Source organism: Rhineura floridana, chromosome 3 (genome assembly GCF_030035675.1).
Source record: "Rhineura floridana isolate rRhiFlo1 chromosome 3, rRhiFlo1.hap2, whole genome shotgun sequence".
In the NCBI taxonomy this organism is placed as follows: Eukaryota; Metazoa; Chordata; class Lepidosauria; order Squamata; family Rhineuridae; genus Rhineura; species Rhineura floridana.
In genome coordinates, this window is record NC_084482.1 from 996,871 (window position 1) to 1,062,494 (window position 65,624).

Genomic DNA, 65,624 nt, shown 5'->3' on the forward strand with positions numbered 1-65,624 from the left:
AGAGGTATTCAGAGGTGGTTTACCATTGCCTTCCTCTGACTTTGGACACATATCATACTTTGGACACGTAATGAGAATACATGATTCACTAGAAAAGACAATAATGCTGAGAAAAACAGAAGGGAGTAGAAAAAGAGGAAGACCAAACAAGAGATGGATTGATTCCATAAAGGAAGCCACAGACCTGAACTTAGAAGATCTGAACAGGGTGGTTCATGACAGATGCTATTGGAGGTCACTGATTCATAGGGTCGTCATAAGTTGAAATCAACTTGAAGGCACATAACAACAAAGTGGCAGCACCTATGCTTTGGAATCTTTTCTTTTTTTAAAAAGTTTTTAAAGCTTTTAAAAATGTTTTTAAAGATGTTTTATTTTAATATAATTTAAAGTCTGTTTTTATGATTTTTAAAGTGTTTTTAGTGTTTTTGTTTGCCGCCCTGGGCTCCTACTGGGAGGAAGGGCAGGATATAAATCAAATAATAAAAAAATAAAAATAAATAAACTTCATTCACCCAACCCAACATTCAGAATCATTCCACTTTAAGCTGTTTTGTAACTGTTTATACTTGTTTTATGATTATTCAAATTAATACACACCAGAAGCCGCAGCAACAGTCTGAGAAATAGAGTGATATATTTCCCCAACCCAGCCCTCTCAGTGCCAAACCACAGCATTCCCCACCAGCTGCAGTTTTCAATGGGTACCTCATGTAGAGTGCATTGCAGTAGTCTACACAGGAGCATGGATCACTGAGGCCAGGCTATCCCACAGTAAAGTCACAAGGTGTGGTGCAGGGGCTTCCTGATTCAGAGTTCAGTTGCTCAGCCATTGAGTTACGCTAGCTTTGAAAAGTAAATAAACAAAAATTGCTTCTTGTGTTAGGATTTTCACAGGAGGTGTATGACTGCCAGCACAAAGCATTTTGCTGCCTGAAAAGGAGCCCAAATCCCCACCCTCCACAATGGAAGGGCCAACATTAAAAAAAAAAAATCTCATGGCACCATTCAAAAACTAATTCTTGCCTTCATCTATCCCACTGATTCTGCTACCTAAAGCAGGTCACTTCACCGGCCCTGGAATGTGTACTTTGACAAAACCTCATTGTCTGGTTCTATTTTGTAAGGGAACTTTAGAGTTTACACACACACACACACTTTATTGCTGTTTCTGTTTCTTCCTAACGAGACGGGGGTAGAGTGATTGAGCAGGCAGGGGGGAGAGAACGGGGGTGGGGGGCAGGGTGATTGAGCGATTGAGCTTTTAAATCAGCATGGAGGGCAGGCAGGGGGAAGAGAACAGGGGTAACACACACACATACCCCATCATCACTCGCCTCCATTCTGCAGCTGCCTTCTCCTCCATCATCCTTGGCTTGGCTTTCTCCTCCACCATCCATTTTTTTCTCTCCGGTGGTCCACCACCCCCTGCCTCTTCACCTCCTCCCTTGTGCCGCCTAACACAGAGCACGAGGGAATAGCGAGGCTGCGCAGAAGCCTAGTGTGAAGCACATGTCTTCTGTCCACCAATCACAGGAACAGAAGACTTCCGCTTGCTCCCCCCCCAGTAACATCCACCAAAGCTGGAGATTCAGGGACATGGGGGCGAGTCTGGCTGGAGATCAGGAGAGCAAGAGCAAAGCCGGAGTCTCCGGCAGGATGCTGGAGAACTGGTAATGCTATATCCCACCCACATTCTGGCGTCAGCACTTGGTACTCTTGGACATCTGTTGGGGCCTTCTAGGATGCACCAACACTTATGCCTGCCCCAGGGTTCCAGCTGTGGGCATAACTAGGCAGTGGAAGGCAGTGGTTTTCATTTCCAATAATGCCCCAAACTGCCTGACATACTGTCTCTCTGGGCCATCATGGGAAGTTACAATGGCTACCCTCTGCTGTCAGGTACCCTGTGGATGGGGGCTCACCAATATAGGAAGACCTACCATAGGGGCATTTTGTAAAGGGCCCACTCAAACCTAGAGGGCCCTGTCAACCAGTCATGCATAAAGACATTTTAAAGCATGACTAGACAGGATGAAGGGCAATAGATATTTGATGCACTTACTATCTTACCTGGAAAGCACATTTAACCTCCTTACCTGCTGCACTTTTCTAGTCTACATCCCACCTCCTCTGTTATCTTCTTTCTTTTTTTGTCCTTTCTTCTGTTACCTCCCTCACTGTGGTCTCATCATTTTAGATTCCCCCTTTATCATTGCATTTTTGTACAAGTTATATCTGTTGTTCTTTCAGGAGCTCAGGAGGAAGACTTCATGAGAATTTGGCCAGAAAACCCCGTGGTGCCATTTGGAGGCTCCATTGTATTAAACTGCAGTACCAACTGCAAGGATATAGGTCTGGAGACCAGCTTAAGCAAGGTTCCCGCAGGGGACGGGCCCTCTTGGAAAGCCTTCAATCTCACCAATGTTGATCAGTGGGACCCAAAACCATTGTGCTATGCTACCTGTGGGGAAGAAAAGCAAAAATCTCAGAGAGTAGCCATCACAGTTTACCGTAAGTCATATTTTGGGCTGTGTTTGAATAAACATTCATGAAGGAGTTAGGTTGAGAATTTGGAATGCTGCTTGCTGTGAAGGAAAGTGGAGGTTATTCTGTGGAAAATAGGAGGAGACTCCTTCCCCTTCACAATGTAGTCTGCCATCTTTACTATTTTGCATAATTCAACCTGTGTTTTGTGGAATGCATGCACGAATGTGTTGTCCCTCCTCATCTGCATTTGGGCTCAGCTCATAATAGTCTTGCCCCAGCCAGCCTTCTCTGCCAGTCTCGCATGGATCCCAAGCAACATCATCTTTGAAAAGGAAGAAAGGAAAGTGACAGTGGGGTGAGGGGCTGCTTGGTGATAGCAGAGACCTCATGGCCGCATCCTTCAGGCCTGGACATGTTGTTCACTGTCCCTGCGATGCATAGGAAGAATTATTTCCTGAGGTGGCATAGACAGAAACACTGAACATTGATTCTTTTGTTCTTCCATCCTCTAAAATATAGTAACAAATGAAGATTGGGTTCTATTTGATTTGAAACTGTTTTTATGTATCATATTGTTTTATATATGGTTTTATTGTTAAATCACTTGGAGATATTTCATAGAAAGTATGTAGAAATATTTAATGGCTGGTTAATTATGATATCACTACATTTTATTGCGAATAGATAAATAAGATTTATCACTTTATATTCTGTTCCAGGACCTCCGGAGCGTGTAGAGCTGGATCTCTTGCCAAAGATGGAGGTGGGTAAGGGGTATAACCTGACATGCCAGGTTTTCAATGTTGCCCCCATCCGAAATCTAACTGTGACCTTGTATAAAGGAAAGGAGGAGCTGCATGTGAAGACCTTTAAGGACAACAGTGATCTTAAAGCCAAAAACATTGTGGTGCCTTACAATATAATTGCTCAGCAACATGACCACAGGGAGGAAGTCATATGCCACACAGCCCTGGATTTGAGCCCTGAAGGGCCCTTCCTTGAAAACTCATCCCTCAGCAAATCATTAGCAACTGTTGGTGAGTTCATATCTGATGCTCCACTTACTTTAAAGGAAAATAGCAACAGTGGTGAAATACATAGATTAATTGACTGACTTTTTGCTAATAAGCATAAATCCAGTCACAGATTTTGATTAGTTCAGCTTTTTCAAACTCTAGAGATGATGGATTCCCCCGCCCCAGTACACATCCCCTTGGGAGTATCCAAGAACAGTCTTTTTTTTTGTTCTTTCTTTATATTTTGCTTCTGTTTTCTATCCATGATGGATATGTTTCATTTTTTGTAATGAAATGGAGTTGGTGTGAGGGCAGGCCTGTTATATCTCCAAGGCTGGGGATATACAAAGAAATGTCAGCTGATTATAATCTGATAAGTGTTTTACTTCTGTAAACCTCAGGTTCTCCCCCAAACATGGCAATACCTCCCTCTTGTTTTTTTAGCAGCATTGTTTTGACTGCATTTCTGTTGGCATTGGCACTCGCTACCTGAGTTTGCTGTTAGGGAGAGTGATTTATCTGGTTGCTCTTTTAATAATTGAGATGGTTTCTTTCACTGTCTTGACAGTTTTTCCAATGGATCCCTATCTCCAAACCTCGGACCCTGTAGAAATCAATACCAATATGACTGTGAAATGTGAAGCGTCTGGGCTTTTTCCGGCTGAAGAAGCACAGTTTGATGTGTCCTTTGCAGGGAAGAGCTTGCACTCGGACATCCGTATGTCAGGGGACATAGTGAGTGCCCAGGCTCAGGTGTCCTCCACATCAGCAGGAGAACATAAGTTGATCTGCGCAGTCACTCTGGGGCCTGTGGCCAGAACTGTAGAGAAGACTGTGAATGTATACCGTGAGTATCATATCTGTAATCAGAACATGTGCATTTCTGAGACAGGGCTCCCCTCCCTCCATTCAAACTGTAAAGAGTTGAACTTGAAATTGCCTTCAAATGAGAAGCAAATGGTGAAATAGCAGGCACAATCCAAGCTAAGTTAATTGAACTTCAGTCCCTTTGAAGTCAATGGGACTTAAGTGAAGTGATTCATAACTTGTCTTCATTTCAAAGGGACCAAGGTTCAATGAACTTAGGCTGGATCTACGCCAATGTTTTTATGAAAATACATGCAGAATGCAAATTTGACCTAAGGATGAGATTGTGTGGGGAGTGTGACAATGCATTGAGGCCACCCCACATTGTCTCCCCCCCAATCTGGAGTGCTCAATTGCAAATGTGTATGAGATGGCATGCAGAGAGCAGGGGCTTTTAACCAGAGCTTGGAAAAGTTACTTTTTTTGAACTACAACTCCCATCAGCCCCAGCCAGCATGGCCACTGGATTGGGCTGATGGGAGTTGTAGTTCAAAAAAAGTAACTTTTCCAGGCTCTGCATTTAACAAATGTTTCCAGCTCACGGTGCCCATCTCAAGTCTTTCTCCCTGTAAGCCATTGTTGAAACTTAATGGAAAGTCAATCAAGGGTTCTTCTCTTCTCTTCATACATTCAAAATTCTACAGTTTTGGTGCTTAGTGCTTAGTCAGGACGTCCTGCACTGTCTCCTGTTATGGTGCTGTCCCCACAGAGATCCATGCATGTCACAGGTTGGAGGCACTTGCAGAGCAAATGTTGTATAAAGGCCAGTTACCAATACTGTGTCACACTAAACATATTTTCTCTCATACATCTATTGAATAAATTTAATATGATATCTTTTAACTAATATAACAAATGTGCATTTTAAAATGTATTCTGATTCATTTTTTGAGGCAAGAACTCAGTCAGAACTTTTGGGAAGTGTAAAATCCAGTGAATAACTTTTAGGTTTCAATCTACACATTGGTACTGGATGTGGCCTCAGGGCAATTCCTATCAGAATTCACAAAGACTGAAATTCCTCAGCATTCCTAATGTTCAATTCACCTTTCCTCCTGAAAGGTGTCTAGGCAATGTACAAGTGAATTCCTTCCCTCTGTTCCTGTGAGAAAGAGTAAAGAACTATACTTGAAGGGGACATTGTGACAGGGACAAAGCCTATCCACCAACTATGACAGTCGGTGACCTGACATCCACAAAACAGGGCCCCAATGGGGCTGCAAGGCACTGGCTTTACACACACACACAGAGCCTGGCTGTCAAACGATGAACAATTGGTTACCATTAATTAACAGCATTTTGAAACATAATTCTTATGGAGAAGTTGACTAGACTCTGCCCCCATCAGGACGGGATATGAAGAATGGGCTCAGTCCAACAGATCAGCTTTCCTACCTGTCACCTGCCTGTCATAAAAATAGTCTAGATGAGCTCAGCTAGCCCTGCCAGATGTTTCCAGGAAGCCCACAAGCAGGAGGTGATAGAAACAGTCTACCCTGCCCCTCTGGTTTGACCCTAGCATCTGATATTCTGCTCACCACAGGTATGCTGCCTTTAAATGTGGAGGGACTATTTCATCATCATGGCTAATGCCTGTCAATTGACACACAGACCTTTTAAAAAATGTAACCTTTTAAAACTAACATGATAGTATTTAGCTAATATTATAGTCAATCAAGCAATCTAAATATGTAATGGCTGCTGTGCTATGTTCCTTTACAGGTTTACCCAAGCCCACCCTGCACATTGATCACCCTCAAATCCCTGTCAACACAAATGTGACAGTTATGTGCAGGTATGATGGCTCCAAATCTCCTGGTGTAGTCATGCAGATCACCGATACCAATGAAATCTTAGTATCTGGAGACAGCCCTTCCCTGCATTATCCAGTGACAGCTCGTAAAGAGGATAATGGGAGGCAATTCGTATGCAAAGTGGAGTTGAAAGTTGATGGGCACTCAGTTGTAAAAGAGACATCTGTAAATCTCACCGTCTTCTGTGAGTAGGAAATAATCTGAACAATACTTTATTCCTGCAAATTCAGAACTCTTCACTTTAAGCAACAAAATAACCCATTGCGCAGTTGGAATGTATTGCCCAAATTGGGCAGCTTTCCAGACAAAGACCTAGTTCTGAATGAGGTGGGAGCTCACATGATTGAAAGCTATTATATACAATAAATAAATAAATCCCTGCACATAAATAACAGGCCTAGCCTTCTCCCTGATATGCTAGTTTTCAAAATGGAGGGATTTTTTGTTTGTTTGTATCAAGTAGCATTGTCATGTAAACCTCATTACCACCTGCCTTCTTAGGTGGTTCAGACCAAATACATATTTCTCATATCAGTGAGATGTAAGTTATATATGCACAATTTGTGGGTTAGATTTTGTGGAATGTTAATTAATTATCATGAATTGGAAAAGGACAAATGGAAATATGGTGAAATTGTTTGAGAAATTGTCCTATAAAATGGGAATTTAGCCTTAGCAGCCATCAGATGGCCTGACTTCTAAAATCAAGTCCAGTCCCCATATTTGTAATTTTTTAGCAGAAATTTCCAATACATTTTCTGCTTTTCCTCAAATCTTGGATGCACCTTCATAACATAATTTTATTTTATTTATTTAGTAAAATGTACATACGACTTGATTGTAAAAAAAACCTTTTAAGCAGTTTATCACTTAATTGCTTGACACTTAATTATTCACATCTAATGTGATGTTGGATGGTGGGAGAGTTGTGACTGGATATCCTGTGATTTTTAAAATCAAAAGCAGCTTTAAGGAGGGGCTGATTTGGACCCGAGTGATTGTGCATTTTATCGATCCACATTGTCCCACCCAGAGCTACTACATGCCCTGTGGGGGAAAATACAAAAGTACTTATGGGAAACACCAATTTCTATTGGAAAAACCAACACGGTGGTGGTGGGTAGAAGAATTAAAAACCCTCCCCTGGTGTTGTGGTTCTGATCCTTCTGATCTGAAACCTTCTTCTGTGGTTGCTTTTAGCATGTTTTAAAAAATGCTGCAGGATTATATTTTTAAAAACTTGATTATGGATCTCAACTCCTGACATCACATCTGTTAAATGTGTGAACTGAAGTCAATTAAAATGTATTCTGTTGGGTTATCTGAAGTGATATGACACTTCCACCTGTGATGCTTGGTCTCTGATGGTTTGTTCACACATACACAAATGTCATGTGATGGACATATATGCGTGAACCAGTCCTGGGATTATCAAGTTTCTATGCAAATGCTAGATTCTCCATTAGATGCAACATTCCACATTGTAGATTCCAGGATTTTTGAGTGCCCAGTGCACACTGCCTACAGCACGTGAAATTACCACCAAATGTATTGTAGTTTTGCATGGTGAAATAGGGTGCTGCAGTTAATCCCATACCACCAAGGCAAAATAACCACATTTGTCTTCTCCTTTCCAGATGGGCCCCAAATGAATGATTCTAGCTGCCCCAGTAAGTTGACCTGGAAAGATGGCAGCAAAGAAATTTTTATCTGTTCAGCTTTGGGAAACCCACCGCCAACTGTTGAATGCAGGAAGGATGAAAAGTCTTACCTCAGCATTGGGATACAGCAGCAAGTCAGGAAAGAGCACGGTGGCATCTATCATTGTAATGCCACCAACACATATGGATCTGATGTTAGAGATGTGACCATACGTGTTGATTGTAAGTTAAACTTCTTGTCCTAAAAAACAAAACAAAACCCCACAGTCTTTGGACTTGCAGCAGATAGCCAAGGATGGGGAACTGTTTATGTTCACTCTGTGAAAAAACAAGGCCAAATTTGGGTTATAAATTTATCACAAGGAGGCTAACAGACAGAAACTTCCTCAGTCTCTGGGCTGAAGACAGTACACTGTTGCAGTCAGTACACTGAGCTACACTGGGACATTGGCCAGGATTTCAACAACCAGCAGGCATTCATTGTGTAGGACCAGTGGAGAGACTCCTTTGGGTTTGGATCTGATAGATGTTCAGATCTCACACGTGTATTGGTTCGCTGAATAGCTTTTGTCAGGTGACAACTTCAGAGGAAGTTGCGTATTTTCAGCCTCAAAAGAGAGACGATAGTGGGCCAAAATAGAAGTGTGCACATACTGTAGGTAATGATGTCTCTGTTGGACTGCTTTAAGTTCTCTTAAAAAATATTGCCTGTCTCCCAAATCAGTAGACTTGACTCTTCTGACATTCAGTCCTGTGCCGCCTTTGATATTCCATAACTTTCCATTTGTGGGTAGCCTACACAAAATCCCATGTATGCATAAATTAGCTTCATTGTCTTATCATATCAAATTGCAAGTACTAGGAACTTCCAGGAAGCGGCTAGTTGTAGAGAATTTGGCATGCCTAGCATTACACAGCAAAGCAGTTGTGGGAATCACCAGGGGCTTGGAAGCTGGTGAAAAAGGCAAGAGTCCCTGCTATCCCTGGAGGAAGCCTCATCCAAGCTCACTTACTTAAACTATTGGCATTTAGCAACCAACAGGTCCTTTTGATCATGAGGGATAGAATGTTGCCCTTTAAAAAACAAAAGTGGAGTGTGTCATGCAAGCCTGCAACTAAGATGGCTGTGGAGCAGGGAATTGTGGGGTTTCTTTTTGATAGTGTGGGATGGTCAGAGGTTAACATTTGGCTTTTGCTAACAGGCATGAGTTGGCAGCTGCAGGTAATCAAAGGGCCCAGCCTAACACCTCCTTATCAGTAAAGGGCCTGGTTCCCTCAAGGTCGCAAAGCCTGGGAAGCTTCAGGGAGGACGCGCCATTTGGCCGGTGATTAATGAGCCCTTGCCTCATAAAGAAGGCCCTGGTTGATTAATTGTCTCCAGCCTGTTGCTAAGGATTTTGCCTTGAGTATGGGCAGAAAATTCTAAGTTTTGTTCCTCTCTTGGGTTCCATCATCCCTGCTTGATGTGACCTGGTTAGGTTCCAACTTACTATCAACTATCCTGACTGTTATCTCTTTGAGGAGAGGTGGCTAACTAACTGCAAGTCTTTTTTTGTAAGTATTAGCTCAGGCTAGTTAGTCTCTATTATTTTTCTGTTTGTGATTGAACTCTCTTATGCTTTACCTTACCCCTCTTGGGTGTGGATATTAAAGAACCATTTTGCTGCTGTAACTGTGCACCTCTTTTATTCTTTAATAAACTTCTATTTACCAGTGTGTGTTTATTTTAGGAGAAGGTCGGTTCTGAATCTGGTATCTTAACCATTGACCACAGCTACTGTGTAAATTGGGTTGTTTGCCTGAGGCTCTAGGGCAGCCTTTCCCAACCAGTGTGCCTCCAGATGTTGTTGGACCACAACTCCCATCAACCTCAGCCAGCATTGCCAATGGTCAGGAAAGATGGGAATTGTGGTCCAACATCTGGAGGCACACTGGTTGGGAAAGGCTGCTCTAGGGCAAGGAGTATCTCCTTGGCTCTTGGCCTTTAGAATTTCTGGCAAGTTCTCTGAGTTTCCCTTTGGCTCAGAGTGGTTAACCAGTAAAAAGGGTGGTGGCGGCTATCTACCCTGCAAGACTGTTGTGAGCGTGCACAGTCTTGACAGGGAAGGATATCTTGCCAGGATCAATTGCCCAGGGTGGGGAATTGGCTCCTGGTACAGTGAAAGTCAGGGGGAGCACCCCCGACTATCATCACAGAGTGTGTGCTGCAGATGTCTAGATGGCAGGTTTGCAACTCTCTGGGATTTTTAGGCACTTAATTTTAACTCACGTGTCTTTTCCTTTCACAGTTTACCAGATCAACACCCTTGCAATAAGCCTGGGGATTCTCAGTGCGACGGTCATTGTTTGTGCAGCAGGGATGGCCTATTACATGTACTACAAAAGTCATAAGATCAGAAAATATCGCTTAAGGCAACAGCGGCAACAGCAAGCAGCTGGGAACCCCATGGAGCAAAAGTGTCTGAATGGCAATGTATAGGTTGTAAATGTTTAAGTGGACTGGTAGCTGCTATGAACTGAAGAGGAACTTGACTCCATGTCAGTAAGCTGTTATTGAGGTTTATCACCTCACGTAGCTGGTGTGGATGGGAGAAAATGGGAAAGCATTCTTGAGGTGCTGAACAACTGATGAGCAATGCTCTAACTGGACTTTGTCTTAGAGTTTTGGAGGGTGATGGTTTCTGCACTTTCAGACACTGGCTGGTGACATTCACTACAAGAGAGCCCAACCAGAGTACATGTGATCAGAGACTTGTGCCTCATGTCTTTTTCTTAAAACCTCCTCTTCCATCCAAGCCCCGGGATTCTTACGTTTTGAGAATCATATTTATAGGTCAAAAGGGGATCAGGCAGGTACGCTGAAGAGGGAAAGATGGAAGAGCCACATCAAGCATGGGCTCTTTTACCAGCAACAGTTAATTTCAGAACTAAGCTTGTCATCCCTATAGTGTCAAGTGTTTACCTAGATCCTTTGTTTCACTGCGATTATCAGCAAGCAATGACATGATCGCATGTTGTATTGTAGAAATTACATCTGCAGCTTGAACCATTCGCTGGCAAGCTCTTTCACAGTGCAATCTGATTCCAATTGGGCCTTATTATGTGGTGGTAGAGTGCACATAAAATGGTAGGAAATCATGATGGTTTTCTGTTTTGTATCCTGGTACATGAACTCAGGATTGTCTTCTTTAAAAATGCTACATGTCTAAGACAACTTGTATTTATGAATGTCAGGCTGAATGCCATGAAGCCTTTCTCAAATGGAAGAGCATTTGGACACTGAAATGGACTGCATGGAACAGATCCAAATCACTCACTGCAACTGAAAATAACGAATTCTTCAAGGTGAAGGATTTCAGAATGATACACACAGGGTGTGTTTTTAAATGACCACTGAAAGATACCTTGCCCTGTGTTTCCACATGCTTGCTTTCATTCATATGTGAAAACACCCACAAGATCTGCTTCATGAATTATGCTTTTCAGGTATACAGCTAATATGTGTGAAAAGGTCTGCATGTGTTAGAATAGGAAGAAAGACCCTTGAACTTGCCATCATGGGAGGATCTAGTTTTTAATGGATGCCTCATTTTAAATCAAAGCTTGTATATGAGAATTTCTCCACTCCTTTAAAAATCTTTGAGCATACATTCTGGATGCTGAGCTCCTAAACACCAATTTAGTTGAAGGGATTGCAAATTGTTTTTTATGCATCTCTCAAATCTGATGGATTTTCCCCCCTTCAAAACTGCAAATCATTCTAATTCTATCTTGTATGTATTTGCTTTTACATTCATGTTATATGCCTGGAGAATAAAATCAATTTCATTATTCTGTTGACGCCACCTCCTGGAAATTGCAGCAGATAAAGCACGGGGGGGGTAGTCGAATGGGAAGAAGAGTTTGAATAATAAAGCTGATGTGATTTTTTAAAATTGTTTTGTAAAATAAATTAAATGACCACTGCAACGTGGCAAGTCTCTATGCTGCTAGAAAAAGCTGCAGGTTGCTAGCATTAAGTGGGATCCATAGCATACTGTGATTATTTTCCTTCACTGCTCTGTCAGTATTATCACACAACCATACATAAATATGGGAATACTGTGAATATAAAATTCTAGGATATTTCATGATGATTAATCTGTAGGCATTCCATACCTTAGAGATTTTTAAAACATTAAGCTGTTTATAAATACTTTTAAATAATAAATACCGTTAAGGAACATCTCGGGTACACAATGACATATTAATGTTTATATGTCTACAGTTAAAACATGGTCATCCCAAGGTTGATGTGCTGCTTTTATATGGGGGAAAGGAAATCCCACATTCCAGGGCGGTGTATATATGTTTGATAATCTGTGCTAGAGTTAGTCTGTGTTCATATCCCTTAGTATAGGAAAGTCCAACTTTGTTTTTTGCGAAGTCACTAAAATGGAGCCACTCAAGAACAGCCTGCTTGAGGGAACTGCAAGGTTTGCACATTTTGTTTTAAAAAAATACCCTAATAGACAAAACCCCACAAAAGAAAAGCAATCCAAGGAGCAGTGAGCATGCTCAGTAGCACATCAGGTTGAGTGTCAGATGGAAAAACAACATGCAAAACAAAATGGGGTGGGGAAAATAATGGAGTATCCTAAATGAGGACATGGCTGGCTGGAATTCTGAAAAGGAGCGCTGCTGTTAGAAAGCATTAGGTATTAGATCCCACTTGTAATCTGTTTTGAAAACACATGGGAAAGAGAGCAATCATCCTGCATTGCTGATCAGGTGGAACAAGAGACTTCATATCTCTTTAAAAATCACCACATGCCTCTAGGCTCCACCCTCTACTTTGACTAGGCAGCCCTGAAAATGGAAATGGGCTGCCTTCAAGTCAATCCCAACTTATGGCGAACCTATGACTAGGGTTTTCAGGGTAAGCGGTATTCAGAGGGAGTTTACCATTGCCTCCCTCTGAGGCTGAGAGGCAGTGACTGACCAAAGGTCACCCAGTGAGCTTCATGGCTGTGTGGAGATTCAAATCCTGGTCTCCCAGGTTGTAGTCCAACACGCTAACCACTATGCCACACTTGCTCGCTAAGTAGCCCTAAGTAGCATTAATTAAAGTAGCTTCTAACCAAAGAGATCTGCCCCAGAGCCCTTTGTGTCTTTTGTTAGGGATCCTACAACCTGACAGTTAGAAGGTGGAGCCTGGGAGATAAGGGGTGGTACCTCAAAGATCAGGGAATGGAGTCTGGTGAGGTAGGGGTGGGGCCTGGTGATTCCTAGTGGGCAGGGGATGGCACTTGACTTTCAGGATTGCTGGTGCCTCGGTGGGACCTGACAGACAGAGTTGGGTAGCTGAAGCAAACAGCAAAACCTTTCAAGCCCAACAGAAAACAGTTTGACCTCTTGCTTCTAGCACCTCACACAAGAGCTTACTCTTCCTCCTGAAATTTAAATCGCCAAATCTGTGACATGAGCAGTCCGCCTACTGGCTCTGTTTACGTGACTTTTCTCCCTAAAAAATGGAGTAGGGTGGGAGTGGGGGAGAATAGGCTGTACAAATTGGGCCACAAGCATCACATGTTAGCTAAGTGCATGTTGGATTACATGAATTGGATCAATGTCTGTAGCTTCAATTGAGAAATAGGAGAGTAGCTATGCAATATCATTTATATTTATTTAGCACATTTATTTAGATTTATTTAGCACTTTTCTTCCATCATGGAATTCAAGGCAGGTATTGTAAGATTTTCAAGATAGCCTCTCTTCCAGGCACTGACTGGCTAGAGCCAGCTTTAAGGTAGTCTGCAAGCAGAACCTGAGTGCAACAGGACTCTCCACACCTGTGATTACCAACAACAGGAATTCAGTGGCATTATTTGTTGAGGTGTGTGCGTTGTTGCGTGAAACAGCATACATTACATTGGAGTTAAGTTGAGCAAGAAACTTCTTCAGAGCATTAGAGCATGTTAAGAGTCTTTATTAAGACATTATGGCCAAAGGCATAAGAGTAAATACATGTACAGTTTCTTCAGTCACCCCCCTTCTGGTACATCTCTCTCCAAAGGTAATCACAGAAGAGAACCTCTCAGTTCAGAGGCAATACACAGAAGACCAGCCTCACAGTTCAGAGGCAATATTCAGAAGACACAACTTACAGACTCTGTTAGAACTTTCCCAGTTGCTATCTCACGTTACCATGACAACCGCTGGCCTTGGATGTCTGCTCACTCTCAGGCCAAGAGATAACAGTTACTTCTCCAAACTTGCAGGCTTTATGGAAAACAACTAGAGACAATAATGCCTATGGGTCACAGCCCAACATACCCCCCTTTTTTCCATTAAGACTGCAAATACTTTCCATTGCATCTATAACTTTTCCATTTCAGCAATACAAAGGTAATACATTTCAATACATTGCATCATACAGATCCATATTACATCTCAGTACATTGCAGTACATTTCAGAACATCTCTGCACATTTAGCTAGAACTTTATTCAATCAAACTTTGGCTCATTCCAAGCCCTGTCACCAGTTTGCCAAATTTCTCTTCACACAAAGGCTTGGTCATTATGTCAGTCACCATGTTTTGTTTCTTGCTGCTCCAGTCAATGCATGACCCATGCCACATCACAACTATGCCAGAGGTTGACTTACGACTGCTCAGTTCCCCTGCATGATCTGCATCCACAAAACATTCAAGACCTCCTGTCTTTGCTCCTGACAAAACCAGACTCTTTGTCTCCGTGCCTTTCAGATTTATGTCAAGATCTGGTTTAAATGTTTGCGCTTGTGTTTCTGGACACCAAACTCTGAAATATGCATTCTCTTGTGCTCTAGGTGCACGTTTGCCACGGCTCTTACCCTGTGGCTTGTAAACTCGGCTGCGATGCACTCTTTCAGGCATCAGCCTGACTGCATTACATGAATACTGTGGCTGTGTGCTTTTAACAGCTGTCTTCTTACAGCTCTGACCGTCATTCTCTTTCCGCCCCATTAAACTCAAGGCATCAGCACACTTCACACCCATGGACATTCTAAACAGCCCTTGTGTCATAAAACCCTGACAGACAACTTTGCCTCTTCTTTGCACAAAACATTTTCCTCTATCAAAGGTTACACAATACCCAGAATACACCAGTTTTTGAACTGATAAAATATTATGAGCCAATTCCGGAACAAACAAACATTCTGACATTATCCCAAGTTTATTAAATCTCACCAGTCCTTGGGCTTCCACCCGTTTCTGTGATCCATCAGCAAGTTGCACAAAATCCTGCACTTCTTCTGAAGCATAAAACAAACTTCTGTCTTTAATTAATATATGGCTTGCCCCGCTGTCAACAAGCCAGTCAATAGGTGCTAAAGTTTGTGGCTTCTGTTTACAAACAAAGTTCACACTTCCCTGCTTCAAGCCTCCATCCCTGGAGTTTTGCTTGACTGCACAGTCTTTTCGGAGATGCCCACGAGCCCCACAGGCATAACAAGCCTTCAGCCTTTGATGCTTGTAATCCTGTTTGCTTTCGGCTGCCTCCTCCAGTTCGGCACTTTTCTCCTCCTTGCTTCTGACAGCTTCCATCAGCTCGGCTCTCTGGCCTTCTGCCTCTGCTGCCATTCCTGGGACAAATCCTGCAACGCGTCCCACATCTGTTTAGCCGACGGCTCATCTCTCACACACATCAGTTGAGAATCCGATAGAGCCAAGATTATAAATGCCTGCGCCCTCTGATCTTTGCGCTTCCAGGCCACAGTCAATACTGCCGAGGGTGGTCCATCTATAATGTCCCATAAATCCTCTGTTATCAGCAAAGCCCGCATCCTCGGCTTCCAGCTGCCATAATTCTTTTCCGTCAATCTTTCCATTGGCAAGCCTCCCCCAGACAGGTTTGCAGCCATGTTGCTCACCTCTGTCTGGTACAATCAATCAAGCTGCCCTCTGGAACTCCGTCTGCCGTTCAGACCAGCAACTTACTCCCGTGTAATGCACTGTGGATCTGGGTCCATAACCCTGTTGACGTGTGTGCGTTGTTGCGTGAAACAGCATACATTACGTTGGAGTTAAGTTGAGCAAGAAACTTCTTCAGAGCATTAGAGCATGTTAAGAGTCTTTATTAAGACATTATGGCCAAAGGCATAAGAGTAAATACATGTAGAGTTTCTACAGTCACCCCCCTTCTGGTACATCTCTCTCCAAAGGTAATCACAGAAGAGAACCTCTCAGTTCAGAGGCAATACACAGAAGACCAGCCTCACAGTTCAGAGGCAATATTCAGAAGACACAACTTACAGACTCTGTTAGAACTTTCCCAGTTGCTATCTCATGTTACCATGACAACCACTGGCCTTGGATGTCTGCTCACTCTCAGGCCAAGAGATAACAGTTACTTCTCCAAACTTGCAGGCTTTATGGAAAACAACTAGAGACAATAATGCCTATGGGTCACAGCCCAATATTATTGCCTCTGGAAGTGGAGGCAGAACAGCCATCGTGGCTAGTAGCTATGGATAGCCCAATCCTCCATGCCCCAGAGCTCTAGTTTAGAATTTTAAACTGGAAAATATGTACAGGATAATTATTGAGGTACCCAATGTTGATGATGATGATTTAATTTGTTTTGTTTTATTTAAGAAATATGGAGTACATCAACCAGTAAAATAATTATCAACAAAATACTAATAAAATCAACATTTAAAAATAAGTATACATGACTGCGTGAGGTGAAATGTGAGGTAAAAGCTGGTCTTAAAATATGTGGAAGAAACAAAACACCAGGAACAGATGGCATACCAATAGAGTTGCTACAAGCTACTGAGACTGAATCTGTCCAAATTTTGACAAAAATTTGTCAAATATGGAAAACTAAACAATGGCCCACAGACTGGAAGTGTTCAATATACATCCCAATTCCAAAGAAAGGGGATCCCACAGAATGCAGTAATTATCGAACTATTGCCTTAATATCCCATGCAAGTAAAGTAATGCTCAAGATTCTACAACAAAGGCTCTTACCATATATGGAGCAAGAAATGCCAGACATCCAAGCTGGATTTAGAAAGGGAAGAGTCACCAGAGATCATATCGCAAACATATGTTGGATAATGGAACGGAGCAAGGAATTTCAGAAGAAAATCACCCTGTCCTTTATAGATTACAGCAAAGCCGTTGACTGTGTAGATCATGAAAAACTATGAAATGCTTTAAAAGAAATGGGGTGCCACAGCATCTGATTGTCCTGATACGCAACCTATTCTCTAGACAAGAGGCTACTGTAAGGACAGAATATGGAGAAACTGATTTGTTCTCCATCGGAACGGGTGCGAGACGGATGTATTTTATCACCCTATTTGTTTAATCTATATGCAGAACATATCATAGGGAAAGCGAGATTGGACCAAGATGAAGGAGATGTGAAAACTGAAAGGAGAAATATAAATAATTTAAGATATGCAGAAGATACCATACTACTAGCAGAAACCAGTAATGTTTTGAAACGAATGTTGAAAGTTAAAGAGGAAAGCACAAGAGCAGGACTACAGCTGAATGTCAAAAAGACTAAAGTAATGACAACCGAAGATTTATGTAACTTTAAAGTTGACAATGAGGACATTGAACTTGTCAAGGATTTAACCAAAATGGAGACAATAGTCAAGAAATCAGAAGGCTAGGCCTGGGGAGGGAAGCTATGAGAGAACTAGAACAAGTCCTCAAATGCAAAGATGTATCACTGAACACTAAAATCAGGATCATTCAGAACATGGTATTCCCGATCTCTATGTATGGATGTGAAAGTTGAACAGTAAAAAAACAGATAAGAGAAAAATCAACTCATTTGAAATGTGATGTTGGAGGAGAGCTTTGTGCATACCATGGACTGCAAAAAAGACAAATAATTGAGTGTCAGAACAAATTAAACCAGAACTGTCACTAGAAGCTAAAATGATGAAACTGAGGTAATCATACTTTGGACGCATGATGAGAAGACATGATTCATTAGAAAAGACCATAATGCAGGGAAAAACAGAAGGGAGTAGAAAAAGAGAAAGACCGAACAAGAGATGGATTGATTCCATAAAGGAAGCCACAGACCTGAACTTACATGATCTGAACAGGGTGGTTCATGACAGATACTATTCGAGGTCACTGATACATAGGGTCGCCATAAGTCATAATCGACTTTAAGGCACATAACAACAACATACATGACTGGATTATGTGTCTGGATAGATTGGCTGGAATTTTTAAAAGGTTTTTAGCAGGTGCTTAAAACTATAATGAAGGTGCCTAATCTGAAAAGGTGGGAATTCCAAAGCACAGTTGCCACACTAAAAGATAAATTTCTCACAGATTATACAGCCACAAGAGTGGCTATATACTATAGTCAGCATGGATTTTTCACATTCCACAATGTTAAACTGAAAATACCCGCCATGCGATTCTGATGCTTCCCATAAGCTTATTTCAAAACAAAACCTTACAAAAGTTGCAGTCCTGAACTCAGAAACCCTTGTTTAACAACCCTCTAAATTTTCATGGCGATACACAAAACAAAGAGAATCGAGAGTTCAAAGTGTAAAAAGAGCGGGGGGAGGGAACCCCACCCCCCTTTTGGACTTTTTTCTGTCAGAGTTCTCATAATCTGTTGAAATTAATTAAAAATCAGCCATGTTCACAGACTACCTGTTACTGACCTTGCCCCATACTCTGACCTTCATCTTCTGCAGTTTAAAAGTTTAAAAAATGCCTGGCTGGTTTTTAATTAATTTAAGAAATTTAGTATTGAACTCAATGATAATGTCGGGCATGCTTAGTAAGAACCAACTGTCACTGTTCTAAAAGCCAGACTCACCGCTGCTTGGCTTGCCTAATCAGGGTGCCACACCCACACCAGACTTTGATTTCACTTGAGACTCCAGGGGCCAGAGTGGTTTAACAGTCAGCCGCTCTGATTAAAGTTCTGTGAGGGGAACAGGGCGCCTCCTAGCAACTCTCAGCACCCTTCACTAACTACACTTCCCAGGATTCTTTGAGAGAAGCCCTGACTGTTCAAAGTGAAATAAAGGCCTGGTGTGGATGTGGCCAGGGACAGCTTTGGTTTAAATTTGGGTGGGAGGCTACATGTGCCTGCTGTAGAATAAAAAGGTGGGGGAAACCCTGAAAAGCAATTATACTGTTCACAATGATTTCCTCTTGGAAAGGAAAGGGGCTTCCTCTCTGCCCAGTGCCCACCCACCCAATCTCCTCCCCTCCCCCTCCCCTCCCTGCCCTCCTCCTCCCCTCCCTGCCCTCCTTCTCTCCTCCCTGCCCCTCCCCCAGGTCAGTTTTACCTATTCCAAGCATGATTGCACAGGAGTAAATCCCACTGAACTCAAAAGCATGCAAATGATCGAACCTGCCCTCCCCTCCTCCCTCCCATTGCCTCCCTCTTGTACCTTATCATAGAATCATAGAATAGTAGAGTTGGAAGGGGTCTACAAGGCCATCAAGTCCAACCCCCTGCTCAATGTAGGAATCCAAATCAAAGCATTCCCAACAGATGGCTGTCCAGCTGCCTCTTGAATGCCTCCAGTGTTGGAGAGCCCACTACCTCTCTAGGTAATTGGTTCCATTGTCGTATGGCTCTAACAGTTAGGAAGTTTTTCCTGATGTCCAGTCGAAATCTGGCTTCCTGCAACTTGAGCCCATTATTCCGTGTCCTGCACTCTGGAACGATCAAGAAGAGATCCCGGCCCTCCTCTATGTGACAACCTTTCATGTACTCCCTCCCCCTTCCTTCACCCCTCCCTTCCGCCCTCCCCCTCCTCCCCTCATGGTCAGTTTTACCTATCCTAGGACTATAACCTGGAAGACCAGGGTTCAAATCCCCACACAGCCATGAAGCTCACTGGGTGATCTTGGGCCAGTCACTGCCTCTCAGCCTTAGATGAAGGAAATGGTAAACCACCTCTGAATACCACTTACCATGAAAACTCTGTCCATAGGGTCACCATAAGTCGGGATTGACTTGAAGGCAGTCCATTTCAGTGACTGGTCGTAGTCCAACTCTCAAACCACTACACCACACTGGCTGTCATTGTGATGAGGATGACTTTAATAATGTATATCCTGCTTTTCTTTATCAAGAATAAACCCAAAACGGCTCACAGGATAAATCAATAAAACACTGTACGACAATACAAAATGGAAATAGACTGCCTTCAAGTAGATCCCAACTTATGGCGACCCTATAAATAGGGTTTTCATGGTAAGCGGTATTCATATACAAAAGCTTCATATTTAATATAAATCTGTTTCATTTTGTGTTGCTGAAAATTTTACACTAACGTAGAAATGTGACAGTGGAAAAAAGAGCATGTACACAAAGTTGTAATGCGTGTGGGAAAGAGAATGTGAGAAAAGCCACATCCTCAGGCAGTCAATTCAATGCAAACCATGCCATCCATAACAGAGAAACTCATTATGTAGAGAACTTGGGAGAGTCCTGCTTCTCGTGGTCTCAGCCCCCCCACAACAAGTCCATAAATTTCAAATTAGTGAGAGGATGAGTCCCCCAAATACAGCTGAGAGTGTGCCTTCATGTGTAAATCAGCTCTCTCAAAAGATCAGGCAACAACAACAATAACAGTAATGAAAGGCACGTTAAAACAATTAAAAATATAGTATAGAAAACAGTTAAAACAGATTACAATCAAGAGAATAGAGTGGGTCCTAAAATATCTCTCTCAGGTGTCAAACTCCGTTTCTATTCATGGTGGCTGCCCACCATTTTAATTTACCTCAAATGTAATGTCCTGGCCCATACCCCCTATGAAAGATTGGCTCTGTGCTGAGGGCCCTCTGGAGTCTGATGCTGGCCCTGGGATCAGGGATGACTCCAGGGGACAGCAGGCACTCCCCCAAATTGCCTACTCCACCATTTAATGTCCTATTGTTAGTCACAGTATGGTTGTATTTTAGATGTATAGTAAAATCCTTGTTCTGCTATAATGGTCTTTTCCATCCCATTGATCTCCTCAGACAAGTGTTTCTGATCTTCCCCCTACAAAGAATGTTGAAATCTAGTCAAGAACAGACAGGATCCAACCACAGTGAAGCACTTTAAGATGCACTGAGTTAAACGGGAAAGCACTAAACTTTAAGCATTAACTTAATTTCCCCTCTCATACAGAATAAAATATAACAGTGCTTAATACCCATACCCCCATGTCCGAATGAAGAAAATAAAAAAGAACACAAACTCTGGCAAAAGAAATGCAAGAAGACAATAAGGGATGCTAAAAAAGAATTTGAGGAGCACATTGCTAAGAACATAAAAACCAACAACAAAAAATTCTATAAATACATTCAAAGCAGGAGACCATCTAGGGAGGCGATTGGACCCTTGGATGATAAGGGAGTCAATGGTGTACTAAAGAATGATAAGGAGATTGCAGAGAAGCTAAATGAATTCTTTGCATCTGTCTTCACAGTGGAAGATATAGGGCAGATCCCTGAACCTGAACTAACATTTGCAGGAAGGGATTCTGAGGAACTGAGACAAATAGTGGTAACGAGAGAGGAAGTTCTAAGCTTAATGGACAATATAAAAACTGACAAATCACCCGGCCCGGATGGCATCCACCCGAGAGTTCTCAAAGAACTCAAATGTGAAATTGCTGATCTGCTAACTAAAATATGTAACTTGTCCCTTGGGTCCTCCTCCGGGCCTGAGGACTGGAAAGTGGCAAATGTAACGCCAATCTTCAAAAAGGGATCCAGAGGGGATCCCGGAAATTACAGGCCAGTTAGCTTAACTTCTGTCCCTGGAAAACTGGTAGAAAGTATTATTAAAGCTAGATTAACTAAGCACATAGAAGAACAAGCCTTGCTGAAGCAGAGCCAGCATGGCTTCTGCAAGGGAAAGTCCTGTCTCAGTAACCTATTAGAATTCTTTGAGAGTGTCAACAAGCATATAGATAGAGGTGATCCAGTGGACATAGTGTACTTAGACTTTCAAAAAGCGTTTAACAAGGTACCTCACCAAAGGCTTCTGAGGAAGCTTAGCAGTCATGGAATAAGAGGAGAGGTCCTCTTGTGGATAAGGAATTGGTTAAGAAGCAGAAAGCAGAGAGTAGGAATCAACGGACAGTTCTCCCAATGGAGGGCTGTAGAAAGTGGAGTCCCTCAAGGATCGGTATTGGGACCTGTACTTTTCAACTTGTTCATTAATGACCTAGAATTAGGAGTGAGCAGTGAAGTGGCCAAGTTTGCTGATGACACTAAATTGTTCAGGGTTGTTAAAACAAAAAGGGATTGCGAAGAGCTCCAAAAAGACCTCTCCAAACTGAGTGAATGGGCGGAAAAATGGCAAATGCAATTCAATATAAACAAGTGTAAAATTATGCATATTGGAGCAAAAAATCTTAATTTCACATATACGCTCATGGGGTCTGAACTGGCGGTGACCGACCAGGAGAGAGACCTCGGGGTTGTAGTGGGCAGCACGATGAAAATGTCGACCCAGTGTGCGGCAGCTGTGAAAAAGGCAAATTCCATGCTAGCGATAATTAGGAAAGGTATTGAAAATAAAACAGCCGATATCATCATGCCGTCGTATAAATCTATGGTGCGGCTGCATTTGGAATACTGTGTACAGTTCTGGTCGCCTCATCTCAAAAAGGATATTCTAGAGTTGGAAAAGGTTCAGAAGAGGGCAACCAGAATGATCAAGGGGATGGAGCGACTCCCTTACGAGGAAAGGTTGCAGCATTTGGGGCTTTTTAGTTTAGAGAAAAGGCGGGTCAGAGGAGACATGATAGAAGTGTATAAAATTATGCATGGCATTGAGAAAGTGGATAGAGAAAAGTTCTTCTCCCTCTCTCATAATACTAGAACTCGTGGACATTCAAAGAAGCTGAATGTTGGAAGATTCAGGACAGACAAAAGGAAGTACTTCTTTACTCAGCGCATAGTTAAACTATGGAATTTGCTCCCACAAGATGCAGTAATGGCCACCAGCTTGGATGGCTTTAAAAGAAGATTAGACAAATTCATGGAGGACAGGGCTATCAATGGCTACTAGCCGTGATGGCTGTGCTGTGCCACCCTAGTCAGAGGCAGCATGCTTCTGAAAACCAGTTGCCGGAAGCCTCAGGAGGGGAGAGTGTTCTTGCACTCGGGTCCTGCTTGCGGGCTTCCCCCAGGCACCTGGTTGGCCACTGTGAGAACAGGATGCTGGACTAGATGGGCCACTGGCCTGATCCAGCAGGCTCTTCTTATGTTCTTATGGCTCTTCTTAAAAACTGTCTGTTACAATCCTCCCCTCAGAAATATATCCTGTCTGAGAATGTGAGTTAGCACCATCTACTGGTGAATGGTAAGGGTTCACCCATTGATGCACAACATAAAAGACACATCCTATGTGCAAAAGCGGACTAGATTAGGGCCTCTTCCAGGCGACCTGTTTATGAGCATTCATCCCAACTTGTTTACACAAAACTTATGCAGAAGTTAGACCATGTATTCAGGTTCATGGGACCTGATTTGCTTGCATGGTGTTTATATGTCCTCCTGTTAATAATTTGTTCAATGGTTGTTGTCTTTTTTTTTTTTAAGTAGGTTTTTTGTGCTAGGGCAACAGAGTGATTTAATCCACTTTAATTGTGCAAATTGCTTAAATTTCCAGTATGCACTTGAATCCCCCCACAAAATATTGACAGTCTGGAGGCAACCTAGCAGCTGAACCTTGCTTCCGTACTACAAATGGGAGAGCCTCCTGCACTCCACAGGAGCACAGTATGAGAGTTTAGGGCAGACAAAGTGGCCCACGCCAGCTCTGCCCTTCAACCTCTCCCCATCGATTCCCGCCTCTCCACATCTGCCTCCTGAGGCAGTCTGCTTAGGACCAACACTGAACAAGCCGCTCTCTGGTTCCTGGCAGTTGATATCATATGGCTCAGGTCCCAGGCTCTTCCTGGTAGAAAAAGCAGCAGATGGACTCAGGTGCTGGTGGTTGGTGGTAACGATATCAGCCCACAGAAGCAGCCCTTCCGTTCAACATTTTTTGACCCAATAAAAGTGGATCATCGGTGGGTTTATTCTGATTTATTAGTTGTTCTGTCCAGAGGGGCTATTGTACAACAAAAGCAAGACAAACATAATCCAGAACAGTTGTGGTATAAAAAATTATGGGAGTTCAGCATATGACTGTCAATGAAGCTGTGTGACCACTCTAAAACTTTTGCAGGTGCAAACAGTATTGAAAGCGAGATTGTGGGTAACTGTTCCAATAACATCCAATCATGAGCCCAAATAATCATGATTAATAAAAGGACACCTGGAGGGGCCCTTAATGTGTTTCATGAGTCTTCCTTGTGGTCCACCCCCTTTTAACATCTTGCCAAACCTCTGAGACAATACTGGTGTCCTACAACAACATGACCACAATCCAAGCAAAGTTTTAAAAGATCCTGTTGAATTCACTGGGAAAAAGGAGCAAGGCAATCCTGTGCTTATCCTATCTATTTAGAAGTCAATCCCACTGTATTCAGTGGGGTTTACTGCCAGGACACTGTGCCTAGGACTGAAGCTTAAGCACTTACTGAACTCTCGCTAGGGACGGGGGAGAATTTGGTTTGGTTTTTAATGTAAACCTATCTGATTTGCACTTTCCAAAACAATATGCGAATTGAAACACAGCTATCCTTTGATATTCACACTTCTCTGAATTTTGGAATGCAGTTCTCCCGCTAAACAATCTGTACAAAAATGCATGCAGTAGGGGAAAGTGTACACGAAAAGGCATATATTTGTGAAAATAACACAAATGTGTTACGTTAGGGGAAATTGCTTGCACAAATGTGTAGTATACCAAGCAAAACTGTGTAAATTAGGAGGAATTTGCACTTAAATGCTGTCAAATGTTCATGGAACTGTATAAAATAAATGAATAAATAAATTGCAAATGGATGTAGAAATGTAGAGAACTGAAGTCTGGAAAAATGAGAAACTGAAAGTGAAATGGACAGATTCAGCCATCACCAACTCTCCCTCCTTTGCATAAAGCAACTTTGCCTGGACTTTGCCAATCCAGTATGATCTGTTGGTGGTGATGCATAGAGCTGTTCAACTGTGTACTTTCTAGGAAACGAGAAACTCAGAGTTTTGCTGGCTTATCTTCTCCTAGCAGAAAGGATCCAGAGCCCACACTCCACCACCGACAGAAACCTTGTTATCTTTCCTCAGCCCACATGTTGCTTGTTCTCTTTATCACCATGTAGCTCATCCCACAGACTCCGAGCAAGGAGAGGACACCAACCACACTGCACTCCATTTGCCTTGCTCCTTGGGTGCTCTGTCTTCTTCCAGCCACCTCCATTGCCATCATGGCTGCTGGTAAGTAATTCAGCCACCTCTGTTATCGCTGTATGGGGGGAGGACTGGGAAGAATGCATGGACCCTGTGGATGATGAAGATGAAGCCAGTTTGTTCTTCTGACTGCAAGAGTGGGGGAGCGGATTATAGAAGCAAAACTGCTGCCTTTGACTTGGGTGGTTTCGCTCTTTCAGCCCAACCTGCCTCACAGCGCAGTTGTTGAGGGTAAAATGGGATAACCTCGTATATATTGCCCTGAGTTTCTTAGTGCAAGGGGAGGAGATGAACACAATGAAGAAAAAGAAACAAATGCACAGGATTTGGGCTACTAGTTGAAAGAAAAACAAAGTAATTTCAATTGTTCATCTTTTATGTATGTGTACCTAACCTCTTTGAAGAGGGTTGCAAAACTGGTAAAAACAATATAAAAATATAAAATCAATGAAAAGACAGAAGAAGAAGAAGAAGAAGAAGAAGAAGAAGAAGAAGAAGAAGAAGAAGAAGGGATTAGATCAGAGTAAGGAAGACTGCAATCCGATGCACACTTACAAGTTTCATTGAACTTAGTGGGACTGTAATAGGGCTCAGAAGTAACATGCACAGGCTTGCACTGTAAGTAATTAATACCTGCCCATTGGGCACTCAGAGCAGCTTCAAAACATTAGAAATATGGAGCAAAAATAATATCAAAAAGCAATATTTACTGCCATAAATAGACTATATAAAAAGCAACAATTGAAAATATAGTACAAAAACACAGCAGCAGCATTAAAACTTTAAATATTGCAAGACAGCTGAAAAAGAAAAGGTTTCAACTTGGAGTGAAAAAAGGCCAGAAGGGCAGCCTGATAGATCTCCACTGAGAGGACATCTGAGAATAGAATAGACAACTTTGAACAAGATAGATCAAAGGGTCTGATTCAGTAAATGATGGCTTCATATGCTCCCAATGTGCTTTTTTTTATACTTGCAGGGTCATTGTGTGTCTGTGCTTTAACATGGCCGGGGGGGCATTCACAATTGGTATGCTCCACCTGCATTTTGAAGTGGAACTTCCATCTCAGGACTTTGACGCTTCCATTTCCTTCTCCTGCCTCTGTTGCACACGCATCTCTGGGCCCTGCTAACAACAGCAGGAGACAGACAGGCAGAAAGAAGGGCAGACAAACAGACTGTTGAAGCACTGAGAGGCTGGCAGGGGAGGGGTGGTGGCGGCAGATAAGCATTGCTTCACAATTTCATGGTCTCCAAACTCCAAGAGCTGCTCACCCTGTGCGTATAAACCAGATTAAAACGTATTTAGCTGTCATGTCTCCTTACTAAAGATTTCTGGGATTTCTTCCCAATACGTGCATAAAACTACTGTTTCTTTGGGGAAAGCTATGCCAGTTACATGGGTTTCACTTTCAACCAGACTGAAATTCATAGCAGCCTGGTTTGCATGTCACATTAAAATTATAGTTAAAAATAAACTATGCTTAAGATAAACAAACAGCATGCTGGCACAGGCTGCTCAGCAATGCCTGATTCATTCTTTCTGTATTCCTTCCTTTGCTTGCTCAGTGTGACATGTGAACCCAGGCTCACAGAGTGGTGCATAGTTGAATTATGGCATTTATTACCAAAACAAATAGTGACTGCCACCAACTTGGATGGCTTTAAATGGTATTTAGAGTTTAGACAAGTTAATTAGGATAAAGCTAATGAGTGGCTACTAGCCAGGGTGACAGTGTAGAACCTTCCATATTGGAGTTGACATGTCTCTGACTACTAGGGAGGGTGCTGTTGCGCTCGGGTCCTGCATGCATCTGGTTGGCCACTGTGAAAATGCTGGACTAGATGGGCCTCTGGCCAGATCCAGCAGGGCTCTTCTGATGTTCTAAACCACAAGCAGTGAGCCAAGAACAAACCTTGACTTCCTCTCATGGCTTGTTTGGAGAAAAAGTCTAATAATGAAGTCTTTTGGAAATTAAAACCCTACTTTTCCCTCTTTCTTAACAGTCATGAGATTCTGGAAGCTCTGTGTTGTCTTTCTGTGGTGTGCTATGTCCCTCCCAGCATTTTCAAGTAAGTGCTCTGAAACTGGAACTGTACACAGCTTAATCCCAATTCAAGGGCTCCTGCAGAGGACCTCTTTACTAAGCATGCACCCAGATTTGCTTGCACAAAACCTATGCAACCATAGGAATGGCCAAATCTGTCAATTTCGGTTCTCTGAATTTCTAATTTTTCCAGTCTTAAAGTCTGTGCTCCCCATTTCTGCAGCAATTTGCAATTAAAAAAAAATCTTCGTGACAATTTGTCAGCGTTTAGTGTGAATTACTCCTAATAAGCATATTTTTGGATGCTGTTTTGGCTAATATGCACATTTTTGCAAGCAATTTTCCCTAATATATGCATTTTTGTACATATTGTTTGGTTGGAGAATTGCACAAAAAATTCAGTGAAGTGCAAATTTCGAAGGACAGCTGTGATTTGAGAAGGAAGTTTCTCATTAAAATGCAAACAAAATTGAAATTCTCCTCCACCTCTGTGCAACATTCAGATTTTCTGGCCTTTATTGAGCATTTATTCTGATTTGTTTATGAGGCAGTTATATGGCAATGAGCATTCATTCTGATTTACTTGTGGGGTGTTTATTTGTCTTCCTGTTAATAATTTGTTCACCCCATACTTTTCATTGATTTTCCTATCACTTTCCTAACCACAAAAAGTCTTTTTTTTTAAGTGGGTTTGTTGTGCTAGGGCAGCAGAGTGCTTTAATCCATTTTATTTGTGCAAATCTAAATTTCCAGAGTGTGCTTGAATTTCTTCTGCAAAATAGTGACAGTCTGGAGGTATCCAAAGTGCAGGTGTTATACTTTAAGGCCTTTCATGGGCTGGATCCTTAGTACTTGAAGAGCTGTTTCTGAAAGGGCCCTCTCAATATGGGACATCCTCCCCAGAGAGGTCCATCAGGTGCTGACTCTAATGTAATTTGAGCATCAACATCATCAAGACTATTTTTATTTTTTCAAGGCTTTTAAATCATGCCATTTTCAAATGTTTTAGCCCTGCTTTATCTTTGCTATTTCTTATTCTGTGCTTTCTGTTTTGTTCCTGTTTTTCTCTGATGGCATTTTACTGCTGTGTTTTATCATCTTGCATTTTTATTGCATTATTTTGTGGGCCACTCAGAGAAAGTTTTGTTATGGGGCAGCCTATAAATAATACAAGTAAATAGCTCATTTGAAAGCAAAGATGCACCAGTGCTAAAACTCAACAGAGCCTTTTAAAAAAGGAAATATGGACATGAGCATCGTATAGATATTGTTGAAGTATCCCCTGCACAAGCACCAAAAGATTGCCCTGCACTGGCATGCTGGAATTGCAGATTGAATGATCCACACACCACATAGTGCTACAATGGCTATCCAGTGTGAAAACTGAATGTTAAAATGGTATGGTTCATTCAGTACAAAACATTATGAATGAGAAAATAATAAATTGTAATTAAAATAATAAACACGTTCTGCCCTTTTAGTTGGCAATTCTAATCTACACAGCTCAGTAACCATCCAATTCAAACTGTATCACAACCATCATCATATGGGTTGAAGTAATAAATTCATTTAGTGTATTGTGGTAATCAGACATACAGAAATAAGACATGAAGTTCCCTATAGCAGTAGAACAATGTATGTAGGCACCAAAAGCAAATGCACTCTGGGCACAAATTCTCCACCAATAAAAGCTGACTGGTATCATCTATCTAGGAACTGGGAGTCTGGGAGCAGCATACATGGGTTAACTGTTTTATCCTTGCCACAACAAACTTTCGAGATAGGCTTGGCAGAGAGATGGTGATGAGCCAAATTAGCTTTGTGGCTAAGTATAGATGTTATTTATATCTTTATTATATTTATATACCGTTCCATAGCCGAAGCTCTCTGGGCGGTTTACAGCAATTAAAAACAATAAAAACAAATATACAAATATACACCGAAAAGATAACAGTGTTGGCGCCATGCGCACCTCATCAGGGAGATCATTCCATAATTTGGGGGCCACCACTAAGAAGGCCCTCTCCCTTGTTGCCAGATTCCCAGCTTCCCTTGAATAGGCACCCGGAGGAGGGCCTTAGATGTTGAGCGTAGTGTACGGGTGGGTTCATGTTGGGAGAGGCGGTCCATCAGGTATTGTGGTCCTAGGCCATGTAAGGCTTTATAGGTTAAAACCAGCACCTTGAATTGAGCTCGGAAACATACAGACAGCCAATGCAAGTGGGCCAGAATCGTTTTTATATGTTCGAACCGTCTGGTCCCTGTTACCAGTCTGGCCGCTGCATTTTGCACAACCTGCAGTTTCCGAACCATCTTCAAAGGCAGTCCCACATAGAATGCATTGCAGTAATCTAGCTTGGAGGTTACCAGAGCATGGACAACTGAAGCGAGGTTATTCCTGTCCAGATAGGGTCGTAGCTGGGCCACCAAACGAAGTTGGTAGAAGGCACTCCACGCCACCGAAGCTACCTGAGCCTCAAGTGACAGAGATGGTTCTAGGAGAACCCCTAAGCTATGAACGTGCTCCTTCAGGGGGAGTGCAACTCCATCCAGGACAGGTTGGACATCCACCATCTGGTCAGAAGAACCACCCACTAACAGCATCTCAGTCTTGTCTGGATTGAGCCTTAGTTTATTGGCCCTCATCCAGTCCATTGTCAGAACCAGGCACTGGTTCAGCACATTGACAGCCTCACCTGAAGAATATGAAAAGGAGAAATAGAGCTGCGTGTCATCAGCATACTGTTGGCAACGCACTCCAAAGCTCCTGATGACCGCACCCAAAGGTTTCATGTAGATGTTGAACAGCATGGGGGACAGAACTGACCCCTGTGGAACCCCTTACTGGAGGGTCCAGGGTGCCGAGCAATGTTCCCCAAGCACTACCTTCTGGAGATGGCCCACCAAGTAGGAGCAGAACTACCACCATGCAGTCCCTCCCACTCCCAACTCAGCCAGTCTTCCCAGAAGGATACCATGGTCGATGGTGTCGAAAGCTGCTGAGAGATCAAGAAGAATCAACAGTCACACTCTTCCATCTCTCTCCCTGTGCCAAAGTGGCCATGCTGGCTGGGGCTGATGGGAGTTGTAGTTCAAAAAAGTAACTGTTCCAAGCTCTGGCCAAATCTGTCGACCTGTGTACTGCATCACATTGCTTCTGAGACTGGGTCTCTCTGGTTCCTCCCATCCCCAGCACTGCCAAACAAATGGACAATGCACACTTCCTCAGGAGTAGGGATGGAAGAATCTGCCAGGTTTGCCTCTCTTGGTTTCTAATGTTTCCATTCAGTTCTCATTTATTTTGTTTCAGCCCTTTGTCATTGTCTGTTGTGATAGTTCCTTTTTGAAGGAAAATAAATAAATTCAGTTCTCCACATTTCTGCAACAATTTTGAAATTTTTCAAAAAATAATACTCATGAAAATTCTCCAGCATTTTTGTGTGAATTTCTCCTAATTTTGTTTGCAGTTTTGATTAATGTACACATTTGGCAAGGAATTTCTCCTAATATAATGCAATTTGTAGGTTATTTTCAGCAATATATTCATTTTTATGCACATTTACCCAATATATGCATTTTTAAAAAACATCTGGGTTGGAGAATTGCAACACAAAATTCAGATAAGTGCAAATTTCAAAGTATAGCCATGTTTTCATATTGTTTCAGAAAATGTAGATTTGATAGATTCATCTTTAAATGTGAACTGAATCAAATTTCTTCTCCATCTCTACTCATCAGTAACCCCTATAAAACTTAGGTGCTTCCAGTAAACATGCATGCTTTCATGCTGTATAAGCATTAAACATCCTTCAGCTTAGATTCACTTTAGAAAGCAGGAATAAAAGGAATTCATCATTAAATAAATATTAGCAGGAATGGAAACTAACATTGGGGTTTTATCCTAATGTACAACCACAAAACTAGAGACAGAGAATCTGTGGGAAATGCATGTTACAACAGAACAGTAAACTTAAATGGGATGTACAGGTGTGTGCAACCACTTCCGTGTTAGATCGTTGCCCATCTTGGCTAATAAAAGCTAGCAGAGATGGCACTGCCGGCTGGGCCAGGGAAGTGATTAATGCCTCACTAGGTGAGGGAGTGGTCCCGCACTGCCTTAAGGTGGCGGTGGTGAGACCGCTTTTGAAAAAATCTTCCCTGGACCCAGATAATCTGAATAACTATAGGCCGGTAGCAAATGTGCCATTCCTGGGCAAGGTTCTGGAGAGGGTGGTTGCATCCCAGCTCCAGGCACTCTTGGATGAGACCGATTATCTGGATCCATTTCAATCGGGTTTCAGGCCCGGTTTTGTTACGGAGACAGCCTTGGTCGCCCTGTATGATGACCTATGTCGAGAGAAAGACAGAGGGAGTGTAACTCTGTTGATTCTTCTTGATCTCTCAGCGGCTTTTGATACCATCGACCATGGTATCCTTCTGGAGAGGCTGGCGGATTTGGGAGTTGGAGGTACTGCTTGGCAGTGGTTCCGCTCCTATCTGGCAGGTCGTCTCCAGAAAGTAGGGCTTGGGGAGCACTACTCGATACCCTGGGCGCTCCAATATGGAGTCCCGCAGGAATCAGTTCTGTCCCCCATGCTCTTTAACATCTATATGAAGCCGCTGGGGACGGTCATCAGGAGTTTTGGAGTGCGTTCTCATCAGTATGCTGATGATACGCAGCTCTACTTCTCCTTTTCATCTTCTTCAGGTGAGGCTGGCAAGGTCCTAAACCGGTGCTTGGCCGCGATAATGGACTGGATGAGAGCGAACAAATTGAAGCTCAATCCAGACAAGACTGAGATGCTGTTAGTAAATGGATCCCCTGACCAGTTGGATGTTCGACCTGTTCTGGATGAGGTTACACTCCCTCTGAAGGAGCAGGTGCGTAGCTTGGGAGTCCTTTTGGACCCGTCCTTGTCACTTGAGGCGCAGGTGGCCTCAGTGGCATGGAGTGCTTTTTACCAACTTAGGCTGGTGGCCCAGCTGCGCCCATATCTGGACAGGGAACATCTTGCTACAGTTGTCCATGCTCTGGTAACCTCAAGATTGGACTACTGCAACGCACTATACGTGGGGCTGCCCTTGAAGACGGTTCGGAAACTGCATCTTGTGCAGAATGCAGCGGCCAGATTAATAACCGGGACCAAGCGGTCGGAACATGTGACACCAATTCTGGCCGGTTTGCACTGGCTGCCTATACGTTTCCGGGCCCAATTCAAGGTGCTGGTTTTGACCTATAAAGCCTTATACGGCACGGGCCCACAATACCTGGTGGAACGTCTCTCCCAATATGAACCCACCCGTGCACTGCACTCAACATCAAACGCCCTCCTCCGGGTGCCTACTCAGAAAGACGCCCGGAAGGCGACTACAAGAAAGAGGGCCTTCTCGGTAGCGGCCCCCGAACTATGGAACACCCTTCCTGACGAGGTACGCCTGGCGCCTACTTTACTATCCTTTCGGCGCCAGGTGAAAACCTTCCTCTTTGCCCAGGCATTTTAATATTTTTAATATCTCTGTATTTTTGTATCTTAGTATTTGTATTTAATGTTGTTTATGTTAGTTATATGCTTCGTCTGTTTGTCTAACTGTTGTTTCGAGGATTAGGTGTTTTTAAATATTGAAATGTAATTTTATATCTTCATTGGTTGTACACCGCCCAGACAGCTTTGCTATGGGCGGTATAAAAATTGAATTAAATAAAATAAATAATAAATAAATAAATGTACAATGCTGCAATGCTGTCTGTTCACACTGTACTGAAAACCAAATCTGCATCCCATTCACATCATCCTCATGATGATTTTTATTATTCTTGCTTTTGTAAGTAAAAAATGAGGTGACAATATTTACATATTGATAAAAGTGATGTGGGTGCCACCATAAAATCAGCTTCCAAGGGCAGCAAAAAAAGGGGTGATGGTACTCTGTACCTGTGAGTATTGTCACACACAAATAGCCCCAATTATCGTTATGTTTCTATCCCACCCTTCCTCCCAAGGAGACAAGGGTGGCAAGCAAGAACTTATGGCAGAACTAAGAGGCCTGGTGTCAGCACTTGGGCAACCATGGGGGCCCAGCACCATGCCAGGACTGCCATGGATGCTGACACCTGCCCTGGGCCCCCATCCAGGCCCCAGAAGCATGGGTTTAGCCTGTGGTGGTAGTAGAGTTTCAGATCTCCGGTTTGCACCCAGAGACTGGATTTTTGGGTTCCTCTCCAGGTCTCTGGGTGAGTAGCCTTAATCTCTGAACTCTCAGCTTTCATTAAAAAAAAGTTTCTAGGTCGTCTCGTTTATGGGATATACACCAAAATGTCAGCTGCTGCCCCTGCAACTTCTGTTAAATGAACTTATAGCTGGCTGCTCTAACACGGCCCATTCAGGTTTGTAGCCAATAAGTGAAGTCAGGGTTGTGATTGACAAGGGATTTGTTGGTCTCCAGGCAGTACCTAGACCTCATTGCAAGGCCAGAACACTGTTGTTTTTTTCTTGCTTATCTGAAAATCTCATAAATTGAGTAAGTATATGGCTTTCAGCAGTACCAAAGGTCTTTTTCTCTCTTGCGTGGAGAAGTCAAACAAGTTTAAATTTTCCTGGGCTGTTGAAGAGGGCAGTGTTTTGAAAAACTTCCAAGTATGAAGCATTAATCCAATGCTCCCTTTTCTGGGAGTAAAGCTACAATGCTATTCCCACATACCCAGAGTACAACCCCATTGAATTCAATAGGACTTACTTTTGAGTAGATATGGTTAGAATTGTGCTGTAAATTAATGGGACTTTTGAGTGAACATAGCAAAGGATTGTGTTTGTGTTGTAAATAATTCTCTCCACCTCCAATCCTATTTTATAAAGAATGAATGAATTGAATGAATGAATCTTTATTTTTACCCCGCCCTTTTTCCAAAACTGGAACTCCTTAAAGAAATTAGGGAGGGCTTACATAGGTATCACTGCTTTTATTATTATTAGGAAACTTATACTGTTTTTATTAGGAAACTAATACTGATTTTATTTTTTATTTAAAAAGAAAGTTCTGCAGTGACCAACAGTTTTGACAATAAATGATTATATGGGGTGTATGTATTTTTACATCTCCAGTGTGTGTTTGTATATGGAGTCTTCTCAACAACCCTATGAGGTAGGGTTGGTGATTGGAAACCAAGGCAGCTCACAAGAAGAAATAAATCTCTTTAAAATCCAATAACTGTCCTGCCCAGAGCCCGAGACATGAGACGGAGGTGAGGCTTGGTTTAATTTTCTTTTTATTAAGAGTGATGGTTACATCCAAAGCAGTGCGCTTCATAAACCTGTCTACTCTAGCTCACTACTTTCCCTAGCTAAGCTACCTAAACATTCTCTGCAGCATGTGGGGAGAGTGGAATCAGCATTGAAGGCTGGGCGGGCACCTGCTTAAGTAGGGAAGTCTTTGCCCGTAAACGACGGCTCCTCTGAAGTTCCACCCTGTCAAGGTATCTTTTCTCATGCTGTCTCACACAGGGTGAGGGTAGGCAAGCCTCTGACAGCCCATCTGACAGCGGGGCTTTGCTAGGTGATGGCTCGACTTCAGGGAGTGGGAAGCTGGTCAGCGGGGAAGCATTTGAAGTGCCAGGCAGGGATGCTGGTGGTGGGGTTGGCGCACGAGAGGGGTCGATTTCCAACAGCTCAGGTGGGGGGCTTGCAGGCAGATGCAGGGGCTGGCTGAGGGAGCCTGCAGGCTGACTGCGCTCCCCCTTCCTTCAACACTCTCAGGGACCTCGTCCTCATCTGACTCCTCTCCCTGAGCAAACTCCTCTTGTGCCTGGGGCGCAACAATAACCATAAAAACATGTATAAACAGTTGCAAAACAGCTTAAAGTGGCATGATGCTGAATTTTGGGTTGGGTGAATGAAGTTCCTTATCACTTGAGGGTGCAGTTCGGTACATGCTTCCCTGTTTGAGTAAGCCCATTGAATACATTGGGACTTGCTTCTGAGTAAACAAACATAGGATTGCACTATAAATATCTTTACACGTTGTGTAAATAATAAACATTTGTGACAGTCATCCTTATATAAATATTTCTTCATACTATGTCCCAATAAGTATCTGATTTCGCACTATGGTTGTACATTATTACTTCCTCTACATTCTAAGTGTGCCCTTCTTCCTTGAGATGGTTATGGTTCCCCTCTGTTGTTTTCATCCTGAGGTGCAGATTAGGCTGAGTGATGGTAAGTAGCCCATGGTCACCCAGTAAAATTTCCATTTTAAAAAATTAATTAAAACGATTTACATGCAGGCAAAGTTTATTAAGTAGGTCCACACAGTACATTTAAAGCACATCCAACCCACATTTAAAGCACATGACTTCTCCCTAAAGAATCCTGGGAAGTGTAATTTCCCCCTCACAGTTATAGTTCCCATCACCCTTAACGAAGTACAGTTCCCATGATTCTGTGGTGTGATTCATGTGCTTCAAATGGGTGTTGAATGTGCTTTAAATGAATGGTGTGGATCTGCCCTAGGTATGATATGCATTCATTAGTGAATTGAAAAGAACAATTTTAAAAGATACTTTTTTGAAACAGGGGAAGGGCTGTAGCTCAGTGGTAGGGCATATGCTTTGCATGCAAAGGTCCAAAATTCAATTTTTGGAAAAGGCTATTGCCTGGAATTCTGGAGAGCCAATGCTAGTCCATGTCATCAGTACGGAGCTACATGATACCAAGTGGCCTGAGTCAGATTCCTTTGTTGCTAAAAGTGGAAAGCGACCCTAGGGCCACAGTGACTCCAAAATTTATTTATGTATTTTATTTACAACATTTATATACTGCTTTATTGTAAAAAAAATCTCAAAGCAGTTTACAGAAGGAGTTAAAATGATAAAAATATTGACTAAAACAGTTAAAGACAGGTATTTAACAACATTCAAAATAATAAAACCAACAATGAGTTAAAAACAGATAAAAAATACAATAGCATCTACATGCCTGGGTTGTTGTTATTGTTATGTGCCTTCAAGTCAATTACAACTTATGGCGACCCTATGAATCAATGACCAGCAAGAGCATCTGTCATGAACCACCCTGTTCAGATCTTATAAGTTCAGGTCTGTGGCTTCCTTTCTGGAATCAACCCATCTCTTGTTTAGCCTTCCTCTTTTTCTACTCCCTGTTGTTTTTCCCTGCATTATGGTCTTTTCTAGTGAATCATGTCTTCTCATTATGTGTCCAAAGTATGATAACCTCAGTTTCATCATTTTAGCTTCTAGTGATAGTTCTGGTTGAATTTGTTCTGACACCCAATTATTTGTCTTTTTCACAGTCCATGGTATCCGCATAGCTCTCCTCCAACACCACATTTCAAATGAGTTGATTTTTCTCTTATCCACGTTTTTCACTGTCCAACTTTCACATCCATACGTAGAGATTGGGAATAGCATGGTCTGAATGATCCTGACTTTAGTGTTCAGTGATACATCTTTGCATTTGAGGACCTTTTCTAGTTCTCTCACAGCTGCCCTCCTCAGTCCTAGCCTTCTTCTGATTTCTTGACTGTTGTCTCCATTTCGGTTAATGACTGTCCCCAGGTATTGATAATCCTTGACAAGTTCAATGTCCTCGTTGTCAACTTTAAAGTTACATAAATCTTCTGTTGTCATTACTTTAGTCTTCTTGACGTTCAGCTGTAGTCCTGCTCTTTTTATTTATTTATTTATTAAATTTCTATACCGCACCATAGCCGAAGCTCTCTGGGCGGTGCACAACAGTCAACATCAAAAATACAATAGGTCACATATAAACAAATTTAAAACTTTTTAAAACTGTAAAAATATAAAAATTCCCAGAAGAATCAAGACAGTTTTTCAATACATACTAAAATGTTAAAAATGCCTGGGGAAAGAGGAAAAGTTTTAACCTGGCGCCGAAAAGATAGTAATGTTGGCGCCAGGCATACCTCATCCGGGAGATTGTTCCATAATTCAGGGGCCACCACTGAGAAGGCCCTTTTTCTTGTTACCATCCTCCAAGCTTCCCTATGGGTAGGTACCCTGAGGAGGGTCTTCGATGTAGAGCGTAGTGTACGGGAAGGTTCATATCGGGGGAGGCGTTCCACCAGGTATTGTGGTCCCACACCATATAAGGCTTCATAGGTCAAAACCAGCACTTTGAACCTGGCCCGGAAACATATAGGCAGCCAATTCAAGCGAGCCAGGATCGGTGTTATATGATCGGAGCACCTAGTCCCCGTTATCAATCTGGCCGCTGCATTTTGTACAAGCTGCAGTTTCCGGACCGTCTTCAAAGGCAGCCCCATGTAGAGCGCATTGCAGTAATCTAACTTCGAGGTTACCAGAGCATGGACAACCGAAGCAAGGTTCTCTCTATCCAGATAAGGGCGTAGCTGGGCCACCAACCGAAGTTGGTAAAAAGCATTCCATGCCACCGAGGCTACCTGAGCCTCCAGTGACAGGGATGGTTCTAAAAGAACTCCCAAGCTACGAACCTGCTCCTTCAGGGGGAGTGCAACCCCATCCAGAACAGGTCGAACATCCACCATCCGGTCAGGAGAAGCACCCACTAACAGCACCTCAGTCTTGTCTGGATTGAGCCTCAGTTTATTAGCTCTCATCCAGTCCATTGTCGCAGTCAGGCATCGGTTCAGCATATCGACAGCCTCACCTGAGAAAGATGAAAAGGAGAAGTAGAGTTGCGTGTCATCAGCATATTGATGGCAACGCACCCCAAAACTCCTGATGATCTCACCCAGCGGCTTCATATAGATATTAAAAAGCATGGGGGACAGAACTGACCCCTGCGGAACCCCATACTGGAGAGCCCAGGGTGCCGAGCAATGTTCCCCAAGCGCTAACTTCTGGAGACGGCCCGCCAAGTAGGAGCGGAACCACTGCCAAGCAGTACCGCCAACTCCCAAATCAGCCAGTCTCCCCAAAAGGATACCATGGTCGATGGTATCAAAAGCCGCTGAGAGATCAAGGAGAATCAACAGAGTCACACTCCCCCTGTCTCTCTCCCGACAAAGGTCATCATACAGGGCGACCAAGGCTGTCTCTATGCCAAAACCTGGCCTGAAACCCGACTGAAATGGATCCAGATAATCGGTTTCATCCAAGAGTGTCTGGAGCTGGCCAGCAACCACTCGTTCCAGGACCTTGCCCAGGAATGGGACATTTGCTACTGGCCTGTAATTATCAAGATTTTCTGGGTCCAGGGACGGTTTCTTCAGAAGTGGTATTACTACCGCCTTCTTCAGGCAGCCAGGGACCACTCCCTCTTGCAATGAGGCATTAATCACTTCCCTGGCCCAGCCGGCTGTTCCAATCCTAGTAGCTGTTATTAGCCACAAGGGGCAAGGATCCAACCTAGAAGTGGTTGCACGCACCAGTCCAAGCACCTTGTCAACGTCCTCAAGCTGTATCAACTGAAACTCATCCAAGGAATCAGGACAAGGCTGTGCTCTGGATACCTCATTCGATTCAACTGCTACAACATTGGAGTCCAAGTCCCGGCGGATGCAAAATATTTTTTCCTGGAAGTGCCTAGCAAATTCATTGCAGCGGGCCTCAGATGACTCGACCATGTCTCTAGGGCCAGAATGTAATAGCCGTCAGACAATTTTAAAAAGCTCCACTGGACGGCAGATAGATGATTTAATAGTGGCAGCAAAATATTGTTTTTTTGCTGCCCTCACTGCCCCTAAGTACAACTTAGTATAGGCACTGACCAGTGCATGGTTGCATCCATCAGGAGTTCGCCTCCATCTGCACTCAAGCCGTCTCCTATACTGTTTCATCGCTCTCAGTTCTGGAGTATACCATGGAGCTGTATGAGCTCTACACAGGAGAGGGCGCTCAGGAGCAATCATGTCAACCACCCGGGTCATTTCTGTATTCCACAGTTCAACCAGGGTTTCGACAGCAGCGCCAGTCCTATCAGCCGGAAAGCTCCCCAGAGCCCTTTGAAAATCACTAGGAACCATTAGCCTCTGGGGGCAGACCATCTTAATAGATCCCCCACCCTTGCAGAGGGGAAAAGCCGCTGTAAGTCTAAACCTCAACAAGCGGTGATCTGTCTTGTGCTTTCCTCTTTAACTTTCATCAGCATTCATTTCAAATCATTACTGGTTTCTGCTAATAGTATGGTGTTATCTGCATATCTTAAATTATTGATATTTCTCCCTCCAATTTTCACACCTCCTTCATCTTGCTCCAATCTTGCTTTCCGTATGATCTGCATACAGATTAAACAAACAGGGTGATAAAATACACCCCTGTCTCACACCCTTTTCTGTTGGGAACCAATCAGTTTCTCCATATTCTGTCCTTATAGTAGCCTCTTGTCCAAAGTATAGGTTGCACATCAGGACAGATGCTGTGGTACCCCCATTTCTTTTAAAGCATTCCATAGTTTTTCATGATCTACACAGTCAAAGGCTTTGCTGCAATCTATAAAGGACAGGGTGATTTTCTTCTGAAATTCCTTGCTCCGTTCCATTATCCAACGTGTGTTTGCGATATGAATTCTGGTGCCTCTTCCCTTTCTAAATCCAGCATAGACATCTGGCATTTCTTGCTCCATATATGGTAAGAGCCTTTGATGTAGAATCTTGAGCATTACTTTACCTGCATGGAATATTGAGGCAATAGTTCGGTAATTACTGCATTCTCTGTGATCCCCTTTCTTTGGAAGTGGGATATATATTGAACGCTTCCAGTCTGTGGGCCATTGTTTAGTTTTCCATATTTCTTGACAGGTTTTTGTCAAAATTTGGACAGATTCAGTCTCAGTAGCTTGTAGCAACTCTATTGGTATGCCATCTGTTCCTGGTGATTTGTTTCTTCCAAGTGTTTTAAGAGCAGCTTTCACCTCACATTCTAAAATTTCTGGTTCTTCATCATATGGTTCCTCCGTGAATGAATCTGTCATCCTAATTTATTATTATTTATTTATTACTGGCATTTGTTAGTCACTTTTTTTCAACAGTAGAACTCAAAGCGACTTACAACAATCCGGTTTTAGGCCTGGGTTTGGTACCGAAACAGCCTTGGTCGCCCTGTATGATGACCTTTGTTGGGAGAGGGACAGGGGGAGTGTGACCCTGTTGATTCTCCTTGATCTCTCAGCTGCTTTTGATACCATCGACCATGGTATCCTTCTGGGAAGGCTCACGGAGTTGGGAGTTGGGGGTATTGCTTGGCAGTGGCTCCGCTCCTACTTGGTGGGTCGTCAACAGAAGGTAGTGCTTGGGGAACACTGCTCGACACCCTGGACTCTCCATTGTGGAGTCCCACAGGGATCGGTACTGTCCCCCATGCTTTTCAACATCTATATGAAGCCGCTGGGTGCGGTCATCAGGAGTTTTGGAGTGCGTTGTCACCAGTACGCTGATGACACGCAACTCTATTTCTCCTTTGCATCTTCCTCAGGTGAGGCTGTTAACGTACTAAACCGTTGCCTGGCCGCGATAATGGATTGGATGGGAGCTAACAGACTGAAACTTAATCCAGACAAGACTGAGACGCTGTTAGTGAGTGCCTTTTCTGCCGAGATGGTGGATGTTCACCCTGTTCTGGATGGGGTTACACTCCCCTTGAAAGAACAGGTTCGTATCTTGGGAGTTCTTTTCGACCCTTCCCTGTCTCTTGAGGCTCAGGTAGCCTCAGTGGCACGGAATGCTTTCTACCATCTCCGATTGGTAGCCCAGCTACGTCCCTATCTGGACAGTGACGACCTCGCCTCAGTCGTTCATGCTCTGGTAACTTCTAGATTGGACTACAGCAATGCGCTCTACGTTGGGCTGCCCTTGAAGATAGTTCGGAAACTACAGTTAGTCCAGAATGCAGCTGCCAGATTGTTGACGCGGACCAGAAGGTCCGCTCATATAACACCTGTTCTGGCCCGTCTGCACTGGCTTCCTATTTGTTTCTGGGCTAGATTCAAAGTGCTGTTTTTGACCTATAAAGCCTTACACGGCATGGGACCGCAATACCTGGTGGAGCGCCTCTCCCAATATGAAACTACCCGTACACTGCGCTCAACATCTAAGGCCCTCCTCCGAGTACCATCCCATCAAGAAGCTCGGAGGATGGTGACTAGAAATAGGGCCTTTTCAGTTGTGGCTCCCGAACTGTGGAATGGTCTCCCCGATGAGGTGCGCCTGGCGCCGACGCTGCTATAAAGTGTGTTTTTACAGTATTTTATTACTATGTTGTATTCTGGATGTTGTTTGGTTCTTGTATTGTTTGTGTGTTTTTGTTTTTTGAGTTACTATATTTATTGTATTTATATATTGTGCCTGCTTTTACCTTTTATGTACACCGCCCAGAGAGCCTTCGGGCTTAGGGCGGTATATAAATTAAATTAAATAAATAAAATAAATAAAGCAAAAACACAATAATTGAAATAACTTGTAGCAAGAGCAAACAATTGCAAAACAATTTCTAACAAAATAATACAACCATAATAAAAAATAACAAATAGCAAATATTAGAATACAAGAATTAATACCACAATATAAATATTTTTTTATTTATTGAATTTATTAGTTGCCCATCTGGCTGGCTGTCCAGCCACTCTGGGCGATGTACAAAATAGGCATACAATCCCTAGACATTAAAAATCTAAAAACAATGAAGATAAAATCTAGCCCACCCCAAAAGCCTGCCTGAAGAGCCAGGTCTTCAAGGCCCGGTGGAAACTCATCATGGAAGGGGCATGGCGGAGATCATTTGGGAAGGAGTTCCACAGGGTGGGGGCCACAACTGAAAAAGCCCTCTCTCTAGTCCTCACCAGTTTGGCTGTTTTGACTGATGGGATGGAGAGAAGGTCTTTTGAGGCTGATCTTGTTGGGCGGCGTAACTGATGATGCTGGAGGTGCTCCTTTAGATAGACTGGGCCAAAACCGTATAGGGATTTAAAGGTCAAAACCAACACCTTGAATTGGGCCCGGTAAGCAACTGGTAACCAGTGCAGCTCTTTTAGCACTGGAGTTATGTGTTCACGCCGGCGGCTGCCTTTAATCAGGCGCACTGCTGCGTTCTGTACCAGTTGCAGCTTCCGGACCATTTTCAAGGGCAGCCCCACGTAGAGCGCATTACAGTAGTCTAGGCGAGAGGAGACCAGGGCATGTACCACCGATGGGAGCAGATGATTGGGAAGGTAGGGGTGTAGCCTCCGTATCAGATGGAGTTGATACAACGCTGCCCGACTCACAGCCAAAACCTGAGCTTCCATAATATAATATAACATATAATAGAAGGACACATTACCCACCAGTCAGTACTGCCAAAGTCGAAAAAGAATTAAAGCATCCTTGCATCTCTTTTATAGAGTTCTTCAGTGTATTGCTTCCATCTTCCTTTTATTTCATCTCGGTCAGTCAATGTGTTCCCCTGTTGATTATTCAACATCCCTACTCTTGGTGTAAATTTCCCTTTCATTTCTCTAATCTTTTGGAATAGGGTTCTTGTTCTACCTTTTTTGTTGTCCTCTTCTATTTCCACACAGTAACTATTGTAATAATTCTCTTTGTTCCTACGTACTAGTTCTCTTTGTCCCTATGTACTTGTTGCTGTATTGTTGCATTTAGGGTTCTGACCGTATTTCTATCACCTGTTGCTTTTGCTTTCCTTCTCTCTTTAACCATTTTAAGAGTTTCCTCAGTCATCCATTGAGGTCTTTCTCTCTTTTGAACGAGAGGTATTGTCTTTTTGCATTCTTCCCTGATAATGTCTCTGACTTCACTCCATAGTTGTTCTGGTTCTCTGTCAACTAAGTTTAAAGCCTCAAATCTGTTCCTTATTTGATCTTTATATTCTTCTGGGATGTTATTTAAATTGTATTTTGGCATTATGATTGCTTTGGTTATGTTAGGCTTGCTTAAACAAAAATATTTTTAGCAGGTGCTGAAAAGAGTACAATGAAGGCATCTGCCTAAAGTCAATAGTTCCAAAGAGTAGGTGCTGCCACACTAAAGGACTGATTTCTTTCAAGAGCAGAACAAGTACTGTGTGGAACCCGTAACATGGAAAGTATGCCTTGAACTTGGCCTGGTGGCAAATCAGCAACCAGTGCAGATTTCAGAGTAGAGATGTTATGTGCTGATAGGGTCTCACTCATGTCAGCAATTGTGCCGCAGCATTCTGTACTAACTGCAGTCCCAGGTCAGGTTGTGCTGCATAGGGATTTCTGTGACCTCGACTGACCGGCTTCCAGGATTTTTTTAGTTTTGGTTAGGAACCCTGACTGGTTGCTGGATGCTGAGTTTTCTGCCTTACTCACAGGAATTTTGTTGTGGTTGGTATGGTATTGTATTTAGGAAATCATCACTGTCTTTTATTTTTCTTTTCTATTTGCATTTCGTTTACCTTTAATCTCACTCTCTTTCATCCATAGAAGCAACAACAGTGGTTCCATGTGCTCAGGTCAACCCCCTTAAACCCACTGATGATGCACCTTGTTGGCTGCATGATGGTTTGTTTCTTGCCCAATAGTGGTAAAAGAGAATTCACATACTGGGAAGCATGGCTGTAACTGTTGTTGTTCCCAAGCTGCTGCCTGTGAAGGTAGACCAAACCATGTGTGTTTTCTTTCTGTCCATTATTACTCACTGGAATTGGGTTGGCTGTCAAAGTTTATAGTAGCCCATAGGGTAGACAGAAAAGGGTAGAGAATCTTCTTACTCTTACTCATTTCTCAAACCTCTTTCTAAAATGAAGGGTCAAATCTGTAAAGAAGTTTGTAGTAGCCATGTTAAAAAGTAGGAGCAGGTCAGTCCAGCTAGGGGGTTGCCAACACTGCTTTGATATGGATATCTTTGCAGAGGATCCCTAGTCAAGCCTTACCAACAGCACAATCCTAACCATATATACTCAAAAGTAAGTGCTATTTAGTTCCATGGGGCTTAGTCCCTTAGTGTGTGTGTTAGGATTGCCAGCTTCAGGGGCATCCATCTTTACTCCTAAGTGTTCCCATCTAACATCTCCACAACACAAGGCTCCTTTCTTCATACAATGGCCTTCTGGTGACTGGCCTACTGACTGATGGCACTTAAATCCTTCTTGCCAGAAGCAAGTAGGCCAGATTAACTGTTCCTTACCTATCTTAATTTCCAATCAGATAAATGTTTTTGTTTGAATTGTGGGCTCCGAGCAACTGTGGTTGATGCTTAATGTATCATGCTTAATGACTTCACTCGGGCCTGACCTTGTGACATTACTCCGGCCCACCCCATGACATCACTATGGCGTGCCCCTGGAATCTCAGGGTTTGGGATGCTTCTGACATGGCAACCCTAGGTGGTAGTGACAGGCAGCCATTTTAATTTCCTGCAATGCCCCAATGTGCCTGACATAGTGTTTCTCTTAGGCATTGTGGGAGGTTAAAATGGACACTCTCTGCTGCCATGTAACCTTGAGGCCAGGAGCCAAACAAAACAGGAGGGGAGCCATCAGAGGGGCCCATTAAACCTGGTGAGCCCTGACAACCATTCACGTATAAAGACATTTTAAAGCATGACTAAAGTTAAATTAAGGGTACTAGTTATTAACAGACTTGTTTGCTTACTTGAGAATTATATTGGATCTCCTTGCCTGCTATACTCACCCTGTTTCAGTTCTCTCATTGCTGGCTATCTTTTTCTTTCTTTCTTTTGTCATTTCCTCACTTATTTCCCCCCCCCCACAATCTCACCATTTTATATTGCATTTTTGCACAAGTTGTATGTGTTGTGCTTTCAGGGGCTCAGGAGGAAGACTTCATGAGGATTTGGCCAGAAAACCCTGTGGTGCCATTTGGAGGCTTCATTGTATTAAACTTCAGCGCCAATTGTGAGAACATTGCAGTGGAGACCAGCTTAAGCAAGGTTCCTGCAGGGGACGGGCCTTCTTGGAAAGCCTTCAATTTTACCAGTGTCACCCACTGGGAACCACAAATATTGTGCCATGCTGACTGTGAGAAAGGAAAGGCAAAATTTCAGACAGTAGTCATCACAGTTTACCGTAAGTCATATTGTGCCTGGGATGCAGAGAAAAAATCATTTCCAGAGCTGAGATAAAGAGAAAAACAGAACATTAATCCTTTTGTTCTTCCATCACCTTTAACATATATTAACAAATGAAGATTTATAACTTTTTAATCTGTTCTAGGAGCTCCAAAGCGTGTAGAGTTGGATCCATTACCAACAATGGAAGTGGGTGAGGAGTACAATGTGACATGCCGGGTTTTCAATGTTGCTCCCATCCGAAACCTCACCGTGACCCTGTGTAAAGGGAACGAGGAGCTCCACAAGAAGACCTTTGAGGACCACAATAATCCCGAAGCCAGTGACGTTGTGGTGACTCACAGCATAACTGCTCAGCAGGACAACCACAGGGAGGAAATCACCTGCCATGCAGCCCTGGATATGAGGCCTGAAGGGCCCCTCTTTGAAAAGGCATCCCCCGACAAATCCTATAGTCAAAGCAGAGCTGTGTGTAAGTGACAGTACCAGGGAAATTTGTGGGTAGCCATGGCAGCAGACATCTTGTTTTGAGGTGTTAAGGCAGGCTTCTGTGTAGTTTGGGGGGGGAGGAGCCTCCACAGCCTATGCAGCCTTCCTTCTGCCCTGATGAGGACCATAATCAGTGCTTCCCAAAAGTACAAATATTTCCAACAGCACTCAGTTTTCCATTCACCTTCTCCCCTCACTGACAAGTTGTTTGGCTGTTTCTGATAATGTGATATCATCTCAACTCTCTCAGCTGGAGTAAACTGAAAGTTGCATTCAAGTTTCAGATCTCTTGGTGAGTGAGTGGGTGGGTGAATACTAATTTACATATAATTGATGGTTCTTGTTAAAATCTGTTCCCACACACACAAGTAAATGAGGATTGAACAGAATTTTGTTTTAGTATTTTGCTATGATACGATGATGAAATGAATGCAATGTTGAATGAATAATGAAAGGACAGGACAGATACTTTGCCATCACAAGTAAAGTAGGTATTTCTTTTTTTTAAAAGTAATGAGCAAAAAAGTGGTAACACTGGATGCATTTATTTTGTTTCCATTCCTCCTGCCCTTCCACATCTTACCTCAGTGTGCTCAGACTTTTTGCTTCAGGCAACAGACTTCTAAACAACTTTGATTGTTATGCAAATGTGTGAGCCATTTCATTTAATGGATTAGCAAAACATAGGCATTAACATTAATGGAATAAATCTGCTATGATAAATAGCCCCAGTTCATTAAAGATATAAAGTTCACCAGGATTTCTTTTTTAAAAATGGTATCAACAAAAGCTGCTAGCTGCCGCAATATTGGCATCTGATCCTTGCATAGTGCAAATGATAGAATTACATCCAAATCCACACTCACATCTAAAGATAGCTGAATTCTTCATCATCCCTAGTCCTGATATTTACAGCAAAATACAAACAAACAAAAATGTTTGCCAATCCTGATAAATAACAACAAGAAAAAATAAGTATGTGCAGTTTCACAACTTTGGTATCTGTACTACCAACTCTCAGTTTAGCTTACCTGACAGGGCTGTTGTGAAGATACAAGGGGGGAGAGGTAGATAGTGTACAAAGAAGATACAAATATATAACAAGCAAGCAAGCGTTGTTGTTGTTTTAATTTATTATGCACCCTTCACCCTGAGGTCCCAGTTTAAAATACAGCATTAAAAACAATTAAAAACAACTTGAAATCACAAACAACACAAAAAATACGATGGGTCCTAAAAATATTCATCTCAGGTGTCAAAAGCCAGGGTAAATGGGTGTGTCTTCTTCATCATTGAAAACTGGCACCAGTGAGTTTGAGGGGTAGCCTGGTGGTGGCAATGGGTGGAGTTCTGGGCCTTCACCTGGCCACTCTCCAGTGTTGCTTTCTTAAGTACTCAAGTTTTGTCCTGATGTACAAGTCTGGAGGGGCCAGGCCAGGCCATTCTGGCAAGAACAGGCACACGGACTCCAAGCTCTGTTTGACAACTTCTTCACAGACAGGTTCAGTGGTGGGGCTGAGTACTGGCTGTCACTATTGGTGGGAGCAGCAGCTGGGGGCTCCCACCAAGCTTGCCCAGAAACCTTCAAACATGCGAAGCTGGGCTTGATGGGGAGGATGCAATCAACTCTGACAAGTACAATGTAGATCAGTGAGGTCACTACCAAAGGGAATTCAACCCATCCAGATCTTGGCAGGATAGTGGGGAGAGGAGAGGAAAACTCCCATTTTCCTCTGGAGCGGAAGCCCAACAGTCACTCTGACTACCTTTCCATTTTCCTTGCTTTACATGTCATTTCAGACCCTCCGGAGCAGGTGATAGTGGAGCTCCAGAAGTCTTCAACAGGCCAAAGTTGGCACTATGACCTGAAATGCCATGTTATACGGGTGGCCCCTCTGAGCAATCTCACTGTGACCTTCTTTAAAGGGACAGAGAGGCTGATTTCACGGAAACTCTGGAACTATACCAAGGCTGAACGTGCAAACGTTACAGTCATTCACCCTATTGTCCTTCAGCCAGGGGACTATGGGAAGGAGGCTACTTGTCACGTGACCCTGGATGTTAGCCCGCACAAGGAGCCCTTCACTGCTACATCCCACAAGTTGGAGCTCAAGGCAGCTGGTGAGTTTGCAGTTATAAACCCACCCCCCTCGCTGTTTCTTTTCTAAAGATTTTTCTGTACATCTGGAACCCTTAGGGTTTTCCCACGCCTTCTGATACCTTCATCACATGTAAGGATGGTGCCATGTGGGATATACAAGTATCAGCACTCAAAGAGTGAGTTCACTAATAGTACATAGCAGGGGTTCCCCAACTGTAGTCTGCAGACCACCAGTGCTCCACGAGCATGGCCACAGAGGGAGGGCTGTGATGATTAAAGGAGGATAGGTAGGACTACAAGACCAGCAGTGTCTGTTAGAGATTCCACACACACCCCAAATATAGCACAGCTTATATTTCCTCTATTCTAATCCCCCCCAAATTATTGAAAATCTTAACCTTTGCCCAGATAATCTAAGGCCAAGTGAGTGAGGCTTCACTCCTATCCCCCAATGTATTCACTTGTTGTGCAACATAGACGAGAGGTTGCACACACCTCTGGCCTGCTGAGACCTTCTGTTTTGCTCAATGATCCTGCTCTGACTCCTTTCCTCTCAGAGCCTCCTCCTCCTCCTTTCCATTGACATTCTCTCCCTGTCTTCCTCCGTTCTACTCCCAGTGGTCACTGGTGCCCTAGTCCAAGCCAGAAAGTTTCCTAACTGTGACACAGTGGGTCATATATGCAAATGTGTGCAGTGCCCTATATGTACCACTGGGACTGGGATACTGGTGGTCTCTTGTGGCACCAAATGTACATGCTGCAGTAGATCAAAGAGGGGGCCTCAACCCATTGCGGGCTTAAAACAGGCGCCTATGACTGACCACATGTTTGACAAAACTTGGCTTCAGATGCAGTTATGGCTGTCATCACCAAATAATTAACCTACACAAAGCACTGCCCCAAATAAGGGATGGACAAATTTGTCAATTTTTGTTTCTCTCAGTTTATCATTTGTTCTAATACTCTTTTAAAGCCTTCCAAGTTGGTGGCCATCAACACATCTTGGGAAGCCTATCAACACATCTCTATTTTGTCTATCTAAGAGGAGGTCTTTTTGTGAATCTTCCCTAACTCACTCAAATATTGTTGCCTGAAACCTGAGGTGGCAGCCTTGCAAGATGTACCAGTCCACTATAGGTTGACTGAGAAAATCAATATAGGTTGTGGTCTGTTTCTCAAAATAGAGAAATAGATCAAATGTGGTGAATTCAGAATGCATTACATACAGCTGGCTATGAAGCAATGGGGTCATCTGGTTGCCAGGCCTCATGGCCAAGTCACTTTTCAGTGCAGAATATAACTTTTCAGGTATTGAAAGTTGATGATGAGGTGTAATCTGATGTTTGCCTTATTGCACAGTTAGCAATAAGATGCTCTGAACTAAGTCACTGCACATTCAGAGCAAAGTTCGTGGGATATAAAGTGACCCTTGAATTGCCTCTGGTTTTACACAGACTGCTGTTTGGGAAGTGTGAACGCCAATTTGTTGAACACATTTGAACTGAAGTATACACTTTGCTCATTAATGTTCTAGAAAACCATGACCTAGCTGGGTGATATGATAAATGTATTTGTGGTTTTTCTGTCCCTTGGATCTAGATCACAATACATTACTGTTATCTTTATTGATTTTGGGAACACCCCCCTTCTACTACTTTTTCTCTCTCTTTTTGTTTTGTTTATTTCTCTTTTCACTTTCAGAAACCTATAGGGCTGTAACTGTGGCTGCTTCTGCAGTAGCCACACTAGCTTTTGTGCTGGTGGGCTTTGTCATCTACTATCTGGTCTGGGCACATGGAGGCTCTAAATAAGAGGACCGAGAAGGGCAGAACAAATGTGAAGCCAAATGAGTAAAAAAACGCTTTGTGTCGCGATTCAGACTACCACAGAACACCTGTTTCATGAACATCTTGTATAAAGACAAGAAGCAATTGTGAAGAATTTTTTGTACATGGAAAAGTACCTTGAACATTAAAAAAAAATTGAGTCACAATAAGACCTGGTCTTGAGCCCATGGAAGATGGGATGAAAATTGTCAGGTCCCCATAGCATTCTTTTCCCCCACTTCCCTTTTCCTTCTGCTTGTGGTGCAGCAATCAGATGTCTTAGTGCCACTGTGGCTGATAGGTGTATTTTTAATGTATGTGGTGAGGGCTGCCATCCATTCATAGCTTTTAAGGAATGCTGATATTTCAGAAGCTTTGTTTACAACAGGGATGACAAATCTGTGGCCCTCCAGAAGTTGCTGGACTACAATTCCCATCATGCCTGACCATTGACCATGCTGACTAGGGTTCATGGGAGCTGGAGTCTAACAACATCTGGAGAGTCACTATCCCTGATTTATAAGTAGAAAACATACAATGGGCAGTAATTGTCCATATTTTCTGAAAATACATCCCAATAGACAACAACACATTTTAGAGAAATAAATCACAGATGATGTAAAATAAATTACAGATGATATATTCACTCCTTCGCTACACTGACAATGCAATTCTGTACTACTCTGAAGTACACCCCACTGAGTTCACTGGGACTACTCATACTCATACATTGCAGCCTGAATTGAACAATTTATCTACACTGATAGAGCAAGCTATGTCTCAGATTGACATTGAGTCACTTTGATACCAAATAAGGAAGTCTTAGAACAAATATGAACCAGAAAGGAAAATAGGCAATTTTTTACTAGGAGAAAAATATCTGTCTCTTGAAGGAATCCTTGTACACCTCCCCAGAGTAAAGAAACAAGGAAAATGCAAGGAGCTTTTCTATGTCCTAAGTGTCTTGTCCCACTAATGCAGTGGAGGAGGAGGAGGAGGAGGAGGAGGAGGAGGACTACCTGCCCTTCACCATAAGGTCCCAGGGCAGGTCACAGCAATTTAGCCAGGAGGTTAGACTATGATACTGCTGCCACGACTAGAACCTTCTTTGTCCTAGTAGTTTGCTAGCTTCTTAAGAGTCTAGGCGGGAGTGCTCCACTCAAAGACAGACCCAATCATGATGTGGCTGAAGTCTCTGCCTCCAGGCAGCAAATCTGGTGTGCACTTTGGAGTTCCACCGTAGGCAGCAACATGATTTGAGCCAGCCCTGGCAGATGGCTTCTGCAAGCAAGGCAAGCATGATGCCAAATTCCTTCTAAAAAATATCAGCTTCCAACTCTCAAGGGTGTGCCAGCAGCTTCACCACTCTCGACTTAAGCACCGATTAAGACTAAGGAGAAAGAACCAAGACCGTGTAATACTGTTGTTGGAAGATTTTGGCCAGTGTGTTCTCAAACCTCCTCAGTGAAGCCACAGTTTTTTATTATTGTATTTTACTATTACATTTATATCCCACCTTTCCTCCAAGGAGCTCAAATTGGCATACACAGTCCTTCCCTTTCCTGTTTTATTTCCACAACAACCTTGAGAGGTAGGTTAGGCTGAGAAACAGTGATTGCCCCAAGGACACCCAGTGAGTTTCATGGCTGAGTTTGGATTTGAACCCTGGTCTTCCAGTTCCTAGTCCTACACTCTAACCAGGACACCACATGGGTGTAGGGCATCACTGAGAGCTGTGACATCCCACCATCATCTGGAGCCATGCATAATGAATACACTGGAAAGTAGGAACCTCTGTTTCCAAAGCTGTGGAACTTAAAGGAAAAGCTTTTTTCAGAATTGTTGGGCTTCTTGTTTGTTTGCATATTCCAAAATTCCAGTTTGTTTGCATATTACAAAAGTATTACAGCACAGGATTAGCAAGAAATCCACACACAGCTCATCCCATCTGATGGTCTTCCATGCAGGTTTTTCACTGTGTGCACAGGTGGTGGGAAGACTCCAATTGGTTGCAGCTCCTCAGTATGACATCATGTACATGCTTGCAGCAAAAACAAAAAACTGCTCACCTGTTACAACCTACATGTGGGTTTCACTCATCCCTTCAACCAAAGCTCTGCGGTGTAGAAAGTTTGCAAGGTGTTGCATTAGCCTTAGCAATAAAAGATTAATAAAGGTCCTTTTCAAAGAAAGAGGGGGGATATATTATTATTCCACTTTGATGTGTCATGAGTGCAATTCTCCTATTCTCCAAAGCATTTTAGATGTTATTAAAAGTGTGTAAGCAAATGGGCTAACAACTCAGAGTCACGTCTTTAGCCCTTGTATGTCTGTCTACTTGTTTGATTTTTAAAGCAGGTGTGACTATGGTAGGGCTTAACCCATTGCTCTACCACAGTCCTGATCCAGTTTGGGGGGGGGCCTCACTTGCTACTTATTTTAAAAAACAAATGCATGCAAGGGCTAAAACTGTGAATAACATCATGTCTGGTAGTCTGGTGTGCCCTCGCTTATTAAGAGCTCATGGGAAAGAGTTGCTAGCCCCACAGCATGGGCAAGGAGGTGGGGGAGAAAGTGATAAACAGAAAAGAAAGAGGAGATTACAGATAAAAGATGCTTACACAGCGTCTGCTTGGCACAGTTATCACCTTGGCACATAGAAAGAGAGCACCAGGTTTGTGCTTAAAGAGGACGTACACACACACACACACACACATGTGTGCTTCTGTTGTTGTTGTTGTGGGCTGAAAGGAGACCAAGGTGGGATTGACAGGGAAGGAGTCACGACTGAAGGCATGAGGCTGCAGAGGCAGAGACAGCACTCAGCCCCTTATTCTCTTTGTTACTAAGGTACAGTTTGTGGTGCTTGCTTTTGAGTCATTGTGTGCGTGAATCATGCTCATGCTGCCTTGAATAGGTCGAGGGCCACCTCCGCCAGGGCATGATAGAAGTGGCACTGCGGGGCATAAAATCTGGAAGAAGGCCTGTGTCTTGGAGGCACTCTGGAGTCTGGTGGGAAGGGAGTTTGGGGGAGAGATGTCAAAGGAAACAGACAAGGGGGACTGTGGGTCAGCACGAAAAGAGAGCGAAGATGACGGAATTTTGCAATGGCAGTTTTGCATGTTCATTCTACACACACACACACACACACACACACACAAATACACACTTGCCTACCAGGATCACAGCATTTGGGGAAAATCTAAAAGGCCCTTTGACATGGAGCACAACTGTTGTGCTCTTATGCAGTTCCTATTTATTTCAATGGGGCTTGTGCAGAAAAATTTCCAGTGCAGCTTGTGCCCCAAAGATTGCTCTCACATGGGTAAGTATTAAAAGAAGCACACTCCAGCACATTACATGAACAAACTTAAACATGGATATTACTAGCAAGCAGTGGCACCTTGCTCTAAGACCACCTAAGCCAGAGTTAAGCCTCAGAATCTGGTTTCAGTGCCACAGCTCAGGCCAAGAATATGGAAGTATTGCATTTTGAGAATAGTTTTCCTACTAACACTTTACGATAGGGATGGGGAATCTGTGGTTCTCCAGATGTTGTTGGAGTCCTACTCCCAGCAGCCTGACCAGCATGGCCAATTGGGAATGATGGGAGCTGTACTTCAACAAACACTTGGAGGGCCATAGGTTCCCCATCCTTGCTGCACGATATCCAAACCCTGACTCATGCACCATCTTGGGATGTTAATACTCCTATTCTACAAGAGATACACAGGGATCTATCTATCTATCTATCTATCTATCTATCTATCTATCTATCTATCTATCTATCTATCTATCTATCTATCTATCTATCTATCTATCTATCTATCTATCTATCTATCTATCTATCTATCTATCTATATGAATTCCCAATATCCTACTCTTCCAGCAAGAAATGGAGGGGGGGTATGTGCACCATGGTGACCAGAAAGGCCTTAATTGGTACCTTTAAGCAGGAGCTCCAGACTCTGAATTTTCATTTATAAAAAGTAAGTCTCTAGCCCTCCTAGGAAAAAAAAAGTTATGAAGCAAAATGTGCAGGTACACTTCTAAGCAATTTAGAATCATAGAATCAGAGTTGGAAGGGGCCTATAAGGCCATCAAGTCTAGCCCCCTGCTCGATGCAGGAATCCATTTCTATGAAATGAACCAGCCTGGCTGTTCCTGCCTGTCAGTGTTTTTTACCAGTGCCTGCTGTGACTGATAAGGGAGTTGTTTGGACACCAGGCAATAAGAATTCCTGAGATCCTAAAGAATTTCTCTTTTCCCCTCCCCTTTAGTGCACTTTCCCTGTTTGGCCTTATTTTCTAGTAGTCCTGGAGTCTCCTTAGTTTGTCCTTCCTTTTTTCCTAGCAACCAGGATGCCTCTTTCCTGTGTCTTCTGCTGTGCAGGAGCTGATGTCCAGCTATTCACCTAGAATTAATTGTATAGTTAACTTATAGTATAATGATATACATGTCTACTTCAGAAGTAAGTGTTTAATGGGGCTTACTCTCAGGTAAGTGGGTGCAAGATGGCACCCTAGGTTTTGGTTGCCTTGGATTGGCATTGGGGAAAACAGGGCTCTTGTGCCTTTAACAGCTGTATCTCCACAATCAGGACCAGCAGAACATAGCTGACTTCCCATGGTAGACATGAGGTTGACAGGGGTGAGTGGAGAAATAGAAGCAACAATGACTGTACTCTCTCTAATTTTGTGTTATGTCACGCCCATGGCAGCCATGTTGTTATGCTGTGCCCCATGGTAGCCATTTTGTAACTCGTTCCCTCAGCATTCTCTCAAAATTCAAAATGTACCCTGGTCCAAAAGGTTGGCAAGCCTTGCCCTGGGGTGACAAAGGGCAGTGAACAGGTTTAATCTACACTGACTCCAGTAGGGTTTCCAAGCAGGCTTCTTCATAGTCTGCTATATAAATGAATATATATAAAAAAATATTATGGACAAGGGCATTTCCCTAGTCTATAATAAATATAAAAGGCACTTTCCAACATATTATCACATTCTAACATGACTACACAAAAAATAGCTCTTGGGGCACAAATACACATTGCAAGGCAAACGAAAGGTTGCCTTTTAATGCTAATATAGGAGAGATTTGCAGGGATAAAAAAAAGGCCACCAGGAAGGAGGTACTTATTAGAGTTCCCCTGTGCACCAGTTCTCCCTTGTAACCTTTACCCAACAGTTTCCTCCCATTTTTTATCAAGGTGGAGGGGAGGCTTGGAGTGAGCTTGTAGGGGAGATTCGGCAGGCAAGAGAAAGGCTAAGCACCCTGCCTCCAGTTCCTACTCACTGATTCTCTCCTGCACATTTCTCCTCTGCCCCAAACTGCTACCAACAAAAACACATTTGGGAATCAAGGCAATAGGTAGTTCTGTCCTCAGAGTGGGGCTATCCAGAAGGAGGAATAAGGTCCTGTTGATTGGTTAGACTCCATCCTCAATGCTTCTGTCAACTGACATCCCTTTACTTCCTTCCATAAATAGGAAGCATAGGAAGCTGCTTTATACTGAATCAGATGGCTAGTCCACCTAGCTCCGTACTATCCTTACTGAGTGGCAGTGGCTCTCCTGGGTTTCAGGCAAGAGTGTTCTCCCAGCCCTCCCTGGAGACACTGGGGTTGAACCTGAACCTTCTGCATGCAGAGCGGATGCTCTTCCACTGAGCTCTGGCCCTTCCCAAAGTAAACATTAATTTCTAAGGTGAATAGTAATGAGCCATACTAAGAACAACCTAGCAACAGAGGAGGCAGAACCTGACATAGGGTAGGACAGCCATCATGGATAGGAGCAGGATGGAGAGAAGAAGTGTCCCTCATTCCCACTCTAAACAGGACACGGTGTCTTTTCTCTGGGGGTGTCGAAAGATTTCTGCCATGGCTTCAGTGAAGTTGGTATACTGCGTCAACACGGGGTCATTCTTGAGCAACAATGGGGTGGCCCATTGTTGGAAGTGGGGCAAGAGCAACTCCTGTTTTGTTCTTTTGTTTATGTTCCAGAGGGAAGATAGGGCTAGGGTCCTTCAGATGGATAGGCTTTGTTTACCTTTACTTGTGATGCTCTGACTGACTTCCGTTGTTAGACTGATAAGTCTTTAGGGAAGCTTACCTGCCCCTCCTCCTTCTGCCCTTTCCATTCCTTTGTCCTCCGGCTGTCCAGGAGAGAGGAGACATCCCTTTGTCTCTGCTCTCACTCCGAGCATGGGGCTGACTCCTACACCTGGGAGTTATGCCTCCAACTTAGCTAGTTAGTTAGAACTAGGTTTGCCTTTTCTATCTGCAATGTATTTCTCTAAATAAAGTAGCTTTTCTTATTTTACTAAGTCTCCAGTCTCAGTGATGCTGATGCAGGGTAATAGCCTGCTTTCTTAGGCAAACGCACGCACACGCTGGCACACTCACATTTCAACTTCTGCTGTTACTCTCTGCTGCTGTGGTGCTGCTTTTAAACGAAATCAAGCAACACAACTACACACAGCGCAACACCCATTGAGCAGCCTCTCTCTAGGAGGCTGATGACAAACGCCACCTTCAATGAGTCATTAGGGAATTCCCATTGCTGCACTCGCACGTAGAGCTCACACTGGGCTACAAACGTGATGAACTGCTCTAACTTTCCACCACTGATGTCTTGACTCGGGGTGCAGGCAGGGGCTGGACGGGGCCTTGTCCCTGCTGGATAGTATTCATCTGAGTCCCCAACTGCGTCACTTGGAGGTGCAAGGTCTGATTCTCGGTCCAAAGGGACTGGGTTTCAGTTCGAAGGCTCTGTAGTTCTGTTAACAAGGACTTGAAAGCTCTGGTAGCCCTCCTCTGCTCCGCCATTCACTTCCATTCCTTCTGTCATGGGGGTGTCGGTTGAAAGAGGTGGTGGCTGAGTCAAACTGTCCTGTCTGAAGTTGAGAGACTCGACAGCGCTTTCTCTTTTTATTAAAGTAATAGACAGTTGCAATGCAGAATGTCTCATAAAACTAGCTACTCTTTCTAGGAACTTAGTTCCTCTCTAGTGCTAGCTAAGCATGACTTCGCAGCTACAGATGTAGACTCAGCAACTGGGTTATCCCCCTGAGTCTTTTTAAATAGGTTGGGAGCATGCGCGCAAATGGAGGCTCCTCCCTAGTTGAGCCAATCGAATTTCCCACTTTGAGAGTCTTCAAGAGCAGGGCAAAGGTGGAGCTTTGGCCAGTCTTTCGTGGAGGGGGGCTGTTAACTGTCAGTTCAGGCATGGGCGGTGGAGGTGTTCCTGACTGGGAAGTGTCTGACGGGCCTGGCTGAGCTGCTGCACAGGGGGCTGGAATTGTGGGGGCTGTGGAGTCCAAGGCAGGGGTCGGGGCACCCTCTAAGTCCATTCCACTGCCAGCCCCCTCCCCAAGTGATTCATCCCAGTCCATGTCCTTATCCTCTGTCTCGCCCCCACCTGTCCACTTTTGCCCTGTGGGGGTCACAACAGGTGGCATCTGATTAGCTCTCTGCCACGCACACTGAGGTCAGAAATGTTTGAAATTAAACTGGTGGGTAACTAGAATCCTGGCTGCTAATGCCACTTTGCCATGGCACCACAGGGACATTATGGGGTTGTTGGGGGGGAGCGCTGACCTGTGCGTGGCCCTCTAGGCTGTACTACACCCATTCATCCAGCCCTAGTGGTGCCACTCCACAGACACAGCCGTGTACAAAATTAACCAGCCATCACTAGCATAACATGAAAAAAGAATACAATACCATTTTACTGCCCAATTTAGTGGAGTCCTCAAAAGCGGCATGCAGTGTGCATGGAACTCAGTTTATATTCTTTCTTTTGTTCCCCAAAACAATTCTATAGACTCCTGTCTAACGTAGCCTACGCCTTTTGGCAGCCAGCTAGCCACCCACCCACAGAGCATCTGGCCCTTATGCTGCATGTTCTTGCTGGGATGGAGGGGGTGCAAGCTCCTAGCAGCTATTGGTCCTCTGGCAGGTTGTCTCTCTCCCTGCTTCAGTAGCTGTCGGGCAACTGATAGATGGAATTCTGTCTGGAACTGTTAACAGCTGTCAGTCCAGTGTTGGGGGGAGGGGGACAGAGTGTCTTTCCCTTTCCTGATGGGGTTTTTGCTGAGAGGGACACACACTCAGCTCTTATTTCCTGCCCATTTCCAGCCTCTTTCTCGCCCCCTGCCCCCTGCCCCAGGCTTAACATGTATGCTGCCATTCCTAGCTGCAACTTCCCTTCCAACTCTCATTGTTTATTTCTCTTTTTTCTTCAGTTTCCTCTTTCCTTAATTTCACCAATCATCACTCCTGCTGATGAACAGACACCATTCCATGGACCACTGTAGTACAGCCTTCGCCAACCGGTACTCTCCAGATGTTTTGGACTACAGTTGTCATGAGAGCCAGCCGGCATGTAATTGTGTAGCTGTGGGAATGGCAAAAGCTGTAGTGGCTGAAATTGCCTCTGCAACACATCTATTAAACACAAAGAAGCCCTGTGGTTCGTCACATTTGATCTCCTCACGTGGGATTATGACTATAATTTAAACAGAAATACAGTGCATCTCACCATAGCAGAGAAGACTATGACCAAGTGGCCTATGTGGCTGCTCAATCTGCTGTGCAAGGCAACTAATTAACTGATAATGGGTAACTTCAAGCCCCCCCATCATTGATAGCTGGCTGATTCTCGTTGATCCTTCCTTTGTTTAAAGGCCTGCATGTATGCAGCCCCAGCAACTGTACTCATGCACTGTTGAACTAGGCCCTATAATAATTCTATGAACATTCAGTAGAAAGGGGTCGAAAACTGACTCCTGCCCGGGCCTAACTCATAATTTCTACGATGGAGGGTGAGGCTAAATTCAACCATCTCCCTTCCCCTGAGGAGCCTTGACAAAATATGTATTCAGCTCGCTGAAGGGAAAATCTGCATACTTGTGTCAAAATAACTCTACGAAAGGTACATACACCAGTAAATTTCCATCTGCTCATAACAGATATTCCTGCAGTATAACAGGGCCACTGTGTCTTTGTGTGTATGTGTGTGTTTTGCTGTATGTGTATGTATGTGTGTGCATGTTACAACAATTTATCTTTGAGTGTATCCAAGAGTATGCTTTTCAGCTGAAATTTGAAATAGCCTGTCTGCACCACCACTGCCCCCCCAAAAAAAAGACTTGGCTCTTTGGAACCATCTGGAGCCATCACATCACCCACATATGCCCAGACTGTTATTACTAAGACCCTCCTACAGGCTGCTGCTGCTGTTAGGAGGAACAATCTTTGCAGCCATTTGTCTCCAACCAGACTATAACAGCACACTCTTATGCAAGTTTACTCATATAATGTTGAAATGTATGAGGTTCAACTCCAACTTGGTGGGTTGAGGCTGCATGGGGTTAAAAAGGGTAGCTAGAGAGAGCTAGACCTCTTGCTGGTTGAGGCTATACCTATCCCTTTGATCCTGCCCTTCTCTTCCCTTCCTGCTAGACTGATAAGCAACAGGATGTTTGATCCCAGTTCCTTCCCGCCTCTCTCTGTGTTCTCTTTCTCTCGAGAGGGGAGCAGACATCTTCTCTTTGTCTCTCCTCTCAACCAGGATGAGGGCAAGTACTGGGACCAGTGCTCACTGCTCCAGCATAGCCAGTTAAGCTAGATCTAGAACTCTTTCCTATCAAGCATGTACTTCCAGAATAAAGTAGTTGTTTCTTATTTTAAAGCTTAAAGTCTCTGTCTGACTAATTTGCAGGGAAGGTAGAATCTTAGCAAAGATTCAAACACACACACAGCTCGCTCAATACTCTCCGGCAGCGCTATGCAACTCTGCTACGCCTCTCAATAGAGAGAAATTCCAACAGGTTATGGGCCCAGCCATGCAAATAGAGATTTGAGCAATTAAAGGAGCTATTGTGTTTGAATCAAGGAAGCTAAAATAGAGACCTTCAGAGTTTTTAGTCAGCGAAGAGTTGAGGCTTTTACTTCAGGATGGCCAGCATGACGGATCGGGTAGGTCTCAACAGACTGGAACCCGGAGGATGGAAGCTTTGGGAATTTCGCATGCTAAAACATCTAAAGCAACAGAAGCTGTTAGAAGTTATTACAGGATCGGAACCAGGAGAAGGTGCTTCTTGGGAGGAACAAAGAATTTGGACTGAGAAGGATGAAACGGTACAAGACCTCATCACTAAATATGTGAGTAATGTGCAGATTCCTCTGATTATGAATTCTAAAAATGCCAGAGAGATGTGGAAAACTCTTGAATCCCATCATAATCCGAAAAGCCAGGGACATCTAATTGCAATGTTAAGAAGTCTTATTAATCTGCAAATAAGGGGTGGTTCTTTTGAGGAACATCTTACTAAATTTATGGTGTTAATCCAAGGGATAGAAGAGGTGGGAACACAGCTGGACCAAAATGTACAGGTTGCATTATTTCTGGACTCTCTTCCAAAATATATAGAGACTTTCATACTTATAATGCAACAACAAAACAAAACTCTAAACGAGATTATTTCAGAAGTGAGAGAGCAGTTCTCTCAGAAAGCAGCTACAGAAAAAGGACAGCTCTCCTGTTTCCTAAGTAAAGAAGCTAGCAAAGAAGCTGCTGGACAGGCAGTCAGATGCAGATTTCAAGAACAAAGGGAATCCAAAGGTGTGAAAGCCAAGCGTTGCTATCTATACAATTCAGAAAAACACCTGAAAGACCAATGTGACAAGAAAGGGAAGCCTGAAAGAAATAAAGAATGTAAAGGGACAGAAAAGAAAAGTGAAAAGGGCTTTCAAGTAACTCATGTTGAAAAATGTTATGATGATGCAAAATTCTATGTTGACAGTGGAGCAAGCACTCATCTAATAAAAGAAAAAAAATTGTTTGAAGATTTAACCCCATATGAAGCCACAGTTAAATTGGCTGACTTGAGAGTCCTGCCCATAAAGGCACGGGGAGATGCTAAGCTCTTTTGCCAGACTCCAAGCGGCACTGAGGAAATTTATCTCAGGAATGCGCTCTGGACCCCAGGAATCTCAAACAATTTAATTTCTGTTAATGAAGCTACAGACAATGGGTGCTCCATGTTATTTGAACAAGATTCTTGCATAATTTCTAGAGATGGTGAAATTTTATGCACTGCTACCAAGCAAAAAGGCATGCATGAAGTGGATCAGAAAAGTCCACAAGCTAATCTTGTGAAAGGGCATAGAGACATTGCAAAGATAAATACCCTTCAAAGGAATAATTTAGTAAGAGGCATGAACCCTGCCAAGAAAAAGGGAGATGTACTTGCTGTGTTAAAGCAAAAGGGACCCAACCCAATTTTCCTGAGCAGAGTGAAAGGAAGACCAAGCTCCCCCTAGAGTTGATTCACAGTGACATTTGCGAAATGCCAATTCATTCACATGGTGGAAACAAATACATTGTCAGCTTTCTTGATGATTATTCAAGATTCACTGTAATCTATATGTTGAAGGAGAAGGGGCAAATGCTTCAGAAACTCAAAGAATATGTGGCAATGGTCACCACTAAATTTCAGAGAAAACCACAGATTCTACATTCTGATAATGGAGGGGAGTACATGTCACATGCTACCCAGCAGTTTTTGCTTGAAAATGGGATTGAGCATCAAACCACTGTACCCCACAACCCAGAACAGGACGGAGTCTCAGAGAGAAAATTCAGAACCCTAATTGAGATGGTGAGATCCAATGCTGGAAGATGCCAATCTCCCACAGAAGCACTGGGGAGAGGCAGTGTATACTACCACCTATCTACAAAATCGTTTGCCAACAAAGGTGAATGGCAACAAGACTCCATTCGAAATATGGTATGGGCGCATACCCAGTTTGGCTCATATAAAGGTGTTTGTTTTTTTTTTTTTTCAATAATTTTTATTCAGATTTTCATAAAACATACAAAACAAAATCATAAAACATTCAAAGACAAAAAACAAAATCAAAAATAGTTAAACAAAAAGAAAAAAAGAAAAAAAAAACAAAAAAAAAATAAAGAGTAAAATATTGACTTCCCATTTGTCAAAGATCAAATCAGTTATAAGTCTATAATATATAACAATCCTGTCTCTTAAGTCATATTATAAAATCACTTTCCTCCAGTAGTTATCTTACTTAATCATCAAATCTCATAAACATTACTTTATTCTTTCCACAAAAAGTCAAAGAGAGGTTTCAATTCTTTAAGAAATATATCTATCAATTTTTTTTTCCAGATAAGCATATCGATTAATCCATCTCATTACTAATTATGATAATCTTATTGTCATAACCATAGTCAAAATAAACATTTCAATTAATCCATCACATCAGAATCTGTTAGGTTCAGTAATTTCAGTAGCCATTGTTCTATTATCTCTATTAGTTCCATTTTCCATCTTCCATCTTCAGTAGTCTTGTTAAGTCCAGTAATTTCAATATCCAATCTTCCATTATCAGTATTCCATAATAATCTTGCTGTCAAAGCCATAGTCATATAGTAAGAGTCTGATGGGAATTACCTCTATCCCAAATATTTTCTTGCCATCCATTCTGAATAGGTTGCTGAAATACTGCTGTAAAATCATATCTCTGTTCTTTTTTTCAAAATACACTGGGTCATCTCTTAAAAGTTTTTCCATTGTCACATGGCTGCAGTTAATTCCATAGATTTTCTCTATATTGGGCTCCATCACATCATTCCAGTCCAGAAGATAATCCATGCCATTGATAACTTTATCTCTAGAATCTTCATTAATTTCTTCAGAGATAACATTGAGTTCCAAACAATAGATTTTATTTCTAAAGTCCATAGACTCCAAATCTTGTTCCTGTTCCACGTTTGTTCCAATCTCCGGGATCTCCTCTCTCACAGGGACCCCTATTCCAGTCTCCAGGGTCTCCTCTCTCACAGGGACCCCTGTTCCAATCTCCGGGGTCTCCTCTCTCACAGGGACCCCTTCCAGGGTCACCTCTCTCACAGGGACCCTTATATCTTTAATCTCCTGCTTCATTTTACTCAATTCAATTTTCGTTATCTCAATCTCATCCATTATTTTCTGAAACATAGTTATTTCCAGATTCTCAGCCACTTTCTTAATTGCCATTTTAAAAGAAAAATATAGGAAAACCACTTCTTATTTCAGCAACAATTGGGTTAATACTCCAAACTTGGTGACATCACAGTATAAACAGAGCAGACAGCCTTATCTCTCCAATAGTTAAGTAAACAAAATGCAGTTCCCAGGATCGAAACAATTAATGGCAATCGTCAAGAAACAGATTCGTCAAAATAAAATAGACCAAAAAGAGAGTAGTCTCAAAACAGTATAATATTTTTCAAAATAAAAATCTGGAATAGAAATCCCTCTTCTGTGTATATCTTTAGAATGCAAATCCAGGACAGCTTTTTGCAACAAAAACAGAGATAAGCTATTAATTAGTGCGTAGCAGAGAGAAGTTACGGCTCCCCAGTGAGATGTCAAAAACCGATCAATCTGGCAAATCTCTTTTAAACAGCAACAATTTAAGTCAAGTAAAAGAAAAATATAGAAAGAAGGGTGCTTGCCTGTTAGTGCGTTCTCTCTTAGAAGATAAGATGAACGTTCGCTTTAACAGATAGAGCTTGCTGTTGAAAATCCGTCCCACCTTCGTCGGCTGGACCTCGTCCCATAAATTAATGAGATCTGGTCATCCCAACAAAAATAGGCTTTGAGGTTAATCTCTTCGTTTCTCCCTACCCGGGAGAAGTTTAATCAGTCAAAAAAAAAAGAAAAAACTGACTGATATATCTGAATAAGCTTCTTTTGAGGCAGGAGCCCGTCTCAAAAGCAGGCACAGGCTAAGTCACCCTTCCCGGAACGGCTCATATAAAGGTGTTTGGATCAAAAGTGTATGGTCACATTCCACACCAGAAGAGAACCAAATTGGACAACACTACAAAGGAAGGAATCTTCGTTGGATATTCTTCAAAACAAAAGGGATACAGAATCCTAAATCCCTAAACAGAAAGGATTGAAATCCAAAGAGCTGTCTACTTTGATGAAGGTCAAGGTGCATTCCAACCAGAAGGGGCACCATTCCAAGACCACGACAGTGAAGAAGATGAAGTAGAAATACCTTACAGCACTACAGATTACAGCAACATGCCAGCACTGGAGGACAGTGAGGAATCAGAGCAAGAAGGGGAACCTGCACAGCCAGAAGGGGCAGCAGAGAGTCCTGCACCAAGACGCTCTAACCGCACCAACAGAGGTGTACCTCCACTGAGACTGTCCTACCTGGCAAGAGCTGGTGAACTTCCAGAGCCTGAGACCTGGAAAGATATTGAAACTGTAGTCAAGCATACAACAATCAGGACACTCCTGAGTGTCCCTGCCAAGAAGAAGATGCAAGTAGAGCAACGAGAAATAAAAGCTGCTAGAGCATGGAATGACAAACTGAACCAAATGCTCTTGAAACAAGGCTATAAAAGAGGCGAAGCAGACCAATGCCTCTATAGCAGATTCAAGAACAACAAATGGACTTATATTTTGATTTATGCAGATGATTTACTACTGGCTTATGAGAATCCACAAGACAAGCAAGAGTTAGTAATAATCTAAGCAAGGAAGTTGAAGTGAAATGTCTAGGCGACATCACGTACTGCCTTGGAATACAAATTGAAAGAGAGGGCGATGGATCCTTTCTTCTAAACCAAAAGCAAAAGGTTCAAGACCTACTTGAGAGTCTAGGACTGAAGGATGCTCATCCAGCACCTACACCAATGGAAGTAGGATACTTGAAACCAGACCAGAACAATCAACCCTGGGAAGACAACGAAAGGTACAGACAAGCTATAGGGAAACTCCTGTACACCAGCACAGTAACCAGACCAGATGTGGTAGCAGTGGGATACCTTTGCAGAAAAACCAGCTTGCCAACCAAGAAAGACTGGGAAGCAGTCAAGAGAGTGGCAAGATATCTGAAAGGCACTGCAAACTTAAAACTAAAGCTATCAGCTACTCGAGATCCTAAACTTCTAGGATATGCTGATGCTGACTGGGCTGGAGACACCAAAGATCGTAAGTCAACCAGTGGAAACTTGTTCGACTATGGGCAGTCACTTATCTGCTGGACAAGTCGAAAGCAAGAGACTGTAGCGCATTCATCTACTGAGGCTGAGTACGTATCAGCTGATGAGACATGCAAGGAAATGCTGTGGCTACGCAAGCTTCTGGGAGACTTGGGCATATCTGAACCAGAGCCTATCAGAATACTTGAGGACAATCAAGCCTGCATAAGACTCACAGAATCAGAAGGGCAAAGTTCTCGCATGAAGCACATTGATGTGAAGTTCCACTACCTAAAGGACATAAGGGAGAAAGGACTTCTAGAGATGACCTACTGTCCAACAGAAGAGATGACAGCTGATGCTTTGACCAAACCATTGGGCAAAGTCCGACACCAGAAACTACGAGGCAAGATGCACCTTGTAGAATGAACCAAGTTCTCGTTGAGAAGGGGTGTTGGAATGTATGAGGTTCAACTTCAACTTGGTGGGTTGAGGCTGCATGGGGTTAATAAGGGTAGCTAGAGAGAGCTAAACCTCTTGCTGGTTGAGGCTATACCTATCCCTTTGATCCTGCCATCTCTTCCTGCTAGGCTGATAAGCAAAGGAATGTTGAATCCCAGTTCCTTCCCGCCTTTCTCAGTTTTCTCTTTCTCTCGAGAGGGGAGCAGACATCTTCTCTTTGTCTCTCCTCTCAACCAGGATGAGGGCGAGTACTGGGACCAATGCTCGCTGCTCCAGCATAGCCAGTTAAGCTAGATATAGAACTCTTTCCTATCAAACATGTACTTCCAGAATAAAGTAGTTGTTTCTTATTTTAAAGCTTAAAGTCTCTGACTAATTTGCAGAGAAGGTAGAATCTTATCAAAGATTCAAACACACACACACACACAGCTCACTCAATACTCTCCGTTCCGCAGTGCTACACAACTCTGCTACGCCTCTCAATAGAGAGAAATTCCAACACA

At 43.1% G+C, this 65,624-nt stretch overlaps 2 protein-coding genes across 4 annotated transcripts in view; both read left to right on the forward strand.

The window, feature by feature from the left end:
• Positions 1-11,352, forward strand: part of ICAM1 (intercellular adhesion molecule 1) — a 24,226-nt gene extending 12,874 nt beyond the window's left edge. Inside the window, exons 2-7 of the mRNA XM_061613748.1 lie at positions 2,254-2,514; positions 3,210-3,527; positions 4,075-4,353; positions 6,096-6,371; positions 7,825-8,070; positions 10,137-11,352. Coding sequence (XP_061469732.1) covers positions 2,254-2,514; positions 3,210-3,527; positions 4,075-4,353; positions 6,096-6,371; positions 7,825-8,070; positions 10,137-10,327 — 1,571 coding nt within the window. The 3' untranslated portion in view covers positions 10,328-11,352. The remainder of the gene's footprint in view (positions 1-2,253; positions 2,515-3,209; positions 3,528-4,074; positions 4,354-6,095; positions 6,372-7,824; positions 8,071-10,136) is intronic.
• A 13,573-nt stretch (positions 11,353-24,925) lies between these two features.
• Positions 24,926-58,945, forward strand: LOC133379130 (intercellular adhesion molecule 3-like). 3 transcript variants are annotated; one of them, XM_061613750.1, is made up of 6 exons: positions 24,926-25,209; positions 27,190-27,255; positions 44,971-45,231; positions 45,379-45,705; positions 47,523-47,843; positions 57,893-58,945. In XM_061613750.1, exons 1-6 carry the CDS (start codon positions 25,200-25,202, stop codon positions 57,931-57,933), a joined length of 1,026 nt encoding a protein of 341 aa, XP_061469734.1. In that variant the 5' UTR covers positions 24,926-25,199; the 3' UTR covers positions 57,934-58,945. The 3 variants fall into 3 exon arrangements, with proteins under 3 accessions (XP_061469734.1, XP_061469733.1, XP_061469737.1); XM_061613749.1 differs by lacking the exon at positions 57,893-58,945 and adding an exon at positions 49,525-51,840 and having other exon boundaries at positions 24,927-25,209; XM_061613753.1 differs by lacking the exons at positions 24,926-25,209; positions 57,893-58,945 and adding exons at positions 43,628-43,797; positions 49,525-51,840.
• Positions 58,946-65,624: the final 6,679 nt, after the last annotated feature.

Bases quoted from the DNA above. Each gene is read 5' to 3' on its own strand.
- LOC133379130 (XM_061613749.1), top strand. The intron at 45,232-45,378 runs GTAAGTCATATT...AATCTGTTCTAG, and splicing joins AGTAGTCATCACAGTTTACC to GAGCTCCAAAGCGTGTAGAG. The intron at 45,706-47,522 runs GTAAGTGACAGT...ATGTCATTTCAG, and splicing joins TAGTCAAAGCAGAGCTGTGT to ACCCTCCGGAGCAGGTGATA.